At 37.7% G+C, this 72,089-nt stretch overlaps 2 pseudogenes; both read right to left on the bottom strand.

The window, feature by feature from the left end:
• Positions 1–7,304: 7,304 nt before the first annotated feature.
• On the bottom strand, positions 7,305–9,652 carry LOC149235095 (uncharacterized; annotated as a pseudogene).
• A 1,500-nt stretch (positions 9,653–11,152) lies between these two features.
• Positions 11,153–40,920, bottom strand: LOC149235096 (uncharacterized; annotated as a pseudogene).
• Between the last annotated feature and the right edge of the window lie 31,169 nt (positions 40,921–72,089).

Below are 72,089 nucleotides of genomic sequence, written 5' to 3' on the forward strand. Positions count from 1 at the left end.
AGGATCACATGTAGATTCCCAGTCATCCCATATGCAGAAGTAATTAAGTGGATCATTATACACATGGATTACTCTTATCTTATGCTTTGCTATGAGAGTGGCGGTCAATTCACCACTTACTATGGAGAAGACATGCATACGTACTACAAGATGTTCAAGCCCATTGAATATGGAAATAATGATTTCTACACTAGATGGGTCGACCTCAACACAAGTGACATTATACAATCTTAGTGTCGAGAGATTAATAAGTTTCATGATAGCCCATATGCAGTCTATCCACCAAAGATCCTAAGAGATGTATATCAATGATTGATAGCCATGTGTTGTCGGTTGCATGAACACAAGAATGTTGAGGTTTTTTAGGAAAATTATATATATATTCTCCATACTGTGGTAACCCATGGTAAATATTTGAATTGGGAAAATATATTATCATTTTATTTGCAACGTCACGTGGGGAAATAAAAAGCATATTTGAGGGCGAACCAGGCACCAAAATTCTACATGTATGCATTTCTTCTAGATGGAGTCTGTGCATAGTATGCATTCCCTGGAATGTATTGGAACTGGACACCTCAAAAAAAATTCCTAGTTTACTTTCATTGCATATTGTTATCAAAATCAAGATTCAGAGGGAAATATGACAAATTGGCCAAGCACTTCATTGTAGTTATCTTTCATATGATATTCGAGATTGATCCTCCCTGCATGAATGACCAGGTGAAGGAGTCACTACGAGATATCATAGATTGGTTTAAAATGCCTGAGGGGATATCCATCATATGTTTTTCCTTTCACATATACCCTCATCTCATGCCATGATATGCAACCAAGAAGGTGGTCATGCGGGAAGTGGCAAATTAGTTGGACAAGGGATTGTCAGGAATTCTTCACAAGAGGAAGAAATCCACTTGGCCCACCTTCCCCTTGAGGATCATATTATATGAGTTCAAGAGCCACAAGGTGGCAGTAACAAGGATACATGATATGGATTGCCTACACTTCACCACTAAGGATTTTCATGGATATGATCCTAGGGGAATATCTAGGCAACACTATGAAAGGATCGGTCATAATACGAGGTATTATTCGATATAGATGGTAGAAGATGAGAAGATAAAGAACATGTACAATGTAAAAATGAAGGCACATCCAAGGATGGAAACTAGTTCACCCTAAGATCCACCAGATCAAGACTTTAAGGTACAAGAGAAAGAAAAAATAACCCCTCAAGTAAAGAAACTAGCTCCCAAGAAGAGGATCAAATATGATTCGATAAACGAGAGCAGAAGAAAGTGGAAAGTTGATCATATGAACATAGGATCTATTCAAGAAGAATAGGAGAGGCAAGAAGCATAAGAAGAAGAGGAGAAGAGGCAACAAGAAAAATAATAAGAGAGGAGAAGGATAGAAGAAGAATAACAGAGGCAGTCCCATAAGGAAGAAGAAGCAAAAATATTGGAAGAAGAACAATTGACTCAAGAGGTGGAAGAAGAAAAATTGAAGGAAGAGGATACCATCTAATCAATGGAGGAAGAACCCGATACTTTAGAAGAACATCCCCTCATAGGTGGTCATATTCCATTTGCAGAGATGGGGATCACACCTCCATTGATAGGTGGAGTCATGGATGTATGCACTGTAACATTAAATCAACTTAAGAAGAGAATCATGTAGTAGAGGCATATATGCTTTCCCAATGATCATCAAAATTTAGTCTTAGTTTCTATAGAGAAGGTGATAACTGCCAACACCAGAAGGAATCCTAGGGTAGTGATGGTGACAAATGTTGCATTCACTACAACAACACATGATAATTCTAAGTACTTGTTGAGTAAGAATTCCATGCTAAGAAAAGAACTTGTTACGGTGAAGCAACAGGTGGAACATCTTGCAACAAAGAATCAATGGTTGTCATCACAGAGTTTCAACACTGTAGAATGGCAGCCAACCATGCAGGAATAACTGGGGCCGATGGAAGACACCATGTAACGATTATATGACAAGATGATAGTTATTCAACAAGTGGTGGCTCCTCTCATTGGTATCCAAAATAAAGCAGAAGAAGTGGTAAAACTCCTGAAAGTAGAAAATAAAGCAACCGACCAGATTCAAGAGTGGGCTACCAAGTATCTGGATACTCCACAACATTTGGAAAAGAAAGACAAAATTGCCACAAAAATGGACAAAGTTTAGATGAGACTTGACCTACATAACTACTCACATCTTAGAGCACAGTCAGTTAGTACTATTGCTTCCTATAACTTATTGCATAATGGTTTTGAGTCTCCAACACAGACGAATGTGATGCCCACAATAGGAACACTTGAAGTGATCATAGGCAAAGAAGTCATATTCTAGGAGATCAGGAAATATATTGAGCAAATCAAATAGGCAATAGAACAAGAAGGCTTGGATTTTATTGAAGACATTATTATATAGCATGCCTTTGCACCAGTCAAAGTTCATATGAAACTGTCATGGCTCTAGAATAAATCAAGCTTTGAGTCTGTACTAGCGTAGGCACTAGAGGTGAAGATGATTTATATAAAGGACTTCACTAGTAGAAAATGAGAAATTAGTGACTAGGTGACTAAAAACATTAGTCATCACAACTTTTCCAAGTAAAATACTACCAAAAATGAGATATCTTAAGTGACCCAACTAAAAACGACTATCATAAAAAACTAATTTACTTTCAGGTTAAGATATACAACTAGCTAATAAGTCATACAACTAAAAATGACTCACATGAATGACTAATTTAGTCTAGGAACAAAAATATGACTAAAATCAGTCATTTATATTAGTCATTTTAATTGTGTACAATAAGAAAAATTTCAATGAAAGTAAAGCTACTAGGAACCATGATGAGAAAAATATCCTAGCCCACAGGAAGAGCTCACCACCATTAACATATAGCTCAATGTAACATCAATAAAATACTTAAGGTCACTACCATCAACACAAGACACATTGATGTTTCCATAAACATAAGGCACATACCCGTTATCTCAATAGGATACAAAACTCTATCGCCATCATTAGAAAACATGTGGACACCATCATCATCAAAATACACATGCCCATTTCCATCATTGGAAAGTTTTTAAGTTGTGTAGGATAATCTGCTTTTGAGGTAGGTCAATGAGGTTGAATTATTGTGAAAAGCACATAGAACATGAGAGAAAGCCTTTGAGCTTGGTCATAGAAAACAAATAACATGAATCCAAGTGATATTTAGAGGCATTGTGGCTCTACTTCTCCCTTGAACTCAATGAATTCCTTGCTTTGCTTCGCAATCAAGAAGCCTTGTACAATTTGAACCCTACAAAAGTTTAAGGTAGGTGTCATCTAGTTGAGAGGGAGATGAGTGGCTCTTGTCATATTCATTATCAATCATGTAACTATTTGTGTCACTCTCCATTATTAATATTCATTATCAATCCTCATAATCTACACATAATTATTTGTATCACCATCCATTATTAGTCTTCGCTATCAATCTTCATAATCTACATGTAACTATTTGTATCACCTTACAATCCGAATGTGAGAACGAGATCATTGGTACCTTTCTCACATTCCAAATTCTTTCCATTTTTTTTAAAAAAATTATGAAAAGAGAGTGTTTTTCCAAATAGAGAAAGAGGCGAAAGGTGCACAATAAAATTGGGCTTGAAATTAAGAGATATGGAAATTAATTAATTAATGGAAATGGAAAAAAGAAGAAGAAAATAGTTGCATGATAATGTAGAGTTTCAATTGTTATGATAGGTGGATTTTGTTTTTTGGGTGGGTGGATTTGCGCTAAGAGTTATGGAGGGAGGGCAAGAGGAGGGCGAAGAGGAGGAATCAGAGGGAGAAAGAGTTTAAGGCAGTTGTTTTCAGAAATTGATAATAATATTTAACAAGGTGTCTTCATTCCTGTGTATTCAATCTAACATTGTCACACATTTCATCCATGGCATCTACTCGCATCTACTCCGAGATCCCACCATGGTCAACCCTGACCTTTGTAAATGCAAAAGCATTTCATTGATGGCATCTATTCAGACCTCTGTAAATGCATAAATGTTTCATCGATAACATCTATTCAGATATCCTGACATGGTCAGCCCCGACTTCTATAAATGAAGAAAAACTCTTAGCTGAGGGAAATGAGAAGGAATCAAAATGTTTTAGGTATATTTTATTTTTGGCTTTCAATCTCTTCTATTCTGTGTCTCTCCAATCACCCCATTTGCTAAATATCATTCCCAAGCTAAATATTCAACTGAATGTTTGATATATTGAACAAAATGCAGGCAATGATACTTTCATGTAATATTTCCTTTCTATGCTTGCTGGTATATAAAGGTTTGGACGCCAGCCAGGTAGTTGGTAGCATTATACTAAAATTCATAAGGATCACCTCTAAATATAGTCTCAACTTCACCATTAGCCAAAGCTACCAAACTATACTCATAGGCTAACAAGGTCAGGTAAAAGACCAAATAGTAAGGATGGCTCATGCTTCAAATGATGTTGATCTTGGGAAAAGTAGTTAAAGCATGGCTCTATGCATGTGAAAGGCCTTGGGGTGGGAAACACGACGGAGATCACCTCAGGAAACTTGACACATCTAATATGAGTGTAGCATATGGTTCGACGAATGGATGTGATTGGAGGCATCATCCAATGCATGGTGCTCTAATTGATGCCTATGGAATTTACAGGTGCCAAACATCCTCATGTGGACTAATTTTACATGCACAACAACCTAAGGAACTTGATATAATAAGTAGTTGAATTATGTCTAGAAATTAGTGAAATTTAGAGGAAGAATAATACTTGTGCGATGAATTAGGATATGAGCCCAATATTGGAGAATCATGGTAGAGGAAGTGATAACTCAAGGAAAGATGATTATTTTCCTAGTGACCTAAAGAAGTGGTTAGGCTTAGAGAGAGAAAATAATGGGTCTGGAACTTGGTCTTCCTAACCATGATTAGAAGATGCATGAAACCTTATCTCATATGGATAGACCTATGATGAGTGAGAAGGATATACGAACTCCTAAAAGGGCAACCTTCTTTTCTCCCTATTGTATTTTTTGATCTAATTAGTTCAATGACAAATTATTCCCCATTTCCTTTTTAATTCTTTATTTTTTAGTGATTTCCTTAGCATGTAAAGATGAAGGATGTTTGGGAGAATGATATTTTTCTTAATGAATAAGTCTGAAGAGCACTAGTCATATCCTCTTTTGCAATCAGGTATTGTGTCTTGGAATATTATAAATACTTCTACTAAGACATCATCTTTGTTGTAAAGTAGTCAAGGTGCATTAGGACATCGACCTGTAATGGGTCAGACTCCTAGTTTGAAACATAAAAATCATAGCCCAAATTCATAAACAATTCATGTTTTGGCTTGGCATATTCATTCAATTTAACTCATTCTGTTGGTCACCCAATGGCTTCAGTGAATGACTCTAGGCTAGTAGGTATAGAAATACCATTAGGAATGGTACCAAACTCTCAAGAAACTTATAGATCTTCCTTTGACTCTAATCCCCCGAGCTTTGAATTCATGTCACCTGTGACACAATCATTGAGTAGCATTCCTTTCTCACAAAGGAAACAATCATAAAGACTTGCTTCTCTATCTCCTGTAACACAATCTGTACAACCTTCTATGCAAATGTTGCCACCTCTACCTCCATCTGCACCACCCCTTCAAAATCAACAATTTCAACCACTAAACCATCAACATTAGACTAATTTCATGAAGCCTAGTCAATTACAAGTTAAACTTCCTTCTCTCCATTCATTCCCAAGGTCATTATTCACAACCCTTTCAACAATATCCACTTCAATCGTAGCCTGTTTACAAAATTACTCAATAGCTATCATAGTTACAACAATTATCACAATCTGAAGCTACTCCAGATTTGTTGAATCAGTTAACACACAATCTTTGAAGAGGTACCCAAATTCCACAATAGTTATTAATACCTTAGGAAGTACATAAATTCACCTTACATCATTTCAACTTATTACTTTGTCTTAGGCATTGACACAATCCCAACCTCCACCACAATCACAGTTAAGTTATGGGCATCCCAAATAATGGGATCTGTTGTGAATAGTAGCATGAAGAATCCTAATTCAAACTTATCATCAAGGCCTTCTTTACTTCTTGTATGACCCAATAACTTTTCTTCCTCCTATCCAAGCACCAGCTTCATTATTTGTAGAATCAACATCACCAACATCACCATTGAGAACATCAAACACCACATTACCATGTTCGATAGGAAATGTCCCATCTCTTTGAATCTGACCTAGGTTTTGCAACTAATGCATACAATAATCTAGAAGAGTGTAGTTTGAGTTGGCTTAGATTTGTGAGTCTTTCCTAAGAATTTCTCTTGAAACCCGCCACTCAACAGAGTCTTTGTTGAGTTTGAGTCTAAGTATGAGTGTGAGATCATTGATTCTTGTGCATTTCTTTGAGTTTTCATTGGGGCTATCCTTTTATCTTCCTTCATTAGAATTAAATTCATCATTCTTTTTTAAATAACAATTTTGATTATTTTTATTTGGATTGATGAACATCTCTAGCTTTCTGTGTGATTCTCGTTCACATTTACTTGGTTTTTCACTGATGCTTGGTGTTGTATATTATTTTTTAAATGTTATCTTCCTATAATTGACTTGCTCGCTTAAGTGTGCCAAATTACATGAATGGAAAATCACAAAGTTCCAAGTAGCCAACGTACAAAAACAAATGTACTATTCTCATACTATTATGAACTGTGTGTTTGGCTAAGTTGCTGCAACAATGGGGTTCCTATTGTGTCAAAGTATTTCAAGTACTATTTCCTTTATATGTGGTCCCAACCTCTATAATCATGTTATTGGATAATCAAATCTTGGTTGGTGGCCCCACATGCCCCATCCTCACCATTTGATCGTGACCTCAATTTAGAAACTCAAAGAAAACTCAAGTTAAAAAGTCCCTTGAAATCTTGCAAATATGTATACTTCTTAAGAAAACTCGAAACCTTCTCAATAAGTATACCACTTGAAAAAAATTGAAATATTTTCAAATTTAATGTCTCCTGCTATTTTGGAAGAGTTTTAATATATTATATCTAATATAATTTGCTTTCCAAACTTTTGTTGAGTTTTAAGCAAGTCAAAGTTTCCCTTCATGCTCTTCAGGAAGAATGGAGCACACATCCAAAATTATGTTTTGACAGAAAATCAACCAACTGGACAATATTGGTTGAATGTATAAACTTCAGGTGTATTTTAAGCCATATTCTTGAAAAGAGATTCCAAGTTTTTCAGTATGTCCGTTATCGTAAGGCCACAACCTTCTTCAATATGTATTGAGAAGAAACACAACATTAATAGATGTGTCAGCTAATCAGTTATACTAAGAACAATCTTCATAATACTATTATTTTGAAGGAGCATAACAAGAATATTGAATACACATGCAATTAATATCACCTGTGCACTCAATGTCAAGTCAAGGGTTGTCTTAGAAAAGGAGAGAATACTTGCATTTACTACTGTCAATTGAGTTTCTCAAGCTCTGAGAGACACTTCACTAGCAAACCTTTCTTCTTCTAGCATTGGATTGAGACCAAAAAAATTCTACCAACAACTCTTGACTCAATTTCAGGAGTCAGTAAACCTAATATATCATCTACACTGGCTTTCGAAGAATTTACAATAGATGATGTCTTACCATCCTCAGAAGATAAAGGAGCTTTATTAACATAAACAATCGAGTGCACCATGTCTTTGGGGATCTGTTTTCCAAGCATATTGATTTTATCCCATAACTTATTCACATATTTGATAGCTTCATCAAGAACTGAAGCCTTATCCATCTGCCAAAAAAAACTCCAAAGTTAACTACATGGTTTTGAGAGACAACAATGTGCATAATACCAAGCTTTATGCATAGAAAATAAGGACACTGTGGTACCAATGCAAGTACAATTTCCTACTTGTTCTTTTTTAGGCAAACAAAAATGATATGCACCCAACAATAGTGCATTAAATGTGGTATAGGATAATTTTGGAATTAAATGATCCCACAATGTATACCCTAGTCTAGACTCTGCAACGAATATTTTTGGTTCTATTGACCCATTAATGCATGGGGCTATATATGCCCATCATTGGATAATGTGTTTTCTTAAATCCAACATTGGGCATATACAACCCCCATGCATTAATGGGTCAATAGCACAGTAAATATTGGTTTCCATCTAGACTCTATACAATCTTTAATGCACTGTTGTTGATTTCATATTACTTACCCCTTTTAAGGAGGAAAGTTCACAATGGGACATGGTCATGCAAAAATTATAATGGAAAATTCCAGTTCTATGCCTAATGGAGGGAAACTTCTAGTCCTATGACGAGTGATAGCGTAAATATTAAGCACCATGTACTAATTAATGGTTGGCTTACTTCATTTTCATCCTGTCCATTGAATATCACTTTATTCTCATCCAATGGACAAGATGCAGAGGCAATGAGCCAACCATTGACTAGTGCATGGTGCTTAATATTTTCCTCTAGTCATTGTAGAATGGAAATTTCCAGTTCTGTGTAGAATGATAGTCATTGCAGAATGGAAAATTCTAGTTCTATGCCAAATGATAGTCATTGCAGATGGGCTCTTTAATTTCAGACACAAAATTATTCAATGTGCATCTCAATAGGATTACCTTCTTTAACCCAGGGATAAGAGCCGAAAGAGCTATGAATCTCTGGCTCAATCTCTTGCGTCTTTTTCATTCATCCATAATGTGATCCTGACTATGACCTGATGTCTTTGCTGGCACTGGAGGATTCATTATTGAAGTAGATATATTCGCATCTAAGAAATTATTTCCCATGAAAAAACTTTGTGTTGAAAACAATTCTCCTCCTGCAGACAAATTAAATGCATCTAGACCATGGTTAATGTCAGAATGAGAAATACAACTCTTTTGGCTAGTAGATCCCTTGGAAACCACGATCTCTCCTTGGATAGCATGGCTTCTTCATGCCATTGTGTCATATATGTCATCTTTCACTTGTTGGAGACTCGTAATATAACTTTCAAGCTGCTACGGTAAATAGTGTTCTTGCTGAACTTGAACATTTTGCACATAATTTTGCAAGCATACAGAGGAGAATGGAAATTGAGATGAAGTTGAATCCCAATTATTAGCCTTTGGAAATTTCACAGGCCTCTCATAACCTGTTAGAACTTCCGAAAACTTGACACCAGAATTATATTTCAGGCATGTTGTTGAGGGAATTTTTATATTCTCCATGGGATTGAATGACTGAAAGGATCCACCCTGGTGAAAATTCTCATGGGGTTGATATTCCATTGGTACCAGTAATTTCTCCAGAGTTGGAGTAGAAAAAGTGCTATATTGCCTTTAAAGTGCAGGATCTTCCATGCCCTGTAAAAATAAGAAATGCTAGTCAACTTGATTTCAATGACTCTCTCCATATTATGTGAAAGATTGAATAAGAATATAGATTAATTTGAAGCATACCAAAGTTGAAAACCATTGAGCTGATAATACTTCCATCTTCATAGTTTGATATTTTGGATTTGTCAATGAATTTCTTTAAATCATCTATAAAAAACCATAGATGAACTATTTTCTTGGGAAGCCTGAGATACATTGTCAAGAACATTTCAAATACCAATGAAGAATGAACAAATAGTGATAAAACATAGATTGCAGAATGCTACATAGGGTAAAGTAATTAGCTCAAATGCCCCATGGTAAGGTGATACTAACACATTGCAAAACTTTACAATGGGAGAAATGAGAGGTTGCCATTTATTATTTTGTTAGGATTTGTTAAAACAACACATGCTTGACTCTTGAGAATTTAGAAAAGGACGTAACAAATTAGGTGGAGAAACTTTCCCTACTCCAACTTCAGAGGGTAATGTCAATGCTATATATTGTAACAAAAGGAAATGGGGATTGTTGTCTCGAGAGAAAAGTTAATGTAACCTTTCACACATAGAGAGATGGAGTGTAAAACTACCATGGTAATTAGATAGCCTCAACTATATAAAGAGCTGGTAATTACATAGTCAAAGGTAGCAGTGAGTCTTTATATCTAGATTCTGTCCATATAACAGTAACCTAGAATTTCTACTAGATTACTTATGATGCAAAGCACTAATTATAGAATTTTTATTGGATTCCTTGTGATGCAAAGCACCATTGTTGTCTCTGCATGTTGGCCATTTCATATATATAGTTTTCATTATCAACCGAGTTTAATTATTAGATTATAGATATATACACAAAGCCCTTAACATTACATTGTCTTTGGCATTTAAACCAAAATATTTGGACTAATTCTCTGTATGATGGTTATTCTAGATCTGTCTTTTCATTATCTACCCAGATTCCTTACTAGATATCTTCACATTGCATTTCCTTTAGTATTTAAATTTTAAACCATGATTCAACATTGTCTTTGGTATTAAAACCAAGAGATTTTGGAAAACCAACCACATATCTTTCATTTATGATAGAATTAAATTTGGACTACCATGATAGAAACATAGGAAAACTGAAGTGAATCATTCAACAAAAATTATATTAATGAATGTCAAAATAATACAAAATTGAGATTACGTAGATCCAAAGAATGATACACTTTGGAATTATTTTCCAGGCACTAGAAAAATAACAAAAATCCCCATTTTAAAAGCCAATAGCTAGAGTGTGTAACTAGCATGGTTGCAATGTTTATAGAAGAAATACTCCCACCTTAGCTAGGGATATTTTCCTCTTTTGATCTCTATCCTTCAACTCCTTTCCTCTACAGTAGTTGCAACTTAGTTCTTTTACATTGGCATTTGGTCATGAAAATCATTTAAAATGTTGGTGTTAAACAAAGATTCATCTGAAACACTCAGATGAAGAAAACTTGAACAAACAATATCCCGTGTAGACATCACACCATCCTTCTCAAACCCAAATGAGGACTCACGAGAAAAATTAAACATTTCCCTTCCAAGCCTATGTAACTTGTCATACACCGAGGCTAAAGCTAAACTACTAGAAAATATCGAGGAATTCTCATGCACATCACATCTTTGAAAATCATCACATGGAGTAGTTGTTTTTGTTTCTGTTCTGGCATCTGAATAAGTTGATGATGGCCGAGATGTGTAAGGCATGTTTTTCTCTTTCCTTTTCTAAAGGAATAACACCAACTGGAGGATTCATTATTGAAGTAGTTATATTCACATCTAGGAAATTATTTCCCATGAAAAAACTGTGTTGAAAACAATTCTTCTCTTGTAGACAAATTAAATGCATCTAGACCTGGTTAATGTCAAAATGATAAATAAAACCCTTCTAGCCAACAGATCCCTTGGAAACCATGATCTCTCCCTAGATAGTGAGGGTTATTGGTGTTGTTGTTTCATATATGTCATATTTTACTTATGGGGGCCTTGTAATATAACTTTCACATTGCTAGGGTAAATAGTGTTGTTGCTAAACTTGAATGTTCTGCATATAATTTTGCAAGTAGACAGAGGAGAATGACAATTGAGATGAAGTTGAATCCCAATTATTAGCCTTTGGAATTGTTGGGCACCAAATCTGCTTACTTTTTCCTTACATTTCCACTCATCTTTTCACCCTTTTCACACCCATTAACATGTATCTATTATGCTAAATCTATGAGGTGACCCTCCTTTCTTTATCTCTTGGAATATTTAATTAATGAAGTAAAGTCATGAGGGTTTTACCTGTGCGTGCCACCAAAATGTGTTATGTCCACAGATTCCGAAGAACAAGTGTTGATCTTCCAGCATATAGAGGGAGTTGTGCAATTCATAGCAACTATTCAATAGTGCTAAAACACCATAACCAACTTGCAGCTGTTCCCAATCCATTTTGGATCATTTTTGTTCTTGCTTTCTCAGCACTAGTGCTATTTTGAACTGATGTATATTTTTGGGCATGTAGTTGCCCGGTTTCAGGGGAAGATGTTATCACCCCTTGTATTGTATAAAATATGGGTCATTCCTGTGTGGTGGGGTTATCCATACCAAGAGATGTATTGTAACCATTTTCTTTAGATTAATAAAATATAATGCTTTATTGTTTGATCTTCGGTTGTGAGTAAACGCAGCCCTGATTAGAGAGCTGGGCCTGCTCTTCTGATCAGGTGTTGCGTGTGTCCTTTTCATGTGTTGTTTTACTTGTTACATTTATTTCTTTATTGTTGTTTCATATTACATAGATTGTTGTGAATGCCTTTTTAAGTTCTGCAATCCATTTCTGTTATTTTTATAGTGATGTTTTGATTTCTTAACCACGAACCCTTGGTTGATGTAGAATGTAATCTTGCTCCTGCATATACCTTTCATGTTACCTTGGAAAGAGTACGCACCCAGATTGATGAATTAATGTAGGAAAAGGGTTGACGAATTTGTTCATACCTGGACACCAACATTTTGGCGCCATTGCCGGGGAAGGCTAACAAGGTGCAAGACACGATCTGTATCGACCAGAGGGTCAATCTCTCATCCTGGGGAGAGAACGAGTTTTCTCACTCTGCTCCAGGTCCTGAGCATAGTTATTTCTTTGTTTTGTTGTTTTTGTTTTTCTGTATCCATTTTTAGGCCCGATCTCTCATCCTGGGGAGGGAGTGGTCTTTTGACGCCCTGCTCTAGGCCTTGAGTTTAAATTATTTTTTCATTCTTGTTTGTTTTGATTTTGGGAAACCCAATCTCTTGTCCTGGGGAGGGAGTGGTCCTTTGACACCCTGCTTCAGGTTCCAAGTGTTGGATTCCCTTGTGTGTATTTTTTCTTTTGTTTGGGTTCTTGTCCTGGGGAGGGAAGGGTCCTTTAACACCCTGCTCTAGGCTCTGAACCCTAGGTTTTTTTCTTTAAGTTGTTTTCCTTTCCACTTGATCTCTCATCCTAGGGAGGGAATGATATTTTGACACCCTACTCTAGGCACTAAGCATTGTGATGATATCGACATTTTAATCACATCAACTTGTATGAACAAAGATTTGAATAAAAGGGGTAGAGGAAGAGCCCCAAAGAAAGGTGCACAGGATTTGGGAAGGAACACTTATATCCAACAAATCATCATGAAAGCTGAATCAAAGGCACATTCTTGTGTTGTTGTAAGGCCGGTATATAGACAAAATTAGAAGGACAAATTGTAGATTAACCAGTGTTGTCCATAGCAGCCCCTGCTAGTTCGATAAAGCAAACCCTTCCAGTAGCCGAATATACAAGCAATGATACACTTGATAAAAGGGTACCATTTCTCATAGCAGAAGAAGAATAAGTTGCAAGTAGAACATCTGAGGAACCGGCCCATTCCAGTAGGGAAGAAGAGGTTGTAGAGAGGATGTATGAAGGGTCAAGCCACTGTGATATAAGGTAAGAAATTGTAGCGATATTTCTATCAGTAAAGGATAGAGGGAGTGTTGTTAAGGCAACTCAAACCCCTATGATAAGAGCCCTTCCATCATTTCGTGCAGAGCTTTCTTAAATCCCCAGTGAGTATTGGAGGATATTCATGGCACCTACAACCTCCACTATTGACTTCCCAATTGAGGATCTTGGGACGGGCTCACCAGCAAAGCCCATTCCTTTAACAACTTTACCTAGCTTTCATGGGCTTACTTCAAAAGATCCCGACATGTTTTTGTTTGAATTTGACATTGTGTGTCGGGGATATGATTATATAATGGATGGTCAGAAATTGAAAATCTTCCCTGCTATGCTAAAAAGGACAGCGCTATGATGGTTTATAGGTCTTGGGGGAAGGAAAATCACAACATGGGAGGAGATGAAAACTACTTTCCTGGAGAAGTACCAGGATTACTGTAAATCATAGGACATTAAGGAATAACTTTTCAAGTTTACTAAAAAAGAGGACGAAAATATGGAAAACTGTGTGCAACGCTTGAAATACAAATTTCAGAGATCAGGTCACTCTGACTTGGATAAGGACGGTTTGAAAATTATCCTTCTCCAGGCCTTTCGAGAGGAATCTTTGGAATTGTCAAATATAGTCGGAAAGGGAGATATATCAAAGGAGAACTTTGACAGCATTTGTGAGTTGTGCATCCAGTGCTCAAGGGGAGTTGCAAGGAATAAACAAGGGATTTGGTCAACAAAAGTATCTAGTGGAGGTGTCACAAAAGAAGAAATTGGAAATCTATTGGATAGCTTGAGGACTGATATCTTGAGTACCTTGTCTGAACAAATAGACATGGTACAGGTAAAATAGGAACAACTAGAATTGGAAAGAACTATGGCTATATTTTGCCCAAAGTGCAGGAAGAAACACCCACAGAGGGAATGCCCATTAAACTCTGTAGAGGAGTGTGCAATCTATGAGTTGAATCATGTGACAAGTTTATGCCCATCCTTGCCAGGATTGAAAGTAGTTTTTCAAGGGACAGGCAAAGAGATGGACAAGCTATACTTTATGGGAACTAAAAAACCATGGCAACCTTGGCCACCAATGGGAAATCAAGGTATGTTTCTGGATCCATCCCAATATTTTAGTAATTTTAATATGAGTCCCTAGTCGATGCCTTATCCACCTATGTGGCCCTAGTACCAGTTTCCACCTTGGCAGCAATGGGCTCCTCAAGCTAGTTTGAGTTCCTCGTGGGATTCTAACTGGCGAGGACCTTCTCCTCCTAGGCAGTTTCCCCAGTCAATGCCACAACAGCAACTCCAATTTTCCTCTAATGTACTCCCTGGTAATCTACCTGTTCATCCTCAACTTCCCATCCAACCCAATCTAAATCATAAAAATAAAGGGGCTCAGCAAGCTGACACCCTCAACCTACCTTCATACAGCATCTCCATCGCAGAATTGTGTGAGATGAATTTAAGATCTGGGTGGTTTGTAGATGTTGAACCCTCACTTGATATCTCTAAACAAGTTGGAAATGAGGTAAAGGAACCAGAAATGGTTGAAGAGGAATCAAACCAAGTTAGCAAAAATCATACACCTCCTCAGCTGCTAGTTACTAAAAAACACCAAGCTAAACCACCCTATCCAGAAAGGTTGGCTTTGAGTAAACAGATCCCTCAAGCTGAGTTCGATTTGTTAGGGAAGCTACAAAATTTGTTTGTTAAGATTCCCCTACTACAAGCTATGAGGGACATACCTATATATGCAAAAAATCTCAGGGAATATTGTGCTAAGAAGCCTAAAAAGAAATCAAGGGACCCACTCACCATTCATGTGGTGGGAAAGCTATCTGATTTTATGATGAGGAAGATCATGCCTATGAAATATGGGGATCCAGGGAACCCAATTTTAACCATGTAAATTAATGGAATAGAAATTCCAAACATGCTAGTAGATTTGGATGTTGCCATAAATGTCATTACTGCTGAGACTATGCAGGCATTGGGTCTTCGGAACTTGAAACCTACACCTACTGTGTTAGAGCTGGAAGATCAATCTATGGTTAAACTGGTAGGGAAGTTAGAATATATTACAATCTCAGTTGATTCATTGCACTACCCTATGGATTTCCTAGTACGCAATCCCTAGCTGGTGGACATCCCCTGATTCTGGGAAGACTGTGACTGGCAACTGCAGATGCTTATATTGGGTGTCAATCTAGACATATGGTTATCTCGAATGGACAGAGTACTAATAATTTAATGTTATATCCTCTTGCAGAACCTAGTCCATAAGCAAAACCATCGGCTCGCAAGAAACCTTTACAAAAGGAATAATCTGAATATGAAAATGAGGAATTAAGGCCAGTCCTTACTATTGGATAGGCCCTTCAATTGAAAACAGAAACAGAAGATGATAAAATTACCATCTTTATTAGTCATCCCTGTTCTATTTTAGACTCAAGTCAGCGAATTCTAGAGTCCATATTGAGCTGTGAAATGTAGGAAACTATAAGAACAGCCGATGGATTCAATGAGCTACTTACAACTACGTCCCATGACAACATTTCAGTGGAGAGAGAGCCACGTAAGACCCTGAATATCAATCCAGATCTGTCAAAATCCTAGATGAAACAGCTCTTGGACGTTCTTCAAGAACAAAAGGAAGCGTTTGCCTGGGACTATACATACATGAAAAGGATTCCTGCCAATTTATGCACCCATCATATATACATCAAAGAAGATTGTCGTCCTGTGAGACAGCCTCAAAGAAGGATGAACCCTGCTCTGAAAAACATTATCAAGGAAGAACTTCAAAAGCTACTAGATGTGGGATTTATCTACCCCATTTCGGACAATCAATGGGTTTCCCCATTAGTGATGGTTCCTAAGAAAAATGGTAAATGGTGGATATGCGTGGATTATAGAGAATTAAATATGGAAACAAAGAAAGACCATTTTCCTTTACCATTCATTAACCAAGTCTCGGATACTCTGGCTGGGAAGACGTTTTTCTCCTTCCTGGATGGATTTAGCAGGTATAACCAGATACAGATAGCCCTTGAAGATCAGGATAAATCCACTTTCACATGTCCTTGGGGAACTTTTGCATACCAGGTCCTCCCATTTGATCTCTGTAACGCACCTGCAACATTCGAAAGGGAAATTTTGCGGGTTTTCTCTAATCTAGTAGATGACAGTGTTGAGATTTATATGGACAATTTCACTCCATACATGGATTCATTCAAGGAGGGGTTGGAAAGTATAAAAAAGGTACTTGAAAGATGTAAATGGGCGCGTGTCCCTCTGAGTATGATAAAATTCCACATGATGATGGAGGAAGGAATAATTTTGGGACATTTACTTTCAGCTGTTGGAATTCGAATGGATCCAGCTAAGATAAAGGTAATATTACACTTCCTGATACCTAAAACACCCACATAGGTACATAGCTTTATTGGTTGTGCTGGTTATTATAGGCACTTTATAGAAAATTTCGCTATAGCCCATCCACTTTTTCAATTGCTAACAAAAGATGTAGATTTTGTGTGGATAGACGATTGTGATGCAGCCTTTGTGAAGATCAAGGAACTTTTGTGTAGCGCTCCGATCCTTTGAGGTTGGACTAGACATTACCATTCCATATCCATGTGGATGCTTCTCAGATAGCAGTTGGGGAGGTTTTGGGACAACAAGTGGATAAGGTACCATATGCAGTCTACTATGTTAGTAAGAACTTGGCTCCAATTGAGTTGAACTACATAATGACTGAAAAAGAATTCCTTGATGTCATCTACACCATCAACAAGTTCCAGAATTATATTACCAGGTACCCCACCTTTGTACATACCGATCATGCAGCAATCAAGTATCTGATGAATAAATACATTACTCCTAGTCGTATTACAATATGGCTTTTATTACTTGAAGACTTTGACATTACCATAGTAGATAAACCAGATAAGGATAATGTGGTTACTGATTTTCTATCTAGGCTAGAAAACAATGTTGAAGGTGCACCCATCGAAGATAGTTTTCTGGATGATCTTTTTACAATTTCTACTAACACGCCGTGGTATGAAGATATAGCTAACTATCTTTCTATAGGGAAGTTACCTTGTCATTTGTCAAACAAGGATCAATAGAAAATTATTCATCAAAGTACCTGATATTCGTGGATGGCAGGGTACCTCTTACATACAAGGGTTGATCAACAGATTCGGAGCTGCATATCAAAGGATGACATCTATGAAATACTAAAGGTTGCCCATGATGGCCCTTGTGGAGGACATTTCACAGATAAAAGAATGGGCCACAAAGTACTGCAAATGGGATACTACCGGCCTTCTATCTTTAGTGATGCCTGAAATTATGTCTGAAGATGTGACAACTATCAACAGATGGGACCGCCTGGGAAATCAAATGAGATGCCACTACAACCCCATATAGTCCTCGAACCTTTTGAAAAATGGGCCATTGACTTTGTTGGACCTTTCAACCCACCATCTCACCAGAAGGTTTACATTCTTGTCTGCACCGTTTATGTAACTAAGTGGGTGTAAGCCAGAGCTGGGGCGAAAGCAACAAAACAGGTGGTTTCAGATTTTCTTTTTGAAGAGATTTTTGCTCGATATGTTACTCCAAGTGTTATAGACATTTTTGTGCCTTGCAGCATTGAGCATGAAATGTCAATAATCCAAGGGATCCAAAGTCCCTAAATAAGTTGTTCCTACTCCTAAAGGAACAAGGTCAACAAATTACAGCTTCTCCCAGAAGTTCTCCACCAGAAACTACTCAAAATTGGTCAAAACTGGATCAGCGCACCTTGTACACATGGGAATTGCATTTCAGTGCACCTTGTACACACGGGAATTGCGTTTCAGTGCACCTAAATACACTGTGAGGGTGCGCTGATCAGAAAAAGACAAGTGGCGGGGACAGTTTGCGAGGTGGATGATCATGGAATCTTCTAGAAACTTCTCATGGGACACTTGCCTCTCAAAATCGCCCAAGGATGAGTAAGAGATCAATGAGATCTCCAAGTGGCATCAAGAACTATCAGAGAGAAGACACTAATCAAAAACCCAGAGCTGACTCACACCTCTACAAATATCTATATATAGATCTCTCATCCCAGAGATCCAGAGGTTGGAGGCTGGAATTTTGTTATTGCAAAGAATTGCTGTTGGTTTGAGATTGGAATCATTGGGTGCTTAATGCTTTGAAGGGGGTGAAGATAGGAATTCCATTTGCTGGGAAGGAGATGCTGGATTGGAGCCCTCTGGGTTGTATCTCTTCCTGAACCTTGTTATTCATCAATAAAGCTATCTTGGTTTCTCCTATATGCTGATGTATTTTTGATGTATGAATGCATTAGTATGTTTAGTTTATTTCTAATCCTAAACTAGTTATGAATGTGAATATCTATCTTTGTGTAGTGTTCTTCTCTTGTCGCAAGTAGTTGTTCTCTTGTCGCAAGTAAATGTTCTCTTGTGATCTTGCAGGAACCCGTTGAAGCTACACAAGCAAGAAGGCAAGTAGCTGTGAACTCCCAAAGAGAAGAGAGACTGGATCGAGGGATAAACGGAAGACACCGGTAAGTCCATTTATCTCTCTTCTTTCACATTTCATAAAGGAAGAAATCAGAATAGCTGTACTCGTTTGTTGCTAAGGCACTGTCACACCTTAGGTGGATAGGATCGTCCTGCATAGGCATTTTTCCCCACAAAAAATTGGCGACTTCGCTGGGGAGATCTGTTTAGTCATTTTATTTGTGTCTCTATCATTGTTTGTTTCATAGACTCAACAGCAACAATTGAACTGCATCTTCTATTCTCAGATGCAAAGTAGAGAGCTGCTGCTTTGATCCAATCACTGGATTTGTCTATGATTTGAACAATGGACTCACAAATGATTTGATGATCCTTTGTGATAGATCTTAGCCCTTCTTCAAAGCATCCCTTTGATTGTACCTTGCTTGTTGCTTTGATTTGGCCTGAAACTGTAGATTAAATAGCAAACTGTGACCCAGAACCCAGTGAGAAACTCTCGTTTCTCCTTCGGCGCAGACCCTGTGAAGAGGTTCTGCATTTCAACGCAGGTCTCGTGAAGGCTACCTACGCTGAATGTCAAAACCCTGTGTTGAGGGTGCGCTGATCCAGTTAGGCCTTGTGCAGCTGGGGTTCTCTGCTCTGTTTTGCCTTGTTTTGATCTCTGATTTTTGCAGCCTGTAACCAGCATAGGTACCTGTCTGATAACCCCTTTTCTCTGCTTAAATTCCGCCTCCTTTTGTACAAAAAGACTGTGCGTGTTTTTATGTGTTTGTGGCGTCATTTACAATTTTCCTTCGCAAGAGTGAAATAGTCATCCTGTAGCCCTTGATTCAGATCTGTTGATTGTGATCTTAGGAGAGAGTTCATTGGCTGTTTACAGTTGATTATACATTTACTTTTTCTTTTGTTTTGAGTTTGTCTCTTTTAAGTGTCGAAACAAGTGTTCATTTCGAAAGTCGTAAAGTGTTGTAATCTCTTCTACCCTCTCTGATTTCGAAAAAGTAAACTTGTTTGTATTGGTCATTTAAAAGCAAATTCAAAGTTGTACAAAAAGCTTTCTTTGTAGGCATCAATACTAAGAAAGCGGAAAAAAAACACCTGCATTTTGCATTTGCATCTTGATAGTTTGCATGTTTGATTTAGGAAAAGTGCATTAGAGTGTGCTGATTGCTCTTTGAGAAAAGATGGTGTCTTTCTTTTCCCTTTGTAGCTAGGATTTTCATAAGTTGAAAAGATATAAAGCTTGCTTATCATCTTCAGACTGCATTTAGGAATTGTATCATACATCTCGTGGTGAACCTCAAAAGGAAAACTTCTAAAAAGATCAACCTAAAATAAATTGAATGAACTTAACAACGCTTTGCAACATAACACACAACATAGAGGTCTAGTCTAGAGACGTGTTCTGGCATCGTAAAGCCTGGTGACTGTCGATCTCGTTGATGGTGGGTGATTCCTCCTGAGGGATGATAGCGCCAGTACGGATTGTGCTCCCACGTACCGTCGCGTATATATTGGGAGACCCCTATAGGCATAAAACCTTTATCCTTAGGAAGCCGTGTCGGCCGCCCTACTGATCGCAATGCACTGAACACAGCATTCAGGAAGATCGATCGCCCGTACCTTAAAACGTATTCTGCGGTTTTGCGAAAAGTTTGGCACACCCTCTACCTAGAACTCCAGAGCAGTTCCTTTTGGCCTTTTTCAGACTCTATAACGGAAAAAGTCCATCCGAGCATTTGTCACTTCGGGCTCGTTAAAACATCGAAGGAGACTAGAGTCATCCTTTGCTTTTTCTCGACTCTTTAAAATTGAAAAAGCAGGTTGTGTCTAAGCATCGTTAAAATTTATTTTAAGAGGAATAATCATCACCATTCGCTCGTTGATCTTCGAATTTAGTCTCTTTTCATCGTAAGTTCTTGTAGAATCGCTAGAAAATCTTTTGGATAGACTAGATATGTTTGAACAACCGTCGACATCCAGGACTGTGTCGTCCGACACAGCAGCGGCAGAGCCTCCTGCTGCTACCCCAATGATGTTCGATGGTATACCATCTGTCCCGGCAAGTTATCAACAACAAGTCGGAGTCCCATCAGGGACTGCTTCGACGACATGGTTAGTTCCTATTTCTTCATCTGGATTATCATCTGGTATTTCTTATGTTGAAACTCAACAAATTGATCCAATGTGTCTTCAAAGGCCAATCTGCCCTTTAAGTACTGGATTGCCACCATATGGACGGCAGTATGCCTTTTCATTGTTCCCTCTCGGAGAACAACCATATGGGAGTTTACGACAAAGTTCAGGTCAAACTGGAATTACATCCAGCGGTTGGGTACCAATACTGCCTCAGCAACCAAGGGTTGCATATTCAGTGCAACCAGTCCACCCTGTGTCGAATATTCCCACTATACCTGCTATGGTTATTGCGTCGCAAGTACAAGCGCTACCTATTGTATGTCAACCCCAACAGCCTCAGGTTGCAATACAACAGCCTCTTGTCTCGACAACTCAATCACAACCTCAGGTTAGTGCCTCCTTATCTGGAGCGACTCAGGATCAAACAAGTACTGTGACTCCTCATCTTGGTCAATCATCCAGTATTGGTCAATAGCAAATGGTTCAACAACCAGAGCTGGTTCAAACTCAACAACCCCCATTCCAGCAATCATATCAAGGACCTGAGCAACAAGTCTTTATAAGTAATTGGCAATCGCATTTCCAAAGCGGTTATCAACAACCATATTATAATGGTTATGCCCATCAACCTTGTCAAAGTTGCCAGCATCAAATACATTATGCTGGTATGCAAAGACCCACTGCTCAGGCTATTCCATCTTATCCTGGGTATGCTTCACCTAACCTGAATCAACAGTTGCCCTTTGTAGCAACTCTAGAATTACCAGATCTAAACAGGCTGACGAATGATCCAATTGCTTATGCCCCTTGGTGGCCAGCGATTCCGCATAAACTTCCGTCAGATATTCCTAAATTTAATGGAAATCCGGGTGAAGATCCGTTGAATCATGTGATGACATTTCATCTGTGGTGTTCATCAAACACCCTAAATGATGATTCGATTAGGCTTCGCCTTTTTCAGAGGACGTTAATTGGTCCAGCGACAAAATGGTATATTGAATTGCCTAGAGCTTCGTTCAACAACTTCAGTACCGTAGCCACGACTTTCTTAACCCATTTTCAATTACCGATAAGGTATGAAATGGGAACGAAACTCCTAACCAACTTCAAACAGACAACGGCCACTCACATATCTGATCATATACATGAGTGGCGACGTCGTCGTAGGATGGTGAAAACATACATTCCCGATCATCTATTAGTTGAATGGTTTATCAAATCCTTACTTCCTACAATCACGGAAGATGTGGCAAAGGGGGGAGTCGTAACGGAAGAGCAAGTCATCGCTCGTGCGCAATATCTGGACTTGGTCTATACTCAGTCTGGCACGCTCTACGACAAAATAACTGACGCCCCTAGACCGGAATTCTCAATTCCTCCTCCCCCTAAATCAAACAATGACTCTCACGCCGGTGATGGCGTGATTGGCACGATAGACACGAAATCGACAAAGGCTACATCTAAAAAAGCCCGTAAGATTTCCAGTCAAAATGCAAATGAGGAACTTCTTGCCTCGGAAGTAAATGCCATGTCGACCGACAAGGGCAAACAACTGAAGCAACCAGGGGGCAAGAAGAAAAAGAAAGGGAGAAAAAGGAAACCCCCTGCGGGGTGTCATATATGTAATGAGGATCATTGGACGAGAGATTGTCCACATATAGCTGAAGTTAAGAAACTCTTTAAGAGTTCAAAAACCTCAGTAGTATTGACTGATCTGTTTCCAAGCCCGGGTACCAAACTGGTTGCTAATCAAAATACTTCCCGATCCCAAGTGCTTATGTTGTCTGTCTCAAAGCAGCAAAATGATGCTTTGACAAGGAATAAAGATTACGGGAATCCATAGCTGTCGAATAACAAGGCTAATGAACAACCTAGTAGTTCGACGACAACTTTGACCGAAGTTGTGCCACCCATCATTCCTGAACCAATGATAAAGTCGCCAAAGGGAGGAGTACACAAATCGACATTAAATCCTCGTGCCAAAGTAGCACAGAATTATAATATAGTAGAGGACCTAGCCCAATCGCCGTTCGCTATGTCGACACTTGAGGTACTGCAAAATTGCCCCTCCCAAGAGCAAGCTTTATTATCAGCAATAGGTGGGATTGGCCCAAGGGATTCCAATCTTGTGGCCTTTGATCATAAAGGATATGACCCTCAGTTACCAGCTCAACTAGCTTTCCTTATTCAAGTGAAAGCCCTCAACAAAACTGTTCATCGAACAATTATTGATGAGGGGGCATCTACGTGTATTATGTCGATGAGTTGCTGGAAGAATTTAGGCTCACCACCCTTGTCGAGATTGTCAACGATGTTAAAAGCATTTGATGGACGATCATACACTCCATACGGGATTTTAAGTAACTTGCAAGTTGAACTAGGGGGCAAAACAGTAGGAATTGATGTTGAAGTAATTGATGGAAACCTCGATTACAACATCCTACTAGGAAGGCCCTGGATATATGCCATGGCCGCAGTTGTGTCGACCTACTTCAGGAAGATTGCATTTCCCTTTCAAGGAGGAATTACAGTCGTCGACCAACAAACTTTCCTCCCCGACAGTTCACAAGTTACGGGAAGCATTCCAATGATTCATGGAAGCAATCATTCGCTTCAAAATATTGGAGTAGGTCTCCTAAAAGACCCTGCCTTAATGGGTACTTTTTCCCTACCGCCTGCAAGTAATCTAGCGGAAGTGGCCACAATGGAAACCTACAATATGAAATCTTCTATATCTAATGGATTCAGAAGATTCCTAAACATTTTTTCAGCGTGGATCATCGCCCTAATAGAAATACTGTAAATACAGTGGGCTCCGAGGACGGTTCTAATCTCGTGTCAACCTCGTTAAAAAATGAAACAAGGAGTCATGAGGATAGTTCTTTTACTGTGTCAACCTCATTAAAAAATGAAACAATCCCCTTTCCAAATCTCAAAGGCAAACCTTCATTCCAACCACCAAGTTGAATGCAATGAAGCTTGGGGGGCATGTACCTCGATTTGCATTATTATGCTGGGGGCATGCAAACTTATCATCGAGCAGTTTTAGCACACAGTTCATGCTCGTTAAAAAATAAACGCAAGAATCGAGCAGTTTTAGCGCATAGTTCATGCTCGTTAAAAAATAAACATAAGATCAAGCAAGTGTTTCCACCCGCGTTTAAGCTCGTTAAAAAATGAACTATTCCGGTAAATAACCACCGTGAATGTAATATTATCAGCCATTAAAGCCTTGGTCGTGTTTGCACCGTCACCTCCACTTTTCCATTGGCCGATCATTCACCTCCATATGATTGTTTACCCATTTTGAGGAACAGCTGCGAAGAGTGATTTCACTAGCCATCCTTGTGACACTGCTGTGATTGGAAAATTCCAACCCGTACGCGGAATCAATTGCTACCCTTTTTATCACTCGTTCCTCAAAAGACGAGTTTTCTTTAAGCTCTTTTCATCTGACTCGTGAAATATGAAAAGATTTCCGAGTTTTGGCCTTCCAACTCGATAAAGTGACCGGAAGAGCTATCCCTCCTCTAGATTTTAATCTTTTTAGACCTGAGGGATTATTGCATAAAAAGATCGAGCGCTTGTTTTATTCGGCTCGTTAAAAATATCGAAAATTCATCCCTTCTATATTGTTTTATACTTTTTCGGACTTAAGGGATTAGATGACGAAAAAGGACTTTTGGAGTTAACTTTATGTACCTTTTCAGACTCTCTAAAAATGAAAAGGACCGAGTTATCCTTGTCGTTAGACTCATTAAATGCATGAAATAGCGAAAAACTTGTCTTTAGACGAGAACGAGTTTCACTATCGCTAGGCTCGTTAAAACATAGCGATGGGCTTGCCTGAAGGGCAAGTTATAGAACAAGCATATGTTATCCTCCTCAATCTTGACAAAAATAAAGAGGTACTGGTTAGCAATGACTGGGGAAAAATTGGGAGAAACTCAAGAAAACTTTGATGGTAGCAAGTCGCTCTTGAACATGACACTTTTCCTCCGTACCACAATCGGGTTGGGTTGTTTCATTCACCGGTCACATTGCCATGGTCGTGCCATACCATCCATATTTGGGGTAATGCTACCAATCCATCGCACAAGTGTCGCCATATGTTCAAGAGAAGTCGTTCAGAGAAGTCACCTGTGTCCCATCCACTACCATACATTATACTCTTTCATGACCGCCACCCTGAATCATATGTCATCAGATCGTTTTCACCTCCATCAAAATCATTAACTCCGTTCTGTGTCATTGATGTGGGATTCATTAAGGCCCTCCTTTGACGGATCACTTCTTGTCGACATTAGCTCATTATCCAAGAAGTTGATCTAGGAACACCCCCTTCAGTACTTTGAAGCTTGCATGCCTCAATGGCAAGTTTCTCACTTCCGGCGACAGGTACACATCAATGACCTTCGACCGAAAGATTTTGCATGGTGTTCGACGCGAGGTCCTCTATTCACACCACGTGAATTGTACTGCAGTACCTTGAGGGTCATCTTCATTATCGGTGATTCCTATCGTGCTTGTTAACAGTTTACATCATTGACTGGTAATCAAGCGATGTCTTTCCATGTTCGACTTCAGAACAATTCTCACATGGATCGACTTGTACTTAGATTGAAGATCGGACGAGATTGAAGACCCCAGATCTAGTTTCATCCATCCGGGCTGCGATATATATTCAGAAAATAAAGACATAGAAATGTACAGCTTTACAGCACAGATAATCATCCTACCAAAAGGATGATGGCTCTATCAGAATCATCAGTCTATCATCAGATGATTGTCTGTTATATGTACATGAAAATGAATTTATAAAGCTGAGCATGGGAATGCCCGCCTCAGCTAGATCATGAAAAAAGTATGAAAATAATGTATTGTATTGTATTGTATTACAGGTCTCCTCTCAGCATTGAAAGAACTTCGGATCCTCCTAATAAAGCATCTCACCCGATAAACGGCCTCATACTTTAGGGGGCAACTGTTATAGACATTTTTGTGCCTTGCAGCATTGAGCATGAAATGTCAATAATCCAAGGGATCCAAAGTCCCTAAATAAGTTGTTCCTACTCCTAAAGGAACAAGGTCAACAAATTACAGCTTCTCCTAGAAGTTCTCCACCAGAAACTACTCAAAATTGGTCAAAACTGGATCAGCGCACCTTGTACACATGGGAATTGCATTTCAGTGCACCTTGTACACACGGGAATTGCGTTTTAGTGCACCTAAATACACTGTGAGGGTGCGCTGATCAGAAAAAGACAAGTGGCGGAGACAGTTTGCGAGGTGGATGATCATGGAATCTTCTAGAAACTTCTCATGGGACACTTGCCTCTCAAAATCGCCCAAGGATGAGTAAGATATCAATGAGATCTCCAAGTGGCATCAAGAACTATCAGAGAGAAGACACTAATCAAAAACCTAGAGCTAACTCACACCTCTACAAATATCTATATATAGATCTCTCATCCCAGAGATCCAGAGGTTGGAGGCTGGAATTTTGTTATTGCAAAGAATTGCTGTTGGTTTGAGATTGGAATCATTGGGTGCTGAATGCTTTGAAGGGGGTGAAGATAGGAATTCCATTTGCTGGGAAGGAGATGCTGGATTGGAGCCCTCTGGGTTGTATCTCTTCCTGAACCTTGTTATTCATCAATAAAGCTATCTTGGTTTCTCCTATATGCTGATGTATTTTTGATGTATGAATGCATTAGTATGTTTAGTTTATTTCTAATCCTAAACTAGTTATGAATGTGAATATCTGTCTTTGTGTAGTGTTCTTCTCTTGTCGCAAGTAGCTGTTCTCCTGTGATCTTGCAGGAACCCGTTGAAGCTACACAACAAGAAGGCAAGTAGCTGTGAACTCCCAAAGAGAAGAGAGACCGGATCGAGGGACAAACGGAAGACACCGGTAAGTCCATTTATCTCTCTTCTTTCACATTTCATAAAGGAAGAAATCAGAATAGCTGTACTCGTTTGTTGCTAAGGCACTGTCACACCTTAGGTGGATAGGATCGTCCTGCATAGGCATTTTTCCCCACAACACCAAGGGAGATTGTTTCAGATGGAGGAGCACAGTTCACATCCCACATGATAGGAAGACTTATGCAGAAATACAAGGTTAAACATAGAGTGACAACTCCCTACCATCCTTAGGCGAATGGACAAGTAGAGAGTACAAACAAGGTATTGGAAAATATCTTGAAAAAAACTGTAGCGAGTCATCACCAGGATTGGTCTTAGAAACATCCGGAAGCTCTTTGGGTGTATAGGATGACATGGAGGAATACAACTAGGTTTTCACCATTTGAGTTAGTCTATGGGAAATCCCCCTTGTTCCCAGTAGAATTTGAGATCAGCATGCTCAGAACAGCTTTGGAAGTGGGATTAGACTTATCAAAAGCCCAGAAACACTGGTTGGAACAACTCAATGAGTTAGATGAGATCCATTCAGTGGTTGTTTAGAAAACTACTGCTATTCAGCAGTAGAGAATGAAGTGGCATGATAGATTCATCAAGAACAAAGTGTTTCATACAGGATATTGGGCATTTCTCTATGACTCCCGATTCAAAGATTTTAAAAGGAAGCTTCACACTCGTTGGATGGGACCCTATGAAGTGGACACTGCATTCGACAATGGAACAGTTAGACTAATTACAATAGATGGAACTCATATTTCTTTCCTAGTGAATGGAAATCATCTAAAATTATACCATCGTCCATATTCTAAGGATGACTTCATCAAACATCTCTCTAATAACTCTGGTTTGATGGTTGTTGGTGCAGAGAATGCTCTCTCTGCCGGTTACATATATATATATATATATATATATATATATATATATATATATATATATATATATATATATATATATATATATATATATATATATATATATATATATTATGTTGTTACTACTTACTTGTTTGCCTTTTGCACAGACAAGAAGGAGATGAAAGAAAATTTTCCAAGGAATATTTCATGTTGTTACTCTGTCGGTGCTATTACTCCGTCCGTGCTGTTACTCCATTAGTGTTGTTACTCCGTTGTTGTTACTCCATCGGTGTTGTTATTCCACTATTGCTGTTACTCCATTGGTGCTGTTACTCTGCTGTTGCTGTTACTCCACCACTAGGTAGGTCACCAGGTATGCCCTACTAACTCTTACAGATTTAATTAAAATATTCCATTAAAGATATTATTATGTGCCTCGGACGATCGCGCTTAAGTTGGGGGGGTCCTGTCATAAGAAAATGATGGCGTATTATTAATTATGTTCATACCACATCATTACCAAATCCAATGTAAATTATGCATTGGGATTTGAAATCGTACACCAAAAACCTCATCGGTCCTTTCTCCAATACAATGCATTTAATTATTGTAATCATTCAATTGCACTGGCATAACTCGCCATCATTGCTGCACTTTCCAAGAATTCAACCGTCACTTTCACCACCTTTTTATCTTGCGGCCATTTGTTGTTATCATCACCACTGTAGTGGAGATTTCGGGCACTCTTCCCCTACCTGCTGACTGTGTCCACCATGCTATTACTATTCTATAGCGATGAGTGGGTTGGTTGTGTGCCATGAGCTGGAGGATACAACAATGGCCTGAAACAACAGGGAATTATGGTAGATTTTTGTAAATGTAGGTTGGGATGTCTACCTTGACAGGTTGTAGGGGTTCAACGAAGTAGTTGCAATTGAATTTGCACTCAATTTAGGTGAGGAGAGCTCTCGGGTTCGAGGAATAGAAATCCTTGTCATAGAGGAAGCCATCGTGAAGGTCAGTGGACTACCACAGCAAGGACAGAGATGGTTTTCATGAAGAACCTCCCTCCCGAAGTTCCCCGAAGCATTTCTGCAAGCTGGTGAGAGTGTCGTCCAAAAAGGGCAAGGATATGACTGGAATTCATTACCACACCCATGGGGTGATGTATCAGGTTTTGTAATGAGGTACATAACCTATGAAGGGAGGTATACCACTGTATTCAAATACCATTCAATACAAGTTGTGGTAGTTATCACCAACCATGGGTTGGTTCGACTATTGGTCATGCATGCAATTGCCCGGTTTCAAATCACATGAGAAACATTCTGTGAATCTATAGAGGAAGAAATAGCAGCTATTATAGCCACTAGAGAGGAAGAGCCAGAAGCAATGGGGGAAGAGCTGGACGCAATGGAGGAAGGGTCAGTAGTAGAAGATGAGTACATAGGCCAAGAAGAACCGAGGAAATGTAGATGGAGACTGAGGAGTCAGAACAAAATAGAGAACTTGAAGTGGAAAGGACAGTCGAGGCTGTTACACAAGAACCAGCCTCAACTGTGGAACCAATGGAAGAGGAAGGGCTGCAGCAAGAGAGGGATGATATAGAAGAAGCTGTTAGCATCACGGCCGAGGTTGTCTCACAAGAACCAACCTTGACTGTGGAGGCAAGGGAGCAAATCGGCAACACCATAATGAGAGAAGAGGTATTGCGGTAGGCTGAGGAAGAAGAAATTGTCGACATTACAGTCAAGGTTGTCCCACAAGAACTAGCCTCGACCATAGAGCCAATGGAGGAAGATGGACCATGACAAGAGGAGCGAGAGGCTAAAAAACTGCAGGACAGGAAACCACACAGGAAGAAGTCTCGACCAGGAGTGGAGCTGTTGCAGATCAAGGAAAAGAGCTTGAGGTCATAGCTGGTGCTGAGAGAGACTAGGCAGAAAACTTCTTTCAATTCCCCTCTTATTTCTCCATTTCTAGAGGGGTGAGGGTGTCTCGCTCTCCTCGATGCATAGAGGAGGATGTTACTGTTCCTCCTATTTTTAAGTTTGATGGGTCAATCAAAGGACTAGCTGCCACGGGTCTATTGGCTGCAGACTCCCAGAGAGACCTTCCCCAGGCATCCAGAAGAGGGGAAGAGACAGGTGTTTTTGAAACAAGGGAACCAGTAGGGGAGATGTTGGTTGAAACACCGAGGGATACCCACCCAGTGAGTTGACCACCTACCGAGACAACTTCATAGTGGGTCGAGGTAGTGGTCAAGAAGGAAGCAGCTACTCCCGAGGAAGAGGGACCAAGAAGAGCAGCCCCGTCAATTGAACCTGTGTGTTAGTGTCAATCTTCAAAACCTTCCACCATTGATCAAACATGCTCTTACAAAGTGGTCTTAGGGTGTTAAAGTCAAATTTTGTCATTTCAGTGAGTCTTCAAGTAAAATTTGGACTCTAGGTATTAGGTCTAGGATTTGTTTTCACTCCTTTCAAGGTTTTCCAAATGTCAGTCCATGTCACCATTCAGCTGAGTTTACCATCATTCAGAGAGTTGCCATCATCATTTCAGGTTCCAATGGGTTATTTTACACCTTGTTCATGCTTCAGTTGTACTAGGTAAGGCTCATTTCCCTCTCCTAGGGTTTTGAAGGTAATTTCTCTTAGATGGTCAAATCATAAAAAAAAACTTGTATCCTGATGCTCATTCACCTTCCCCTATCCTTAATGTACCTTCTTAAGCACTTCCCATAACTGATATCCCTCAAATTCATCATTTTCCCACAAGCCCTAGCTTCTTGCTACAATTTTATAGGCTGGGCCTGTGTTTTTCCCTTTTGAACCCCTTCCCCTCACTCAAAATTTGAAATTTTACTTTCCCCTGCTTCCTAACATCCCTCCCTACTTCCCAAAACTTTCTCAAGAATTTAGAAGCCACTTATCCCCTTCATTTCACTTCATTTCGACAAATCCCCTATTCCACACATTGGGATAGGTTTTACTCAAATGATGTTTCTGAGCAAGAAAAAATGAATTTGGAAAAAGTGAGATTATTTTGTGCATAATAGGCCATGGAGGAAAAACCTCCTTCACTTTTTACACAGGTGTCATGCTTTTAGAGAAATGTCAAAAATAAAGTTGCCTCAGGAGGGTTGCTGCACCTCTGGAGTGGCCTTGGGAAAATCAAGATTTCTCTTACCTTGGTTGGCCAAATGATTTGTTTGATGAGTGAAATGAAATCTAGACACAAATATCTTTCCAATGAGCTATCATGAGCTCAATTGGGAGTTGAGGAAGACTTTCAAAAGTTGACTGCAACAACACCCTACATTTAGGCAGCCTCATTTTTCACATTTTGACCAGTCTTGGGAGATTTAACATTTCACAGGGCAAATGAACTCCAAATTGAGAAATTCAAGATGTTTTGAAAATTAGACTCAATAATACTTCCAACGTGCTATCCTACACCCAATTTGGACACCGGAAAGGCTTCCAAAATTGGTCTGCAAAAGGACATTGTGAATTAAATTAGTGGCGCAGTGCATTAAATTTTGCAACACAAGAAAACCCAATAGGTGTGTAGCGCCACTGGCGCTATGCTTTTGTTGGGGACATCTATTTCAAAAATTGCCTACACATTTGGAATCAACATGGAAAAATAAGTAAACCCAAAAATATTGAGAAGATTTGGACAAGGTCTTGGTCACCAAAATGGAAAAAAACACCCAAAAAGTGCCCTCTTTGCCACTTTTTTGCCACACAGGAAGCAATCTTGGGAGAATCAACTTTTGGAGGGGAAAATTGGATCCAAATCAGAAAAATCAAATTGTTCCAGAAACAATATAGGAAGGGCTTTCCAAGAAGCCAACCTGCACCTGATTTGGACACCGGGAAGGTCTCCAAAACTAGCCCTGAAATGGCACTACACATTAAATTTTTAGCACTGCGCATTAAACTGATTTTGCCAGTTTTGCTTAAATTTCTGGATTTTTCCTGGTTTTCTTGGAAATTGACTTTTTCCTCATTCCTTGGTAAATTTATGCATGGAAAATGATGTATTTGATGTAAATATGGATGAAAAAAACCTCATAGGGTAGATACATCAAGTTTCAAGTGGTTTTGATGATGGATGAATTGGTTTCCTAAGTTTTAGAGGCAAGCTGTTCCACTGCCTACTTTTGTGTTCCTAGTTTAGATATGGTTGAAACCACCCCTCTTCTCATGGATTCGACCCCTGATAGATAGCATGAATGGGTTGTTGCCTATATTATGTACTTTCTTAGTCATTTGTAAAGGTTTGACTCTTTTGGAACTGGTGCACTCATTGTATACTTGTATCAATAGATTGGCAAGGAATAAAATCAGGTTTACAACTATTTTTGTGGGATTCTTGTGATATTTAGTTTATGTATTTTTTCTTCTTTGTAATGAGTTTTTCTGATGTTTTATATGTATCCACATCTCTCTCTCTCTTCTAAACTAAATGAATCAAGGTGAATAGACAAAATACACTAATTTACAGTGCTTTTTCTTGGGAATGCATTTGGTTTTCTGTGATTTCAACAATTTGAAGAGGATTCATGCTCCTCATGCCCTCCTCAACCCCTCAATAGTCTAAATCTACCATCTCAATCAAATTCTAGTACATAAATCCTTTGTCTACCTCGCCCCACAAAACATGTTTGTAAATCTGACTTGATTTCCCGGACCCAACTTGCCTGCTCCATTTGATCTAGCACCCAATCATCAAAATCAACCAAAAACCCTTGAGCTACTATACCTAGCCTAAAATTTACATTCAATTTCAGTCATCTCAAGTCATAATTGCAAGCATCTTAATGGAGATTGACAAGGAAAGAGCCCTCTCCCAACCTGGTAGGGCTAGCTACTAGGTTAAGCATGGTTTGTGGTTATCCTAGGATTGCCTCCCTTTAGCCTGAGGTCGATCTAGGCTCTAACATAGTGGCGACCATACTGGGGAATGTAGTTTTATGTTCCTCAGTAAAATGTATCTAGTTTAGATATGATTGTTGATGGTGGACAATGATCAGACATTGGAAGGCTGAAATCATTCACCTGGCAATTCCAAATCAGTTTCGAGATCAGATCCAAGGACTCCACTAGAGGATGAAGCTGACCAGCAGAAACATGAAAGGACAATATGGAAACATCAGGTATTCAAGTTGGCATTTCATCCAAGACATTATGTTCTTTTTTATAAATTATTTCTTCTCTTTTCCCGAGATTGTCAAGAATGCTTTACAAAGTATATTGTGTTTGAGAAAAGATCCAAGACCTACATTTGATTCTTTCCCTTTAAATATTGTGAATACCAAATATTCACATGTCTTCGATCTTGATCAAGACCCTTTTTCTAAATCTTGTGATGACCATCTTCAAACTAATGAGCCTCAAGAGACCAAGATTGATTCTACACCTTCTGTACATACTCCTACACCTTGTAAAATTCTAGATGGATACAAGCCTCTGATTTTACCTCCTATATCCCATGCTTTTTCTAAAAAACATTACCTATATCTACCAAGATTTGATGGTGACTATGACCACATCACTGTTGAGAGACATGTACTAAATTTTGAGTCTTTTCTTGACCTTTTTGAAGTTGATGAAGAGGATGTCAGTATTAGGATTTTTTCTCTTTCTTTGCAAGGCAAAGTCAATAGTTGGTTCAAAACCCTGCCTGATGCAAGCATCTCAGATTTCTAGTAGTTTGTCAAAGTTTTCCTCGATAGGTGGGTGGGCAGACAGAACCCTTTCTTGATTCTAGAATAGTATAACCAGCTGGAAAGACACCCAGGGGAGATGGTGCAATAGTTTTCTGCTAGGTTTAACCAAGTCTATTTTTTGATGCTGGTTAAAATAAGGCCTCCTCCTGGATCCACTCTCTTGCACTACCTGGAAGCATTTGATCCAAAAATGGAGTTTCAGTTGAGAGAAAGGAACCTTGCAACACTTGAGGAGATGCAAAACAGTGTAGTAGATGTAGAGGCTAATTTTCTGATCAGAAGGGAAAAGTTGAAGGAAGAAGAGATGAAGAACATAGACCCAGAGGAATCAACATCTTTAGAGGTAAAGCTCAACATTTTGGTAAGTGTAGTGGAAGAGATGATGCAAAAGATCACCACAAGGAATGAGTATGATGTTCAAGATCATGTCTTGTTAATTGAGAAAGAACAAGTTGCTGATCCAAAACATCTTCTTTCTTATCCCAGTTGTCATAGATCTGATAATGATTGTTTTATAGTTCATTTTGGAGAAGAGAGATCTGTTGATATGACATGTATGCTTGATGATGTGTGTTATACTGATGAATTCCTTAGGTTTGATTAGTGTGATGATGATTATGTTCTCCAAACAGAAGCTAGTCTTGCAGACAAATCAGCAGCTAGTTTACGGAAGGAGGAAGTTCACTTTCAGCAACTCGAGTATAGTGATCAGCTGATGCATATCAGCGATGGAAGTGAAGAGGAAAGTGCAGCAAATTTTGAAGTAAGTGAAGGATCTTTGCCTTTTTTTTGCTTCATTTCAGTTCATCAGAGACAACTTTCATGCAATCAGAAGTCAATCATCAATACGTTTTGATCTAAACCATTTCGAGGGCACTGAAATCCTTGTTCAAGACTTCTCATATCCAGATTTGTAGCCCCCGAATGCCATTGATTGTCAAGTTGCAAATGAAGACTTGGAAGCTAGAACATATGATCAAATGATGCAAGATGATTTTGTTCCATTTTGTTTTGAATCATTTCAGTTTTTGAAAGGAAATTTTCTTAGTATATCTTCAATAAAATATGGGCAGTCTGTAGAAAATCATGTAATCTCATCGGAGCCAATAGAAAATGGGTTGCATCAATATTTTCAAGATTTTCATGATCCAATAGATGACGTGTTGGATGATGTCTGCAGTCAAATTCCTTCTCCATTAGCTAACTGTGAGCTTGGAAAAAGTATTGATACAAACTTGATCTGGCAGCCGATTTCTTTGTCATTATTAGCAGGAGTCTCATCACAAAGCTTAGATGAAAGTTTGCATTCATGGTATGAGGAGAAGCAAAGCAATCGATTAGATGAGCTAAGTCCTAGTGCACATGAATTTCAATATCCTTATGTAGTGTTTTTGGAGTCAAATAGAGAATCCATATCATTCAACGGATCTGTTTACAAGTTTTCATGGGAGTTGCCTTTTAGTAGTTCTCTCTTATTTTTCATAAGCAAGCACTTGTGGAGAATGCAAACAGTAGCCAGAATGCTTACTTGGTTGCATTGGTTATTTCACTTCACTTGATTAGGTGATGAATGGAACAGTTAGAGTAGGTTTTATTGAATAAGCTCCATTTTGAGCATATTTTCCAGTTTGTCAGTTGTGTTTTAGTCTTGAGTCATTTTTTGTTTTAGTTAGTTTCAAGATAGTTTTAGTTGCTGAGTGTCTAGTTTCAGCTTTTGAGTGTCTTGTTTCAGTTTTGAGTTAGTCTTAGTTCTTACTCATTTCAGTTATGAGTCATGAGTCTTGAGTTTTGATGTTTTTGTTGCCAAGATGTTGATTCCGTATTGCCCAATGGATAACGCACTGGTTTGCTCTCCCAAAGATCTACAGTTCTTGGCACCTCCAAGGAGCTACCATCCCCATTGGAGCCAATGTTAGCGTTAGTCTTTGAAACCTTCCACCAGTGATCAAACATGCTCTTACAAAGTGGTCTTAGGGTGTCAAAGTCAAATTTTGTCATTTCAATGAGTCTTCAAGTAAAATTTAGTCTCTAGGTATTAGGTCTAGGATTTGTTTTCACTCCTTTCAAGGTTTTCCAAACGTTGGTCCATGTCACCATTCAGCTAAGTCATTCGGAGAGTTGTCATCATCATTTCAGGTTGCAATGGGTCAGTTTACACCTTGTTCGTGCTTCAGTTGTACTAGGTAAGGCTCATTTCCCTCTCCTAGGGTATTGAAGGTAATTTCTCTTGGATGGTCAAATCATCAACAAAACTTGTATCCTAATGCTCATTCACCTTCCCGTATCCTTAATGTACCTTCTTAAGCACTTCCCGTCACTGATATCCCTCAAATTCATCATTTTCCCACAAACCTTAGCTTCTTGCTACAATTTGACAATTTTCTAGGCTAGGCCTGAGTTTTTCCCTTTTGAACCCCTTCCCCTCACTCAACATTTGAAATTTCACTTTACCCTACTTCTTGAAATCCCTCCCTACTTCCCAAAACTTTCTCAAGAATTTAGAAGCCTCTTATCCCCTTCATTTCACTTCATTTCGACAAATCCCCTGTTCCACACATCGGGATAGGTTTTACTCAAATGATGTTTCTGAGCAAGAAAAAATGAATTTGGAAACTGTGAGAGAGGTTTTTGTCCATAATAGGCCAAGGAAGAAAACCTCCTTCACTTTTTACATAGGTGTCATGGTTGTAGAGAAATGTCAAAAATAAAGTTGCCTCGGGAGGGTTGCTGCACCTCTGGAGTGGCCTTGGAAATATTAAGATTTCTCTTAGCTTGGTTGGCCAAATGATTTGTTTAATGAGTGAAATGATAACTAGACACAAAGAGATTTTCAATGAGCTATCATGAGCTCAATTTGGAGCTAAGGAAGACTTTCAAAAGTTGACTACAACAGCACTCTGCATTTAGGCAGCCTCATTTTGCACATTTTGGCCAGTCTTGGGAGATTTGACTTTTGACATGGAAAATGAACTTTACATTGAGAAATTCAAGATTTTTTAGAAAGTAAACTAAATAAGTTTTCCAATGAGCTATTCTACACCCAATTTTGACACCGCGAAGGCCTCCAAAATGGGTCTTCAAAAGGGCATTGCACATTAAATTAGTGGCGCTACGCATTAAATTTTGCAACACAGGAAAACCCAATAGGTGCGTAGCACCACTAGCGCTATGCTTTTGTTGGGGACCTCTATTTGCAAAATGGCCTACACATTTGGAATCAACATGGAAAAATAAGTAAACCCAAAAATATTGAGAAGATTTGGACAAGGTCTTGGTCACCAAAAGGGCAAAAAACACCCAAAAAGTTCCCTCTCTGCCACTTTTTTGCCACACAGGAAGCAGTCTTGGGAGAATCAACTTTTGGAGGGGCAAATGAGCTCCAAATATGAAAATTCAAATTGTTCCAGAAACTAGATAGGCAAGGCTTTCCCACAAGCTAACTTCCACCTGATTTGGACACCAGGAAGGCCTCCAAAACTAGCCCCAAAATGGTGCTACACATTAAATTTTTGGCGCTGCGCATTAAACTAATTTTGCCAGTTTTGCTTAAATTTCTGGATTTTTCCTAGTTTTCTTGGAAATTGACTTTTTCCTCATTCCTTGGTAAATGTATGCATGGTAAATGATGTATTTGATGTAAATATGGATGAAAAACACCTCATAGGGTAGATACATCAAGTTTCAAGTGGTTTTTATGATGAATGAATTGGTTTCCTAAGTTTTAGAGGCAAGTTGTTCCACTGCATACTTTTGTGTTCCTAGTTTAGATATGGTTGAAACCACCCCTCTTCTCATGGATTCGACCCCTGATAGCTTGCATGAATGGTTTGTTTCATATATTATGTACTTTCTTAGACATTTGTAAAGGTTGGACTCTTTTGGAAGTGGTGCACTCATTGTATACTTGTATCAACAGATTGGCAAGGAATAAAACCAGGTTTTACAGCTATTTTTGTGGGATTTTTGTGATATTTAGTTTATGTATTGTTTCTTCTTTCTATTGAGTTTTTCTTATCTTTTATATGTATCCACATCTCTCTCTCTCTCTTCTAAACTAAATGAATCAAGGTGAATAGACAAAATACACTAATTTACGATGCTTTGTCTTGGGAATGCATTTGGTTTTCTATGTTTTCAATAGTTTGAAGAGGATTCATGCTCCTCATGCCCTCCTCAACCCCTCAGCAGTCCAAATCTACCATCTCAATCAATTTCTAATACATAAATCCTTTGTCTACCTCGCCCCATAGAACATGTCTATAAATCTGACTTGATTTCCCGGACCCAACTTGCCTGCTCCATTTGATCCAGCAACCAATCATCAAAATCAACCAAAAACCCTTGAGCTAATATACCTAGCCTAAAATTTACATTCAATTTCAGTCATCTCAAGTCATAATTGCAACCATCTTAATGGAGATTGACAAGGAGAGAGCCCTCTCCTGACCTGGTAGGGCTAGCTACCAGGTTAAGTGTGGTTTGTGGTTATCCTAGGATTGCCTCCCTTCAGCCTGAGGTCGATCTATAGTCTAACATTGTGGATACTCCCTTGAGTAATCCACGACTTGCTAAACCGGTTGCTGTACCAGATGAGGTGGTGGTCAAGAAGGAATGAATAGAGTTGTGTGAACAACGGAGGCTTCCCATTAATCAGAAATATCAGCTGCAATTCAGGGATGCAATGTGGCTAAGAACAGAGGTTAGGAGGCTGAGAAGATAGGTGCATCAACTAAAGAAACAGATGAAGAAATATAGGTGGCAGGATAAGAAGCCCAAATCCATGGTGGCCGAAGTAGAAACACAGGTGGATGATGTGGCGATAACCTCTGTTGCCACTTAGACATACCCTATGGAGTATTTGTTCAAAGGTTGTGAGATTTCCTTGACAGCCGAAGTTCAAACCTGGAAATCCACCGCGGCTCGATATCAGAATGAAGTAAAGAGAACCCGGGAACAAGCATCCAAGGCTATCCTCTAATATGTGGAACAGATAGACATATTGCAATTGAGGCACGCAAAGTAGCAGCTCAAGGTGGAGCAGCTAGAGGGACAAGTGACAGAATTGAAGGCTAACAAAGAATAGATGTTCAGCCTAGCACAAGAGGTAATGGCATGTCGCCCTCCTTCTTCTAGCTATGCTTTGTTCTTGCATGAGTGATTTCTTTTCTTCTGTTTGGAGATAATTAAGAAGGACATTAATCACGAGATTGAGGATGGTGTACAATTCCTTTGGATATTGAAAGCTCATGATTTGGCAACTCAACATTTGATGTGTGAGCTTTATATGCATGGATACCTTCTGCGTGTAGACAAAGAGTTTAATCTGGTACCATATGTGGGGGACATTCATTTAAGGGCTCTCACCTCTTATACTCTCACTCAGATAACTTGGCAGAAGGCTTTTAATATGTTTGAGTCAAATCAGACCATGAAGCCTTTTATGATGAGATGGAAGCACGAGTTGTCAGTGACTATGTACAATAAGCACAACACCCTTTTAGAAATTTGGGGAAATAGAGAACGGATGTTGGGGACACAAAAGTGGTGCATTGATCTTTGTGTCAGACAAATAGTCACGTTTCAAGATGAGGCCCTTGACAGTTGCCAGAAAAGGTGGATAATGTCATCCACATCTGTTCGAAATAGGGAACCGTTTGGAGCACCAAATTTTGCACGAGCACTAAGTAGGGTCGAAGATATGTGGCATATATCCAAACATGTGGGGTCTGGTGGATGGGAATCTGGTTCTAGTTCCCTGTCATTTGGTTGCTGGCAGAACACTATACCCCAACATATAATGTACCAAATGATTGGTGGAAGGAAGTTCTTCTTTCAGAAGGGTGTAAGGTTCCAGGAATAGACATGGTAGAGGAATATGATCTTGCCCAGCTTCGCGAAGCCCACAATTGATCCAATCCAAACTTGCAGAGGCGTCGAGCTGCATGAGGGCATGCAGAAGGCTAGTTGGGGGGAGATGTTGGGCACTAAATTTGCTTACCTTTTCCTTACATTTCCACTCATCTTTTCATCCTTTTCACACCCATTAACATGTATCTATTATGCTAAATCTATGAGGTGACCCTCCTTTCTTTATCTCTTGGAATATTTAATTAATGAAGTAAAGTCACAAGGGTTTTACCTATGCGAACCACTAAAATGTGTTATGTCCACAGGTTCTAGAGAACAGATGTTGATATTCCAACATATAGCGACAGTTTTGTGATTCACAGTAGTTATTCAACAATGCTAAAACAACATAACCAACTTGCAATTGTTCCCAATCTATTTTGGATGATTTCTGTTCTCGCTTTCTTGGCACTAGTGCTGTTTTGAATTGATGTATATTTCTGGGCATGTAGTTGCTGGGTTTCAGGGGAAGATGTTATCAACCTCTATATTGTATAAAATATGGGGCATTCCTATGTGGTGGTGGGGGGGGAGGGCATTAGCCATACCAAGATATGTATTGTAACTGTTTTCTTCAGATTAATAAAATATAATGCTTTGCTATTCGATATTCGGTTGTGAGTAAATGCATCCCTGATCAAAGAGTTGGGCCCGCTCTTCTGATCAGGTGCTATGTGTGTCCTTTTCATGTGTTGTTTTACTTGTTACATTTATTTCTTTATTGTTGTTGCATATTACATAGATTGTTGTGAATGCCTTTTTAAGTTCTGCAATCCATTTATGTTATTGTTACAACAATGTTTTGATTTCTTAACCACGAACCCTTGGTTGATGTAGAATGTAATCTTTCTCTTGCATATACCTTGCACATTACCTTGGAAAGAGTACGCACCCGAATTGATGAATTAATGTAGGAAAAGGGTTGATGAATTTTTTCATACCTGGACACCAACAGGAATTTTCATAAGCCTCTCGTAACATGTTAGAACTTTCGAAAAACTAACACCAAAGTTATATTCTAGGCATGTTGTTGAGGGGATTTTGATATTCTCGATGGGATTGAATGATTGAAAGGATCCACCCTAGTTAAAATTCTCATGAGGATAATAGTCCATCAATACTGGTAGTTTCTCCAGAGTTGGAGTAGACAAAGTGCTATATTTCCTTAAAAGTGCAGGAACTTCCATGTCCCTAGTCAACTTGATGTCAACGACTCTCTCCATGTTATGTGAAAGATTAGATAAGAATATAGATGAATTTTAAGCATACCAAAGCTGAAAACCATTGAGATGATAACATTTCCATCTTCATAGTATGAGGTTTTAGATTTGTCAACAAAGTTCTTTAAAGCATCTATAAAAAAACATGGATGAATTTTTGTCTTGGGAAGCCTCTGATACATTGTCAAGAACATTTCAAATACCAACAAAGAATGAACAAATAGTGATCAAACGTAGAATACAGAACGATACATAGGGTAAAGTAATGAGCTTAAAATCCCCCATGGTAAGGTGATACTAACACATTGAAAAACTTTACAAAGGGAGAAATGAGAGGTTGCCATTTATTATTTTGTTAGGAATTGTTAAAACAACACATGCTTGAATCTTGAGATTCTAGAAAAGGATATAACAAATTAGGTGGAGAAACTTTCCCTACTCCAACTTCAGAGGGTAATGTTAATGCTATATATTGTAACAAAAGGAAATGGGGATTGTTGTCTTGAGAGAAAAGTTAATGTAACCTTTCACACATAGAGAGATGTAGTGTAAAACTACTATGGTAATTAGATAGCCTCAACTATAAAGAGCTGGTAATTACATAGTAAAAGGCAGCTGGTGAGTCTTTATATCTGGATTCTGTCCATATAACAATAACCTAGAATTTCTACTTGATTACTTATAATGCAAAGCACTAATTCTAGAATTTTTATTGGGTTCCTTGTGATGCAAAGAACTATTGTTGTCTCTACACGTTGGTCATTTAATATATACTGTTTTCATTATCAACTAAGTTTCCTTATTAGCTTACAGATATATACACAAATCCCTTAACATTACATTATCTTTTTCATTTAAACCAATTTTTTTGGATTAATTCTTTGTATGATGGTTGTTCCAGATCTATCTTTTCATTATTAACCTAGATTCCTTACTAGATATCTTAATCGATATCTTAACATTGCATTGCCTTTAGAATATAAATTTTAAACCAAAATTCAACATTGTCTTTGGCATTAAAAGCAAGATATTTGGGCAAATGACACACATATCTTGCATTTATGATAGAATTAACTTTGGACTAACATGATAGAAACTTAGAAAAACTGAAGTGAATCATTCAACAAAAATTATATTAATGAATTTAGACATAATACAAAATTGAGCTTACATAGATCCAAAGAATGATACAATTTGGAATGGTTTTCCAGGCACTAGAAAAAGAGTCTATTTTGTAACTATAGTTAAGAGTTGATGTAGTCAAACTTAACCACTAGTAGGCTATCAGGCTGTGTTATAACCAAGCCACTAGGAGGAAGAGGCATTCCATTATTTCTAGGGAATTTTGTTCCATAGTCGAGCAAAGATAGCCAGGAGAGGTAGGAGGTAGAGAAAACATAGAGGACTTGTGCACTGTAGCATCCCATGGGTGACAAAGATTACTTCTTTTTATATGCAGCCATATTTACAAACAGAGAAAGGGAACAAAGTGGCCTCACCTTCTAGTTGGGATTTCTCCCAAAAGGGTTTCCCAGAGAGCATATCTTGTGTATTATGTGTGTGTGGGATTAGTTTTTTGTTCTCTACTTTCTACTTGATTTACGTTTACATGCATGCACTAATTGCAATTAATTTTACAGAACTAGAAATTAAATAAAACTGTAATAGTGTAGAATCTCATATTTTTAATATAATATTATCAGATATATTGCGACGAACTGTCCAGTGGAATATCCATAGCGGTTTGGATCATTTGGTATTAGAGTAGGTTTCTTTGGGTATTTTTTGGAGATTATAGGGATTGAGATCGGTGAGGCCGAAAATCATAAAACCCTAATCATGGGCAACAAATATGTAAACGAACCTCGTGATCATGTAGAGGTGAGGTTTTCATGGTTGAAAGAACTGTTGGAAATACTGAGAGGGGGGTGGTGAATCAATATTTCTTTTCAATTGTTATTTTACCAGTTAAAACATTTATATTCAGAACACAAGATGAACAACAAGAATAAGTTATTTATTAATATAATATTTGCAATAAAATAGATACAATATATATATGGTTCCAATTTCTTGGACTTTTGTGAGGCTCCAACCTCCAGAGCACCAAATCTCTTTTGTCAAGGCACCAACCTTGGACTTAGGAGCAGCAAGTCCCAGGACACCAATCCTTCCAGTTCTGAGGCACCAACCTCAAGGACACCAATCCTTCCAATTCTGAGGCTCCAACCCCAAGGGCTCTAACCCAATCTTGTCAAGGCATGTTTGATAGTGATTTTCTGCTCCCAAAACTCTTCTTTACTGAATTTTGTCTGTTTACAGCTTCACTGTAGTCTCCATGCTACAACATCAATGGAAACCAGTCTTCATATGAAGAAGTCTTTACAACTCTTCATACTGTCCACACAGAGTCTGCAAAAGTTATCTCATGATGATATCAAATAGCCATCATGATCTCTAATAATGTCTCCAAACAACTTTAGTGAGTCTAGTATTAGCTACACTAAGCTTTGCACAAGTACCAACTCTCTGTTTCAAGCCTCTGTTCTCACTGTCATTGTGAATGCTTCTAACGTGACTACTGTGCACTGTTCTTTCTATTGCAATATCTTGCTTCCCAGAAATACATTCACATATGCTTCAATACTGGTGTTGGCTACTGTTCCCTTCAAGCGATATCAAATGAAACTTCATTTATTATATCATAGAATTTTTCTTTAGTATGCATTATGTACCTAATTAATTCATCATAGGTATGAGTCTTTCACAGGGTAACATGATCAATAGAGTTGCTCGTCCTTCGACTACCTCCTGTCTAGTTGGACCTTCGTCTTCCTTCTATCCTGTTGGACCTTCGGCCTCTTTCTATCTTGCTGGACTGTTGACTTCCTTCTTTCTTCCAGTTCACCAACAACCACTCATAAAGGCAATTCTCTATTTTCTTATACTTATACACCTGACCTTTGGCTTCCCTTTTGCTCACTTGAACTTCCGCTTCCTCTGTGCTCGCTCGACCTTTTGGCTTCCCTCATCCAGTCACTTTAGCTTCCTCAATGCTCATCCATCTACACTCGCTTGATTCTTCGGCTTCCCAGTCCATGGCTTTCTCTGTCTATTTGAGTGTTCCAATACACACAAGACATGTAAATTCAAAAGAGAGGCCGAATTACAAAGAAATGTTTCATATTAAAAAATATCAGAGAGGCCCTTTTTTTCTTTAATATTTGTACTACAGACTCAATCATTATTTATGTAGGATTTTATTGGAGAGGCTTGTACCAACAGGGAGGTCCCACATACCATGTCACTATCTCAATTGCAATCGGTGGTCCAGCAGCGACAACCCTTATGATTTGCGATACATAACTTCTAACATAGTGGACGTGATATAACGTTAGGGCGTGTTATAATAGTGGTCCTCGTTCCGCACCATCAATCTCTTCTGTATTAGATCCAATGATCAACACTCAATCTAATCAACACTATCCATCGGAAGCTTGCTGCGTTGTAGATCTCTTCTCTCCAGATCTAATGGTCCTAACTTAACCTGATCAATCCAAAACTATCTGTTGATCCTTCACCGTCGATAAACCCACGCTAGATCCAACAACCTATAGTGATTTCGGATGGACTACTTGCATGAGAGTTACCCACCTGAAATGAGCAGTTTTTCTCTCTCGTCTAGTTGTTACATGTCAACCATTGAATGGAATCGGGTGACTCCCTCCTATTACCACTTACCGCTTATTCTCACCATGATAAACCATTTCTGCTTATAAACCCTCCTTTATATTTGACTAATGGCTGAGCTATTTAGCGCTCGATGACCATAGATCTTCTATCATCAATGGCTACGACGAATCCTCCGATTTCCTCATCCATTAATACTTAAATTAATCTTCATCGTTCATTTCTTTGACTTTACGTTGCATGACTTAATCATGGTCGCTCATTACAAACAATCTTGTTTATTGATCTCCAAGATCCAACGGTTCTTGTGCACTCAAACTTCATTTGTCTCCTCACTTTCACTTTGATTCATTTTTTCAGTGTTTTTCCATGTGGTTTCAAGTTTTCTTCAGGGTTTCGGCCTTTCACTTTTCCATTGCTCAACTCTCTTTGAGCCTGCCTTATGTGAATTCATACATCATTGATTCTCTCTGAGCTTCACTCTGATTCTTCAACTAGATTCAAAGACCCATTATGATTCCTCTGTCTCTTCTTCTCCTCTCTATGTTTCTCTGAATTCTGCCTGCACACAATAGCTAATGACCTCTTTGCTTCCAATGACCTCTTCCTCTTACGCTTTGGCTTCATGATAGCTTTCGATAACCTGTTTCCAATGAACTCTTCCGATATGCTTCTCTTGATAGCTCCTGTGACTTCCGATATTCTTTGCTCTAATATTTTGCAATACTCCTCTGATGTGCTCCTCTTTTGATGGCTTCCCTGATGGCTTTTCTCCTTGGCTTCTTGCTCCTGTTTCTCCATGGATATACTCTTCTTGGTTTCACATCATTGTTTACTCATCCAGATTATTGCCATATTGACATCAATGACAAACTAGGTCAACAATATCCCCATTTGTCATTGATGGCAATATTCATCTTCTCTCCCACTTTGACATCAGTGGTAAAGGAGTGCACAAGGACTACCCCTGTCGAACTGCTCCCCCTGTTATAGTCCTCTTCTTTTTACTCAAGATAGAAGGATTGCTGCAACTAGCACATTATCCCCTCTTCATGTCTCAGAACTACTTTATCATGGCTTAAACAATGCTTAGAGATTATTCACTTCAATTCTTCTACAATAATGATCAAGAATCACAGGCTCCCCCTGACTGTATGCATCATCTCTTTTGGCAGAGTATTCCCATCAAATGCTAAGATTGTCGAACGTTAGGTCAACAACATGTGTTGTTGGCTGGAGAGTTCAAGGAAATTTCGGATTGTACTTTCTTCCTTCTCCATACTTGTGTAACTTTATTCTTTTGCATGGTTCTAGCTTGTGTAAGAGCCTATGTTAAGTTACAATCACATTCCATATGACCAATGTTATGACACTTGAAGCATTCTACATTGTTCATGAATAATAATTCCTAATTTCTTCTTGCAAAATTTTTCCTTGGAGATTGTTGGGAAAGATAATATATGTCTTTATTGTATGGTTGGCGACCATAACATCTATCTTTACGATATTCTTCACAATCTTTTGCCATGTGACCAAAGTTTGTACAAGAATAACAATAACCAAGAAATAAAATTTGGTACCTGGTAGATGGAGATTTCCTTGATGTACTTCTGAAGTCTTTATGTCTTGAGATCCTTTGATGATAACCATTGCTTCTAGCATCCTTGACATTATCTACATTTCTTCATGGAGCAGGATTTCTTCCATTGTTGCGTTGATTTTTATCCTTGCCTTTGCTGGAACTGGGAACATCACCATTTCTTTTTGGCTTCTTCACATCCCTTTTGTTTGAAGCATTATCATTCTTGTTTGAGGATTCACCTGCATACCCAAGACCTAATTTATCAAATGGAAATCTTTGATGGCTGAGCATGTCATCCAAGGCTTGAGAGCTCTTCAAGGTTTTTTTCATCCCTTTAACCTTTTTCCTGAGGAAGACAATCTCTTCTTCCAATCTTTCAAACTCATTATTCTTCTTAGCAAGTTATTTTTCAGTTTCTTCCTTGATATGAGCAACTTCATTTTCTTTTATTTTAAGGGAGATGATATCTAACTTCATTTTGAAGATTTCTTCATTTTCCTTTGCTAGACTACTCTCCATTTCTTCCTTGATCCTTGTAGCTTTACATGTTTTGGTCTTGAGAAGTTTGATGTTATATTTTAATTTGAAAATTTCTTCATACTTTTCTTTTAGTTGACATATCATGATGTTTCTCTCCTTTTCTGCTTCATCAATTCCATTGTCTTGTTAGCTCCTTGTGATAACTTTCTTGCTTCTTGTAGTTGAGATTTGAGAGAGGAGACCTCTACCTTGTACTGACCAATCTCTTCTTCAAGTTTGTTCAAGCTCTTGTTCCTTTGTTCAAGTTGACTTGACAAGGTATCTTCCTGTTTCTTTGCTTTATCCAATTGATTTGTCATGGATATGACTTCTTCATGCTGCTTTCTTTTGCTTTGATGAAATTCCTTCTTAAGCTTGGCAAGCTCTTCATCCCTTTCTTGTACTTGAAGCTTGACAAGGTCAACTTTCTTCCTTGTTTGGTCTTGGTCACCAGCTAGTGCTTTCTTCTTAAGTTCCTCATTTTCCTTTTTCAAATTGATAATCTCTTCCATGGCAGCCATAAGTTGAGTGAGGAGATCTTCTACAAAATATTTTTCATTCTCTTCATCTTCTAGATCTTCTTTAGCCTTGATATCATCATTCTCATTTTCAGCTTTTGTGATGGGTTTTGGATTTCCTTCTTGATTTCCATCATCTTCTTGACTGATGGTCATGGTGAATGCTCCTTTTGAATGAAGGTCATGAATTTTGTCCCATATACCCTTTGCTGATGAACATTTTCCTAAATTGTTATTTATAGAATTAGGTAGCCCATTCAAGATTGCCTTCATTGCTTTTGCATTGTACTCCTTGGATTCTCCATCCATCATGCTATCAACAATTACTGATTTCTAGATTTCAATGCCTTGAGTCTTTAAGAAATTCCTCATTCTTGCTTCCCATATATTAAAGTTTCCATTCAACCATGGAGCCTGCTCAAATTGATTGTCTTCTGTTTTAGTGGTAGAGGGAGACACATCCTTAGGAGGATTGGAGACTTTCTTCCTTGACTTCACCATTTGTGTTCTAAAGATCAACCTTCAAGTTGTTAGGCTTTGAATGAAGGTACTGGCTCTAATACCAGTTGTGGGAAATACTAATGGGGGGGGGGGGGGGATCAGTATTTCTTTTCAATTGTTATTTTACCAGTTAAAACATTTATATTCAGAAAACAAGTTGAACAACAAGAATAAAATATTTTATTAATATAATCTTTGCAATAAAATAGACACAATATATATATATATATATATATATATATATATATATATATATATATATATATATATATATATATATATATATATAGATATATATATATGGTTCTAATCTGTTGCCAAGCACCAACCTTGGACTTAGGAGCACCAACTCCTAAGATAGAAATCCTTCCAGTTTTGAGGCACCAACCTCAAGGACACCAATCCTTCCAATTTTGAGGCTCCAACCCCAAGGGCTCCGCCCCAATCTTGTCAAGGCATGTTTGATAGCGATTTTATGCTCCCAAAACACTTCTTTACTAAATTCTGTCTGTTTTCAACTTCACTATAGTCTCCATGCTATAGCATCAATGGAAACCAGTCTTCATATGAAGAAGTCTTTCAAAATCTTCATACTGTCCACATAGAGTCTGCAAAAGTTATCTCATGATGATATCAATAGCCATCATTATCTCTGATAATGTCTCCACACAGCTTTAGTGAGTCTACTATTAGCTGCACTAAGCTCTGCACAATAACCAACTCTCTGTTTCAAGCCTCTATTCTCACTTTCATGGTGAATGCCTTCAGCGTGACTGCTACGCACTGTTCCTACTATTGCAATCTCTTACTTCCCAGAAATACATTCACATATGATTCAACACTGGTGCTGGCTACTGTTCCCTTCAAGCGATATCAAATGAAACTTTATTTATTATATCACAAAATTGTTCTTCAATATGCATTATATACCTGATTAATTCATTATAGGTCTGAGTCTTTCACAGGGTAACATGATCAACAGAGTTGCTCATCCCTTGACTGCCTCCTATCCGGCTGGACCTTCGTCTTCCTTCTATCCTGCTGGACCTTCGGCCTCTTTCTATCCTATTGGACTATCAGCTTCCTTCTTTCTTCCAGTTCACCAACAACCACTCATAAAGGCAATTCTCTGTTTTCTTATACTAATACACTTGACCTTTGGCTTCGCTTTCGCTCGCTTGAACTTCCACTTCCTCTATGCTCGCTCGACCTTTTGGCTTCCCTCCTCCAATCACTTTAGCTTCCTCAACGCTCATCCATCTATGCTCTCTTGATCCTTCAGCTTCCCAGTTCATGGATTCCTCTATCTATTCAAGTGTTCCAATACTCACAAGACACGTAAAATCAGAAGAGAGGCTGAATTACAAATAAATGTTGCATATTAAAAAATATCAGAGAGGCCCTTTTCTTTCTTTAATATTTATATAATAGACTCAATGATTCTTCGGCTTTCCAGTCCATGGCTTCCTCTTTCTATTCAAGTGTTCCAATACTCATAGGACACGTAAACTCAAAAGAGAGGCTAAATTACAAAGAAATGTTGCATATTAAAAAATGTCAAAGAGGCCCTTTTTTCTTTAATATTTATACAATAGACTCAATCATTATTTACAGAGGATTTCATTGGAGAGGCTTGTAGCAACAGGGAGGTCCCACATGCCATGTCACTATCTCAATCGCAATCAGCTGTTCAGCAGCGACAACCCTTATGATTTGTGATACATAACTTCTGACATAATGGAAGTGATATAACATTAGGGCGTGTTATAATAGTGGTCCTCGTTCTGCACCGTTGATTTCTTCTGTATTAGATCTGACGATCAATGATTGGTCTGATCAACATAATCCATTGGAAGCTTGTTGCACCGTAGATCTCTTCTCTCTAGATCTAACAGTCCCGACTTAACCTGATCAATCCAAAACCATCTGTTGATCCTTCATCGTCGATCAACCCGCACTAGATCCAATGGCCTACAACGATTTCGGGTGGACTACTTGCACTAGAGTTACCTGCCCAAATGAGTAGTTTCTCTCTCTCCTCTAGTTGCTGCGTGTCAACCATTGAATGGAATCAGGGGACTCCCTCCTATTACCACTTACAACTTATTCTCAACCCGGTAAACCATTTCTGCTTATAAACCTGCCTTTCTCTTTGACTAACACCCAAGCTATTTAGTGCCCGATGACCGTAGATCTTCTACCATCGACGACTGCGATGGCTCCTCCGATTTCCTCATCCACTAATACTTAAATTAATCTTAGTCGTTCATTTCTTTGACTTTACACTGCACGCCTTAATCCTACCTACTCATTACAAACAATCTCGTTCGTTGATCAACAAGATCCAATGGTTCCTATGCATTCAAACTTCATCTATCTCCTCACTTTAACTTTGATTCATTTCTTCAGTGTTTTTCTTATGGTTTCAGGTTTTCTTCAGGGTTTTGACCTTTCACTTTTCCACTGCTCAACTCTCTTTGGGCCTGCCTTATGCGAATTCATACATCGCTAATTCTCTCTGAGCTTCACTCTGATTCTTCAACGAGATTCAAAGACCCATTATGATTCCTCTATCTCTTCTTCTCCTCTTTGTGTTTCTCCGAATTCTGCTTGCACACAATAGCTAATGACCTCCTTGCTTCCAATGATCTCTTCCTCTTATGCTTTGGCTTCATGATAGCTTCTGATAACCTATTTCTGATGAAATATTCCAATATGCTTCTCTTGATAGATCTTGTGACTTCCAATGTTCTTTGCTTTGATATTATGCAATACTCCTCTGATATGTTCCTCTTCTAATGGCTTCCCTGATGGCTTTTCTCCTTGGCTTCTTGCTATTGTTTCATCATGGATCCGCTCTACTTGGCTTCACATCATTGTTTCTCATCCATATTATTGCCATATTGACATCAATGACAATCTAGGTCAATAAGAAAAAGTCGCGGATATAAACCACAATGTAAACCTCTTCATGGTGGCCCTAAGCAATAAGCTGGGGATATTTGGAGAAGAAGGGGGTTTGAATGTAGAGGAAATATCAGAAGGGGATCAGGGGATTGGGAAGATGAAGATAACCAACCGAAGAAACAACCTAGAAAAGATCAACCCAATTTGAGTGTTGTGAACCAATCCCTGTTTAAAGTGGGAGAAAAATTTGATATCAAGACATACCAGTGTGAGATCAATGCTCTGAAATTGAACCATTGGTTGCAACAACAGGAATTTTATTTCAGTGTCGATCGGATCGAGGAAGGGAATAAGATCTCATTCATGCAACTGAAATTAGAGGGCCATGCACTGACTTCATGGGAGAGCCACACGAAAACCCTGAGGTTGGAGGGAACCTCAAGTGACTAAGTGGGAGGATTTCAAAACCCTCATTAAGTCACAGTTTTATCCCATTAGGTACATGGAAGACCAGTGGATCTGGTGGCATTACTTCAGGCAAAAGCCAGGACAAAGCATGTAGGAGTACACCACCAAATTCAGAAATATGGCTATAATGCTGGGTATATCTCCAAAGAACCTAGATGTGCTCCTCAATTATTTGGGGGGTTTGCACCGCCATCTGTGCAACAAAGTGATGTTGTTTGAGCCCAAAATGGTGGATGAGGCTTGTGTACAGACATAGTACCTAGAGAACATAGGCTTGAAAAGGGCGCAATCAAGTGGATCAAAACAAAAGGAGCAACAAAATGCTTCTAAGGAGGGGAAGAAGAAGAAAAAATGGGGAAAATATGAAAAAATGATAGCCACAACACACTAGTGCAAATATCCTAGAAACCACTGCAACCACTGCAATATTGATGGCCATATACAGGAGAAGTGCTGGAAGTTGCATGCAGAGTTAAATCCGAATAACAAGAAGAAATATAATAAGAAGAAGAATCACATGGCCACTGATTTGAGAAACCAAGTTGAAAGTAACTTAGATGGGGATGAGAATATCATTTGTACATCAATGCAGAAGGAGATGAATCTAAGTAACCTTCAACGACAAGAATAGAAATAAATGATCAAACTCTTCCATGTAAAGATACAAGTCAAGAAGACAAATATTGATGCTTTGTTTGACTCAAAATTGTAGGAAAATATTATTGCAACATATCTGGTGAAGAAATTGGGGTTGGAAGTTCATGATCATCCAAACCCATATCCACTGGGATGGGTACATAAGGATGCAGATCTAAAGGTAACAAAATAGTGCAAAATCATATTTTCTATCAGTGTTGATTTTATTGATGAATCAGATCTGGATGTGGTCCCTCTTGATGTATGTGGAGTCGTGACTTGGAGTCCATTCATGTACATGCATGATGAAATATTCATCAGTAGAACTAACTAGTACCGACTCATCAAGGATGGAAAATCGTTCATCATGAACTCGCACAAAGGAAAGTCTAAAATTTAACAGGTAAGTGCTGACCAGGCCAATAAATTGATCAGTTCCAGCAAGAAGTATGTTTTATTGATTTTAAGAGAAGGTCAGTATGCATGGGAGTCAATAAGAGGCAAGGCATCCCTATAGGGGTGTACTAGGAAACAAAAACAATAATTGGCAGAGTTGTTACAGGCATACAAGGAGATATTCTAAGAGCCTAAAGGGTTACCCCCTAAGAGAGAAGTGGAGCACGAGATCCATCTATTTCCAGTTTCCCCATTGCCAAATATTGGGTTGTACAGGTAGTCTATTCTAGAAGCAAGTGAGGTGAAGAAACAATTAGAACAGGGTGTCATTCAACCAAGTACATCACTATGTGGGTCACTGATCATCATTGTGCCAAAGAAGGATGGGACTTGGAGGTTGTGTGTAGATTACAGGGTGTTGAATAAAATAATGCTCAAGAATAGATACCCCCTGCCCAAGATAGAAAATGTTCTAGATTAGTTGCGATAAGAAAATTATTTCACCAAGCTAGAGTTGAAGTCTGGATATCACCAAGTTCGAGTCAAAGAAGAAGATACATGGAAGACCACCTTTAAAACCAGGCCAGGATTGTATGAGTGGTTAGTTATGGCTTTTGACCTATGTAAAGAACCAATTACATTTATGAGATGAATGAATGATGTACTGCACCGTTTTATAGATTCATTTATTATTGTCTATTTGGATGATATACTAGTATATAGTGCTACCTGGGAGCAACATATTTCACATTTGACACAGGTGCTGGAAACATTGAAGAAGCACCAATTGCTAGAAAATCTCAAGAAGTGTGAGTTTGCACAACAATCCTTAGTGTATTTGGAATATGTTATTGGTGTAGGAGAATTGAAGGTAGATCCTTCAAAGATGGAGGTCATCATGAAATGGCCAGTGCCTACTAATGTTACTAAGGTTAGGAGTTTCATTGGGGAAACACAGTACTTGAGGAAATTCATAGCATCGTTTTTTGCTGTAGCAACACTGCTCCACACCATAACAACAAGTGGCAAGAGTTTCCAGTGGGGAAAAGGATAACATAAGGCTTTCAATGAGTTAAAGAAGAATATCAGTGAAGCACTAGTTCTGGGATTACCAAACTTGCAACGACCTTTTGAAGTGGAGACATATGCAAGTGGGTATGCTATGGGAGCTATCTTGATGCAAGGAGGAAGGCCCGTTTTCTACCATTCCGAAGTATTTCATGGGGTAGTTCTTAACTACCCTACCTACGATAAGGAGCTATGTGCCATCGTGCAAGCTGTGAAGAAGTGGAAGAACTATCTAATGGGAAAGGAGACAATAATCCACACAGGTATCTAGCTGTTACAATACTTACAAACCAAGAGTAAGCTACAACAAACTAGGCATTACAAGTGGATGGGGTTTTTACAGTAGTTTCATTTGGTGATCGAGTATAAGAAGGGAAACAAAAACAAGTTGGCAGATATGCTTTCAAGGCCACCCACATGAAATAGTACAACTTTTGGGACTTTTATGCACATGGATCCATTCACCCATGATACATATAGAGAGGCATATTCAAAAGATGAGGACTTCAAGGAGGTGTATAAATAGTTGCAGAATTATAGTCAGAGTCATGTGCATGATGGTGACAACACTGTTGACTACCATATCTAGGATGGGTTACTTTACAGGCTAGATAAGCTATCTATTCCTAAAGGTGAGTGTTTGTAGTTGATTAGAGAGACTCACACCTCCAAGGCTATAGGTCACTTTGGTGTAGGGAAAACCATTGCTAACTTGCATAGGTATGTGTATTGGCCCAAGATGTAAGAGTAGGTAGCTAGGTTCATAAGAGGATGCATGCTTTGTTGTACTAACAAGCTGAGCAATAGGAAAAAAGGTCTATATCATCCCTTACATGTACCTACTTGTCTATTGGAAAGAATTTCCATAGACTTTGTGGGAGGGTTACCGACAACCAGGAATGGACATGACTACTTGTTCATGGTAGTTCACAGGTTCAACAAGATATGTGTTCTGATGCCATGTAAAAATACCATCAACGAACAAGAAACAACTAAATTGTTCTTTGGATAGGTTTGTGTGCACTTTGGGATACTAAAGAGCATCATTTTAGACAAGAATACAAGATTTCTTAGTGCATTCTAGAGTACATTGTGGGAGAAGATGGACACGAATTTGAAGATATATACAACATTCCATCCACAAACAAATGGGAAGACATAAGTAGTTAACAAGACTTTGGTGCAACTTCTAAGGGGTTACAAATAGAAGCATTCGAAGACCTGGGATGAAAATATGGTATATATACAACACTCTTATAATAGAGCAGTCCACACTTCTATAGGAAATACCCCATTTGAAATTTGTTTTGGATATTTTCCACCTTCACCTTTGGATATTACATATGGGAAGTAAGTAGGAGTAAAGGAAGACCTTATAGGAGATGCTTTGAGGGCTAAAAAGTTTATAGAGAAGATCAGGCAGATCCATCTACAGGTACATGAAACACTAGAGAAGTCGCAAGAGTGAAGTATAAGTCCAGGCATGATCAGCATAGAACAGAGAAATCATTCAAGGTGGGAGACAAAGTGTGGCTACAGTTGAACAAGGAGAGGCTGTAGAGGCCTGATAAGAAAATCAAGGGTCTAAGGTATGGTACATTTGAAATACTGGAGAAGGTGGGTGATAATGCCTATCGACTCAGTTTACCACCATATATGTGGATTTACTCAATTGTAAATGTAGAGAATTTGAAACTCTATGAGACTTCCATGTTAGATTAAGAAGAGGAACAAGTCCTACCTTTTGTGGAGGACTTGGCACCAGACGCTCAAGAAAAATTGACATAAGATACAATTTTATGGAGGCGGTCTAGAACTACAAGACAAGCACAACAAGACCTTTGGCAGATTGGGTTCAAGGGATGAATTACAGGCAAAGCTAAATGGTACACCAGAGAGAAGGTGGAGGAAAAATTTCCTCAGCTCATTCAGTAAAAGATTTTGGGGACCAAAATACTCCCAAAATGGGGAGGTGAGATCTAAATTGGATCATTATATTTTTTTCATCCATCTTGATGCATTTGGAGTGGAAAAAGTGGAGGAATAAGCTCACAGGACCATTTTTCCCGGCGGGACCCAGTTTAGCAAAACGAGGTTTGAAACCTTCTGGGAGTGTTTTGAGGCATGAAACGATGTTTTTTGGGGGTAAAACTTTGCTTCTTTAGTGCAATATATTTTCTTGTAATTCTACACATAAATATTTCCAACAGTGCAAGAATCACGTCAATCAGAGTCCATATGCAAATGTTATGCCACTAAGAAATTGACCTTCTTGTTTTCACACCTATAGTTCGGGAGGATGTCATGTTAGCCCCCATTATTCATCAAAAAGGGGCTAGCCATGTTTTTGTGATGTAAAAGACTCTAGAAGAGTCTGTTTCTAACTCTAGTTAAGAGTTTATGTATTCAAACTTAACCACTAGTAGGCTATTGGGTTGTGTTATAACTAGGCCACTAGGAGGAAGAGGAATTCCACTCTTTTGAGAGAATTTTGTTCCATAGTTGAGAAAAGATAGCCAGGAGAGATAGGAGGTAGATCACATAGAGAAGATCTCCACACTATAGCAGCCCACAGGCCACCACCATTACTTCTTTGTATTTGTAGCCATATTTCCAGACAGAGAAAGAGAGCAAAGCAGCCTCACCTTCTAGCTGGGTTTTCTCCTGAAAGGGTTTCCCAAAGAGAATATTGTGTATTATGTGTGTGTGGGATTTTTTTTCGTTCTCTACTTTTCTTCTTGATTTACTTTTTGTTGGAATTTATAAGTTTAACCTGTTAGAAATTCTTCCTGTGCTATCTAATTTATTTCTTCATCCTTTTTCAATTACTTAACAAGTTATTTACCATGTAAATACTAAAAATAAATACAAGCACATTATCAACACATACAGATCAACAACTAAAAGTAAACAAGAAAACAAGTGGCATCGTTGTTTTTGGACTAATTTCCCCAGAAAAACCCAACGCAGGAAAACCTACACAACTATTCAGAGGGTTTTATTATTATGTAGTTTTAGAATACAACCTGGGTGCCAAAAATGGCTCACCCAATAGAGAATACCCTCGGTAGTAGTACCTCTCATTCAGAGACAGATATTCTAGCTAAATTACTGGATGAACAATCCCACAACAACAATGCAGCTTTTGCTGCTCTGCATCACTCTGATAGGGATTGCATCACCCTATCTGACTCTCCAGATCCCAGTCTGTCCCACGCAAGATCTCCCAGCGCTACCTCTAGGCTTTGCGTGAGCCTGTTTGGTCTAGCGTTAGCCTCTCTGGTCCATCGTTAGCATCTACAGCCTCTGTGTCTCACATGTTGGCCCTCTCTAGCTCTGCGTAGCTCCTGGCTGCCTCTGTGTGGCCTCTAGCTACTTCTGTGTGGCCTCTGGCTGTGCCGACATGGCCTCTACCTAGCTTTGCATCAAACTCTCCCCACTTCTACACTGATCCTCTACTACTAAATCTGCCTATCTACTATGTATTTACTCCCCCTCAGCTACAACTCTTATCACTCACTCAATTTCCTCAGTAAACCGTGCCCCAGAAAATCGAGTTCTTGATCTCTCTTGGTGTGTTTTCCAACTAGTACTTTTCTTGTTGGTCCATCAACGACCAAGATTAAAACTCTAATCAATAACTAAGATTATATTTGTCTTGATCCATGACTTTTGGACCATTATAACCCAGTTTTATATTAATACCCATTAATATTTTATTTTTCCTAAGTATAGAGTTAGGAACTCCATTAAAAATATTAATTATTTTAATATCACCCAAACCGGTTAGAATCTACCCAAACCATTTCTAGGTCTTGGAGATCTCATGTGCTTTAGCCTCTCCGACAATTTTTGTGTCTAGATCACATTAGATGCTACCCCAAATAAACACTCCCTATTAGTGAGGACTATGCCCTAGTAATACTGCTCACTGAGTATCACCGTGATCATCTAGCATCGATCCCTGTGTTGATGCTAGGCCTCCCCACCCAACATCCTTTGCACTGTTGCATCCTGTACTACTACTCATGGCCCTATGAATACCACTCTTGCATCTGTAGGACAGCTCCCTCTACATCTGTGCTGCTGCCCATGGCCCCGCCACTGCCACTGTTGCATCTGCACTGCATCCCTTCTCATCATGCTTCCCATAGCACTGCCATTGCTAACCACTGCACTGCAACTTAGTTACTAAAAAGTAAGTAACTGATCCTCCCAACTCTAACATCTCTGTCAAGCTAGAAGCACTCTGAATGCTAAAGCCCCCTCTGTTGCTGACAAGTGCTCCCTCTACTGGCCTCTACATTGTTGCAACAAAATATATGCATATAGCATTGTTGCCTCATGATATCATGAGATTCCTGCACTGTAGCATCCTCTATTGCTACATCTACATTTATCTCTACCGACATCCTCCAATCCTGCTACTCCTCTTCAGCGCTCCCGTAGTAAGGTATAATCCAAGAGGTTGGGTACATTGAGGGTCCTACCCCTCATTGTTTGTAGACCATTTAACTACAACTCGATGTCTCCCACTTCCTCTCAAGTGGAACATGAGAAATCATGGCACAGTCATCATCTATCTCCACTTATTTCTTCACCCTTGCTGGCACTTCCTTCGTCTCAAAAGCCTCTCCCTTGCTCTTCTTCCTTGGACACTAGTTCACATAGTGACCCAGTTCCCCACAGTGGAAGCATTTAACCCTGGAGAGGTCCTTCTTCTTCTATTTCCCCTACTTTCCCACAGATGCTAGAGCAGCATCCTCCTCTTCCTCTTTCTTCATTCTGACCCCCTTATCACTACTCCCTACCTTGGTTAGCCGTTTGATCTCTTCTTGACGAAGAGCTACCCATAGTTCCTCCCAATCCGGAAGGTTCGACCTGCCTAGTAAGCTCTAGAAAAATACCTCCCAGTCCTATGAGACTACGTTCGATGCGGTCCTCACCAACATCTCTTCATCCGGCATGGCTCCTATGGAAGTCAGCTAGTCCTGGATCTGTGTCAATCACCCGAGGAAGATATCTATCTACTCTCCCCTATGCATTTGGTATGGCCACAGCTAATTTTCTAGAAGCATCATCCTCTACACAGAAGTATGCTGATACAACTTCTTCAGGGCATTCCACATCTCATTTTTTGTACCATTCTCGGCAATATGTGGTACCACATGATCCTTGACCCTATTAAGGATGATGCACTTAGCCTTGGTCATTTCCTCTTCGTACTTCTCATTTTCAACCAGGTCAACAGGGATCGCTATCATTTTCAAGGCGAAGTACTTGATGTGATACCTATCTAGAATGGACAAGATCCTGGCCTTCCAGACTACGAAGTTGGAAGATCCGTCGAGTCTATCCTGATCTCTCGGCCCATTCATTGCCATTCTTCTACTCCTCTTTTCACTCTTTTGAGTCTCTCTACCTTCCTCCAAGAAGTCCTCTGATTGACTTATGCTAAGTATCTCAACTTCCCGTATGGTAGTTCTCGGTTTGACTTCCTCTGAGCATCAATTTCCCTTCTGGAAACCCGTCTACCAATGTTTATATGCCCCACTCTGATCGTTTGTGTAACTACACCACTAATTCGGATTTGTTGGCTAGAAATCCTCGGCATCGTCTCCCTCTTCCTTGGCCTTGCCCTGTTAGGTGCTATTCTAACCACAGTACCCCACTAGCTTTGCTTCGCAACTCACCCACAACCTCCTATGCCTCAGAAATCTGAAGGTCTGAGCCTGTAGGCTGTGTACAATCCTAGCACCGAAAACATTTGCACCTCCTAGCCACAGCATCAAACCTTCTTCAATGAGAAAGATGAACGAGCACTGCATAGGTTAGGTCTTCTCCTCTATGCCTTAGCGTTGATCCTCCTCCTGGCTCGAACTGATGATGCAGGATCTATGCGTCACCCCTTCCTTGCTTCTTTCTGCTAGGAACAACTTATGTCACTCAGGACAACTATTTCGGTTGATGCTTCTCTACTTGATTGATGCCTTCAGTTATCCTATGATCTACAACCATGCTCTGATACCATTTTGGAATTTCTAAGTTTAACCCATTAGAAATTCTTCGTGTGCTATCTAATTTATTTCTTCCTACATTTTCAATTACTTAACAAGTTATTTACCATGTAAATACTGAAAATAAATAGAAGCACAGTATCAATGGATACAGATTAGTGACTGAAAGTAAATAATCACACAAGTGACACCGTTGTTTTTAGACTAATGTCCCTAGAAAAACCCAATGTGGGAAAACCACTGCAGGTATTCAAAGGGTTTTATTATTATGTAGTTTTAGAATTCAACCTGGGTGCCAGAAATGGTTCACCCAACAGAGAATGAACTAAGCAGTAGTACCTCTCAGCCAGAGATAGATATTTTAGCTAAATTACCGAATGAATGATCCCACACCAAAAATGCAACTTCTCCTGCTCCAGGTCACTCTGATAGGGACTGCGTCACCCTATCTAGCACTCTAGCTCCTAGTATATCCCACAAAATATCTCCCAGCATTGCCTCTAGGCTCTGCGTTAGCTATCTGGTCCAACGTCAGCCTCTGGAGCCTCTGCGTCTCACATGCTTGCCCTCTCTAGCTCTGCATACCTCCTAGCTGCCTCTACGTGGCCTTTCGCTACCTCTACATGGCCTCTGGTTGCCTTTGCATGGCCTCAAGCTAGCTCTACGTCAATCTCTCTCAGCTTCTACACCGATCCTCCCTGTACTAACTCTGCCTCTCTACTATGTATTCACTACCCTCAGCTACAACTCTAATCACTCACTCAATTTCCTTAGCAAACCTTGCCCCAGAAAATCGAGTTCTTGATCTCTCTTGGTGTGTTTTCCAACTAACCCTCAAGCCTCCTCTTATACTTTTCTCGTTGGTCCATCAACAACTGAGATTAAATCTCTAATAAATGGCTAAGATTATTTTTGTCTTGATCCATCACTTTTGGACCATTCTAACCTAATTTTATATTAATATCCATTAATATTATATTTTTCCTAAGTTTAGACATAGGAGCTCCATTAAAAATATTAATTATTTTAATATCTTCCAAATAAGTTAGAATCTCCCCAAACCATTTCTAGGTCTTGGATATTTCATGTGCTTTAGCCTCTCCACCAACTTTCATGGCTAGAGCACATCCGATGCTACCCCAAATAAACACTTTTTCATGCTTGCACTAATTATAGTTAATTTTACAGAACTATAAATTAAATAAAACTGTAATAGTGTAGAATCTCATATTTTTAATATAATATTATCAGATATGTTGTGAGGAGCTATCCAATGGAATATCCACGGTGGTTTACAGATTAGTTATTTGGATTGATGAACATATTTGGCTTTTTGTGTGATTCTTGTTCACATTTACTTGGTGTTTTCACTGATGCTTGGTGTTGTATATTATTTTTTAAATTTTGGCTTCTTAAAATTGTCTTACTCTACTAAGTGTGTCCAATTGCTTGAATGGAAAATCACAAAGTTCCATGTAGTCAACATACAATTTTTTTTTTTCCTATTCTCATACTGTTATGAACTACATGTTTGGCTAAGCTGTTGTAACTGGGGGGTTCCTATTGTGTAAAATTCTTCCAAGTACTATTTCCTTTATATGTGTTCCCAACCTCTATAATCATGCTCTTAGATTGTCAAATCTTGGTTGGCGGCTCCACATAACCCCATCCTCACCATTAGATCATGACCTCATGTGGGATATTATATGTTATGCATGTAGGACTTGCTCCTGTAAGTGTGCCCAATTCCTTGAATGGAAAATAAAAAATTTCCATGTAGCCAACCTAAAAAAATAATTGTCTTATTCTCATATTGTTCTGAACTACATGTTTGGCTATGCCGCTACAACAGGGGGTTCCTATTGTGTCAAAGTATTTTAGGTAATATTTCTTTTGTATATGGTGCCAACATCTATAATAATGCTCTTGGATAGTCAAATCTTGGCTGGAAGTGCCACAGGCCCCATCCTCACCATTAGATCATGATGTCACGTGGGATATTATATGCTCTGCATGTAGGACTGATCTTGGCTTGTAGGTTTCATATCTTTATACATTACCACTGACTATTATTTCTTATTGGTAGGAGGCCCATAGACGAGAAACTACAAATGATTTTCTTGAACTTGGATATGGAGAGAAGCCTGCTACAAGCTATAGTGATAACAATTTCAATGTTTCTCCATGAAGAATTAGACTTGGAATGCCGAGCCTCTCTCCCTTGTCAAGGATGGGAGTTGGAAACCATTTCTCTCTTCTCTCTAGGTTAAGAGGTGGAAGGGTTTCCTCTCCACAAAGAGTTGGAATTGGAAGGGATCCTTCTCCATAAGGTGTTGGAGGAAGGAGTGCTCCTATGGCATCATCAAGAATTAAAGTTGGAAGGACTCCTTCTCCGTCAAGGATTGTTGGAAGGTTGAATGACAGGAATGCAAATCATGATATTGGGTGGGAAATGCCTTGGGGTGGGAAAGGTGATGGAGATCACCTCAGGCAACTTGACGCTGCTACTATGAGTCTAGCATATGGTTCAAGGAATGGCTATGACTAGAGGCATAAACTAATGCATGGTGCTCTAATTTATGCCTATGGAAATTACATGGTCCAAAGATCCTCATGTGGATTACTTTCACATGTACATCCACCTTAGGATATTGATATAATAAGCAGTAAAGTGGTGTCTAGAAACTAGCAAAATTTAGAGGAAAAAGAATATATGTGGGAGGATATGAGCCCAATATTGGAGAATCATGGTAGAGAAAGTGATAACTCAAGGAAATATGATTATTTTAGTAGTGACTTAAAGAAGTTGCTAGGCTTTGAGAGAGAGAGAGAATAATGGGTCTGAAACCTACCCTTGCTAATAGTGACCAGCATATGCATGAACCCCTGTCTCATATGGATAAACTTGCGATGAATTAGAAGAATATATGACCTCCTAAAAGGGAAGCCTTCTTTTATCCTTGTTATGTTTTTTGATCTAATTAGTTTGATGATAAATTATTCCCCATTTCCTTTTTTCCTTTCTTTTTTAGTAATTTCCTTAGCATGTAAAGATGAAGGATGTTTGGCAGAATGCTATTTTTCTTAATGTAGGAGTTTGAAGAGAACTAGACATATTATCTTCTACAATCAAGTATTTTTTCTTCAAATATCATAGATACTTCCACTCATACATCATCTTTGCTACAAAGTAGTCAAGGTGCATTAGGACATAAACATGTAATGGGTCAACCTCCTCACCTGAAACATCAAAATTGTAGGACAAATTCACAATCAAGCTTGAGAACACTTCAAGTTTTTGTTCCTAGCCACAATAATTCCAATTTTATCTTGGCATATTCATTCTATTTAACTCATTATTTTGGCCATCTTGTGGTTTCAGTGAATGACTCTAGGTTAATAGGTACATAAATACAATTAGGAATGGTACCAAAATATTGGGCAAATTCTAGATCTTCCTTTGGCACTGATCCCCCAAGCTTTGAATTCATGTCATCTGTGACACCATCATCAAGCGACATTCCTTTCCTACAAAGGAAACAATAAAAAATACTTTCTTCTATGTCTCCTATCACATAATTTGTACTACCTTATATGCAAATGCTGCCTCCTCTACCTCTAGTTTGGATTGTACTATCTTTAAAAAACTTAGGCTGACCATATCTATATTTAAAATTTTGGTTAAAAGTTTGCATGAGGCATAGTCATTCAAGGGAGTTCAATGGGTTGTTTTAATCTAGGAAGTATGAATTGAGAGAGTGAAACTAGCATTTGAAATATGCATGCAACTTTTCTAACCTCAAAAAGTCAACTTGGTTTATTGGCATCCCATGGATGTGAGTTCCACGGAGTCCAATCAAAAAATAAGTGTAGGGTTATTAGAGTGTGTTATTGCATATACTTGGGTGTATTCCTGAAGTGGTGAGAGGAGAAGTGTTGTAATGACTTTTAATTAGTAGCTTATGTACATAACTATCAGTGAAAACAAAACATTTTAATGATCAAGCGTTGTAGCAACCTATTTTCATCCTATATAGTAGGTGTACCATCTAAACAACAAATATGTTGGAGTTAAGGAACTAATAATAAGAATTATTTCTGCCAGGTTGAGGACAAAACAATAAGATGAAATTAGTCTTTATAACTCTTTGAGTCTTGTGGTTAAATAGTTGTGTCTTGTTACAATGCTTTGGGTGCCCATAATTGTTATTCATCCTTTTCCAACCATTTTTGTTGTTGCACTCACTAGATGCACTATTAGTTATGTAGCCAATGTCATATTCATCACTATGATGAAAATACGATTTTGATTAATATACAGAGAAGGTTTGATAATTCCATGTTTTTATAGCTGTTGGCGCTCATTTTTGTCCCCAAATTTTTTGCTTCTCATCCCTATTTTCAATATATTTTGTTTGAAAAAATACTCCTTCCACCTACCCTACCACCTACATCACTGCCTAAACCTTGCTAATATATGACCAGAGGTAAATGCATCTAACTGGCATTGTTTTGTTATTTATGATTAAGTTTAAGTGGATTTTGAGTCATATTCTTAACATGCTAACTATCTATTTATGGGTTTAGCTGTGAAGATTAGTGGCAGGGTTGGCAGGTCAACACAAGGATGGAAAGGATGCCTTCTCATTAACATCATTCTCATTTTCATACTCAATAGCTGGTCCTTGACCCATACTCAAGACGGTAGTGGCTAGGTGGACTCCTTCCACATTCCTTTTTGACTTCTTGAGGATTGATGTACACAACTCAAGGAGATTTTGTTATGCCGAGCTCGATGCTTTCAAAGTTGAAGATCCTTCAGATTGGAATAGAAGCAAGTTACTCTAATGTTAGCAGTTAGTTATCTCGAAGGGAAGCAGTTTGTTCCAAGCAAGGCAAAGCCGATTTGAAGCAAATCAAACATGCTCAAATTAGTTCTAGTTTACTGAACTAATAGTTAAGCATGTATTCTATTGTGGCAAGAATTATATGAACATGATGTAAAAATATAAAAATATCCTTGAGAAATTTGGATATTGGCATTGACGAATATAACATCAACAAGATCACATTTCAAAATGGATTTTTCAATTTTATGTTAGATACACAAAGTAGCTATTCTAGACCTTTCATTTGGGTTTTTCTTAATCTATCATATCTTGTGACAGTTAATGGCCTTGACTCCAACGAATTCTTAACATTGTATGAATTTGTTCCTAAAACTAAAATTACTATCAATTGAATGCCCATTTAAGTTTAGATAATACAGTAAAATTCAACCATACCTTCAATGGAATATATAAAATAGTTTTTTTGCATTTTTGGAAAATTTAAAGTAATATGTTCCTAACTACAATAAGAATCTTTTCTGAGTTGGTATCTAAGAATCAAAAAAGAATTCTCAATCATTAAGGTATTCTTTTATTAGTGGCTATTTATTAGCATATAAATATCTCTTTTCCTCTGTCCTACATAAAATAACTATTGGAAGATCTAATAATACCTTAAATTATGTAAAATCACCAAGGTCTAATATTACATGTTCATCCTTGTCTAGGTCTAACAAACTTTGTAGGATGGTTGGCATTCATAATGTTGTTTCTTTGGGGTTTTATTTTTGTTATTTCAGAGGAATATAAACAATAAAATTTGAATAGAACTATTATTCCTAACTTAAACTTGTAGTTTAAGAGTTGTGTGGATTGCATGAACCAATATGGTAAATTTCATATTGAAACCTTACATTTCAAATTTTCTTCATAAGGTCTAACATTGACTCCAAGACTAGAATAGATAGGTATTGATCAAGCACCATTTCAAGAAGTTGTGGTCTTTATAAAACTTTTGAAGTTGGGGATATGTAGTGGTGTTGTCTATGAAGGTCCAATGGAGGCCCAGAATCCTAGTGGAAAAATGTTATAATGTTATGAACACTTTCATGCAGAAATATTTGCAAGTCTCGAAAGTCTCATCCAAGTATCCATGTTGATTGCAACTAAAGTAGTCTTGGTTTCTAGGATAAAGAAAACAAGAGATTGGTTTATATTGAGAGTATGGCATGTAGGATTTTGAAAGTTTAGCTTTTGACTCTGCACACACAGGAAAACCATGGGATGGTTCAAAATAGGTTTTTTGCTATAGGAAAATTAATGTTTATTTTACTTTGTTGTAGGCAGGGAAACTTTTAGGGGCTAATATTCATAGGTGGGCTAATTTTCCACGCTTTTTTCAAAAAAAAAATCGCCGATTTCTATTTTTTCTAAAAATGATTTGCCCAAACTATATAGCATACAATTATTTTACCTCGAATATCGCCATAATTTAATAGAGACTTATATAAAATCATTAGAAAATTTACAAAAATATCAGTAAACATTTTATAGTTTTCATATTAGGGAATAACAATATTCTCCAAGGTTTCTAAATTTTAAGATAAATTTCCATCCTTAAAATTTTCCCTACTTGCAAGAACTCTTTGGAGATGGTGGTTGAGCTACAATTTAGACACAGGGTTCAATGAACTAATCCTTTTCTCTCAACACATGTTGATGTGTATCAAAATATAAATTTTGAGGTGAGGTTATAATATTAGATATCTACAATTTTACAACCTTTACATTTATTTTCTTAATGTCATGAAAATGTGCCCATGAATTGTGGGTCTATTCTTAATTTCTTATAACATATCGATTATGATAATTTATATTAGGTTTGAAACACATTCTTGATTCCAAAAAAAAAATATATAGGATTTGTGTCTTTTCAACTATTGAGAAGTTAAGAATGGACTAATCTTATCTAAACATTTGCAGGTCATAAAAAATGATAACATAAAAACTATAGCCCTCTTGTGGTCATGATTTTAATAGAGGTAGTGCCTTAAACTTTCACTTCATCTAATTTACTTTCTTTCTCATGCCATATGGGGAGTTTAATGAATTAATTGATTGTGAAGTTTGAAGTTTAATTTATTTTTTATTTTTTTGTATAAATCATTTATAGTATATTTTAGTTTATATTCTAGTGTTCATCATCTTTCATGTCTTACACTTCGCATTATATCTTTTTTTGTTTTCAAAGAAGGAACTTAATATTGATGGTAAGAAGCAAGAATTGAAGAAACAAGAGAACAATAACATTGGATTGACAAATGAAAAAGAAATAGAGAGAGAGAAGAGAACTGGTCTAGTGATACCCTTAGAGCCAATATCTCATATGAGACACACACATAGAGATTGATGGTCAAGTCTTCAGAGTTGGTGAATTCACCTACACTGCCTTGGAAGCACAATGATAATGATTTGAAGTGATAAAACAATATTTAATGTGTAAATTGTAGTCCAACTAATATTAGGTTGGAAACTCGTATTGTAATACTTGACATTTCATATAATATAATTTGTGGTTGAAATTATTTATAGTTGTGGTTGATATTGTTTAGTGTTGTAATAAACATATATAACTTGCATTTTCATATTGGATGAGCATGCACATTGTATGACATTTTTTAAATTTTGTCGTAAAATCATACTAATTAATTTATGTTGATTAATAATGAACACATAAAATCAATCTAAAACTACTGAATTAGTAGTTTATATTGATTAATGATGAACACAAATAAAATGAATATATGACTAAATTAATCGTTTATAATGATTATTAATGAAGGTAAATGAAATGAATATAAACTACTAAATTAGTTGTTTATATCATGAATATGAAACTACCAAAAAATGATAAATGACTAATGCAAATGTTAAATTTGTAATTACACATGATGACCAAATTTTGCATATATATGACTATTAGTAGCCAATTTATGATATCTTCTAACATGACCAAAATTTATCCATATTTCTTTGGTCATTAATTGGTTTCAAACAATGACTAAATTTTGCATATATGTAACTATTAGTATCTAATTTATAGTATCTTATAACACGACCAACATTTTGGGTGATATCTATTTGGTCCTTAATTGGTTTTCTCGGGTGATCATATAGTAATATATTTTGTCATTAATTGTGGCAATTTATGACTAAATAAATGATTAAATTAATGACCAAATTTATTACTAAATATACTACTAGAAGATAAAATTGAGACAATTAATTAATGACTAAGTTAAAAATGACTAAAAGTTGGTTGCATTATAAGATATTGTAAATTAGCTAATACTGGTCACCGATTAAAAAATGGTCATTTATATGCAAATTTTAGTCATTTTTTTAGTAACTAATTAACCATTTTTTACTAGTTCTTGCTAGCTCAGGTCAAAGAAATCTCAATGGAGTTCAGGACATAGCAAACTTACATTAAAAATGAGTTCCATGAGGAAGCAAATGATTTATCCATTTGATGAGCATTTGTCACATGATTAGTCTTGTCTTACTAGGCCACCGTCTCATATGTAATTTGTCTCATGTAATAAATGATATGTAATGGAGTCCAAAGGACACATTTGGAATGTGAATAGTCACATATGGAATGTAGTAAGTCATAAATAAAATATGAATATTCATGGAAGGCAAAGAGTCACGAGGGAGCTCAAAGGTAATTGTTATTTTTTATAAATATTCCTCATAACTCAAGAAAATGGCTTGGATTATAGGCATCTTGCCTTGCCTTCTCTTGTCTCACATAAGAGATAGATCATTATTTGGAGAAGGAAGTTCTGGATTCATGTTCCGCTATTAGATATAGTGTTTCATTCATGTAACAATGAACTTGGGACCTTTCACTCTTAATCAAAAGCTCGATGAGCTAGTACTCCTTCATACATGTATCATAGAAATAGTTAGACTATTGTGGTAATGCTTATGGTATATGTTGATTTAATTACATAATAAGTGCATGAACTATTTCATTTCTTAGCTATGGCTATTATTGAATGACTGTTTTTATGCTTTAATGATTTTTTTTAATTAAGTGGACTAATCTTCAAGTACTAAACAAGTCTTTCTCTTCCTTCCTGGGTGCCCCTTTAGGATAGTACTTAGTCACTTTTCTAATTGGTCGCTCGTTTTCCCTACCAGTCATGGATGTTACCGTGTGCAACTTACATTGGGTGTCTCACAAAGCTCACATACTTGATACCTCATAGAGGTGTTGCACTCTCTTGTTTGTAATCGTAACCAAGGCATATCTGTGAAACCTTTCCAACAATGGGTAGACCATATGACTGAATGGGACTCCTACATAAAACAATGTGAGGTCTAATTGGGACTTCACATTAGGGAGATCCCCTTACAATGTTGGTGGCATCCAACACTGTCAACAATGATATCAATAGAATGTTACAAAGCTATCCACACTTATCTTGCATATATAAAAAAAAGTTATCATGAACTAAAAATAACACATAGTGACAAAGGATCTTAAAACACAAACCTATAGTCAATCACTTAGATCATGTGTCTTCAAGCCAATAATCCATATAGTAAATAATAAAAAGCATAGATTGGATTTAGTACATGAGGTCCAATGTCAAATTTGAGATAGGGGTTCAAATATTCTCTAGATCCAAATTGTATATATACCATCAATCGTTAATCTATTTTCTTCAAAAAAATAAAGCACTCTATATGCAATTAACTTAGGCATTCACCAATAAACCATGTGATCTATACTTTATGCAAAAAAATATAATAGAATAGATAATTACATATGATATTCAAACAACACATAGTAATCTAACATTAAATTAAAAAAATAAGGGGAAACATGTTGGGTTGGTGGGCTGAGGCCAATGATCGACATCGCATCCCATAGAAACCTTAAATTAAATTAAAATAAATGCAACAAATAATAGAACTTGAGTATTGGCAATTTATATTGATAGACCATCTGTTTTCATTAGAGTAGTATAAAAATGTTCAACCTAGTGGATGCATTGGTTATTGAAAGTACAAATCTAAAATAAAAAGGAAACCTAGTGATATTACTGCCAACTTGGCTCATGGATAGAGTTAGGCTTTTATAAGAAATACAATACATAGTACTTTTGATACATGCCATATGCATATTCTATTATGAGCAAAGAATTGAGATATCCAACGACCTCTAAAGATCTCAGATCAATGTAATAATTAGAACATCTAAAACAAGAGTGAACAAATGCAATTCAGTTGAAGAAACTTGAGAAGTGGAACCGTGAATCTCGGCCTTGATACTAAACTGAATGCTAGAGTTGCAGACCAACCAAGTGTACATTAATGTTGACAAAATATCCACTTTGACAGTTGACTGAGTATATTGGTACTATGATGTTCTAGAGAATCCACATATTAATTTCCTTTAGTGGTTGTGCACATAAGTAAGGTCTAGGTTCCGATTATAGGATCCCTGTGAGGGTTGCAGAATTTGAAAACCCTTCATCAATAAACCCTTATAATAATAATTAAGCCTAACAATTCATCCAAAACATAGTTTTTGAAATAAATTGAAGATTTACCTTGTAACCTTATAATTGTCTTAATTTAGCATGATATCCTTTTATTGTGTGTGAGAGAGGACTATAGTAAGGTAAAATTAGGGTTTAGAGGGGTCAGAAAGGGCACTTTCAAAGCATGGAATTTCTTCAATTTCTACCCTCAACAAGTTTCCTCCATGAAAATATCAACAATATCGGTTGCCTTGTGTGTTGACTTCAAAAGAATAAAGTGGGTATCCTTGATGCCTTTATCCACCACAACCATGATGGAATCATGTTGCCTCATAGTTCTGGGCAAATTGTAATCAAATCGATAGAAATAATTTCTCATTTCCACGTAGGAATGGGTATTGGTTGTCACAATCTAGCTAGTTATATATATATTCAATTTTGACTTTTGACATTCCAAGCACTTGGCTATATAATTAGCCACCTCTTTCTTCATTATTAACCAAAAGTATTGTTTCTTGATTGCTGTGATTGTCTTTTGGTACCTTGGATGCCCAACATATGCTGATTTATGCATCTCATTTAAAGCTAAATTTCTCAGCCCTTGGAAATTTGACACACAAATTCTACCTTGATGCAAAATAATTCCATATTTTCCTATTTCATGAATACCTATATTTTAGCCATAATTTACCTTGTTGTAGGTTTCCTTTTATTTATATATATTATTGATATGAATTTCCATCCTATAAAATTATGATTTTTAAACTAGATTTAGATATGATTATGGCTATAAGAGGTGTTGTATGCACCTTTCTATTGAGTTCATTAGCCACATTATTTTCCTTACCCTTTATGTTCTTAATTTGAAAGTCATAATCAACCGGAAATTCTAGCCATATACTTTTTTTGGCATTTAAATTCGGTTGTCGAAATAAATGCTTCAATCCATTGTGGTAAGTTTGTAACTCAAACATTTTTCCCATGAGGTATTGTCTCCACATTTTGAAGGCATGTATAATGGATTCCATCTCCAAAACATGAGTGGCATAATCTTTTTCATGCTCTTTTAGATTTTTGGATTCGTAACATACCACATGCCTAATCTGCATGATAATTCCCGCAAGTTCTTCTTTACATGCATCTATGCACACAAGGAAGTCTTCATTTGGATCAAGTATATTCAATATAGGTGCACTAGTTAAAAATATATTTAATTGTTGAAAGACCTCTTGACATTTATGGGGCCATTCAAATTTCACACCTTTTATTTGAAATGATGATATATTTTTAAGTATCCCTCAATAAATTTTCTATTGTAGCCTATAAACCCATGGAATATCTCACCTCTATCACATTTTTGGGTGTTGGCCACTCTTTGATTGCTTTAATATTTCATGGGTCTACTTCTATTCCTTCCTCTAAAATGATATGAGCCAAATAATAAAATTGTCTTTGATAAAATGATCACTTGATCAAATTGGCATATAATTGATTCTATCTAAGTACCTATAAATCCATCCTCAAGTGTTGTTTATGCTCTTCCTTATATTCTTTAGAATACACTATGATTTCCTTCAGTGATATAATAACAAACTTGCCCAAATGATTCCTAATAATTCCATTCATGAGGCACATTGGAAAACTTGGTGCATCAGATAAACCTAATGGTAATTTAACAAAATCATAATGCCCATATTTAGTTCTAAAATTTGTATTACTGATGGTCAAACAAGTCGTCTATTCTTGACAAGGGGTATTTATTTGTCACTATGAATTTGTTTAGCTGCTCGAAATTAAATAATTATCTTAGTGTAACATCCTTTTTAACAAAAAGGACCTAGGAACCCCAAGATGATACACTTGGGGCATATTTATCGTTTCATTAAGAGCTCTTCTAGTTGAATATGTAATTCATTAAGTTCTAGTGTGTCTCATATATCTAGTTTCCTCAATGAATTACAGAGGTTATGAGGTACCCAAATTTTTCTTTTTCTTTTTACTAGCTTGAAAATAAACTCTAATACCACTTTCTCACATATCCATAATAAATTTATCCTAGCCACACTTGCAAAAACTTGATTTTCATCTCTCATAGATTTTGTTAAACACTTTACATGTAAACCTTTCTTCAAATACTTTGTATACAACCAATTAAGTAGTGTTTTTCTTATAGAATTTTTTTCAAACATTTTAAATGAAATCAAGGAACAATGATTTATTAACAATAATTTATTAATTATTAGAAATAATTAACAAAGATTTATTAATTATTTTTCAAGGATTAAGAATGGTGTGAAAATGAAATAATTATTAAATAGTGATTTAAAAATTATTCCAATAATAGAAATAATGAATAATAAATAAATAATGATCTATTTAATTGTTCCTAGGGGATTCAGTCAAATGTGACAAGGAATAATTATTAAACAATGATTTAATAATTATTCCTATAGAAAATTAAGTAAATAATGATTGATTCAATTATTCTCATGGTTTTTTTTTTAATTTCTTAATTAGACAATAATTTAATAAAAATGGTTTAATAAATTATTTCCCATGGTGAAAGTGATTTTACTATGGTAAAATTAATCCTACATGGTGTATTTTGATCCA

Source organism: Pinus tabuliformis, chromosome 8 (assembly GCF_031772625.1).
Source record: "Pinus tabuliformis cultivar Carrire ecotype Pingquan chromosome 8, CPIR1, whole genome shotgun sequence".
Taxonomy (NCBI): Eukaryota; Viridiplantae; Streptophyta; class Pinopsida; order Pinales; family Pinaceae; genus Pinus; species Pinus tabuliformis.